This window comes from Leptopilina boulardi, unplaced genomic scaffold (genome assembly GCF_019393585.1).
Source record: "Leptopilina boulardi isolate dan_hultmark-lab unplaced genomic scaffold, ZJU_Lbou_2.1 LbouV2_273, whole genome shotgun sequence".
Lineage (NCBI taxonomy): Eukaryota > Metazoa > Arthropoda > Insecta > Hymenoptera > Figitidae > Leptopilina > Leptopilina boulardi.
Genome location: NW_026137833.1, coordinates 429,298 through 501,386, shown reverse-complemented (window position 1 = coordinate 501,386; position 72,089 = coordinate 429,298).

Here is a 72,089-nt window from a genome sequence, read left to right as displayed (position 1 = left end):
TGAAAAAAGTTTAAAAAAATTTTATTAAGTAAAAAATGTACACACCGTTAAGTAAAACTTTTTTCTTCCAGAAATAAAATTCTTCAGCATCTTGTATTTTTTTTCAAATATTTTTCTTCATTTTCATTTGTCCAAGTTTTCCTCCACAGGCCTCAGGATATCACCTTAAAAAAGGTCTATTATTAATATTCATAATCGCAATAAAAATAAAATTCTTTTAATTATGCAAAAATTAGAAATTTTAAACAAACAAATTGAATAAAGAAAAATAATAGAAAATTAAAAACATGGAACTAAAGGATAATGTTTTAATTAAGAATATTTATTCGGACAAATGGAAATTCTGTAAAATGTAAATTCAAATAAATAAAAATTTAGCTAGAAATCTCAGAATTCTTTTAAATAATAATTTCAAAGAAATAAAAATTTAGCTAAAAGTAAATTCTAGGAAATGAAATTTTTACAAATTATAGAGCACATTCGATGCGTCCCTTATACTTTAGTTGAAACAACATTATCTCGTTAAATTATATTTAGATTTTTTTTTAATAAATATAAATAAAATTTGAATTGCAAAAGAATGTAAATAAAAAAAGTTATTTTAAATTTCTATATTATATCCCCCTCGCAATGTGGAACGTGTCCATCAGTAAAAATTGAGGATCTGGATTTTCAACAACTCATAGTCATGCCTTTGAATGGAGAACGGCTTTTTACGATGTCAATAAAAACAAAGCAAAAAAAGAAGAGAAAAAAAGAAAAGAAGAAGAAGAAGAAGACAAAAAGCATATAGACTGCGTTCTGTTGACATAGAGTCGATCATAAAAATATATCTCGATGATAAATCCGGGAAATCAATACTCAATATATATATATATATATATATATATATGGGAACATCATTCGCAAGACTGCAGTGAGATGCATGATTTCATGGAACTGGCTCCTTCATACAACAACGTTGTGCTTGCCGCGAGTTGCGTGTGTGGGAAAAGTTGCCGGATGCATTATGTATTTATTGCTTTGCTTATTTAGTTGAGAATTACTTTACCCCAACGTAATGACTTTCAGTAGGTAATGCTATATCTTAGGAATTTCAAACACCTGATTTATTGTCAATATAATTTTATTTATATAAATTAAATATTTTGTCATCCACAAAAGGCTTCTTTAGATTATTTTTGCATTCATTGTAAAATATTTTTTAACTAAAAAGAAGAAATTTTTTTTCTAATTTATCTATACAAACAATCATACAATATAAAATATTTTTTTATTTTTAAGAGTTTTCCTCTTATGTTGCTTTAGTTTTAAATAAATATTAATTTTAATTTTATTATATTATATTAATACCTTATTCATATTGTTACATTTAAATATTAATTATTATTTATTTCAAAAAATAATTAATTTCATAAGTTTTCAAATTTAGCGCTTTTATTAAAGTTGGCAGTACCGTTCCTGCTATCGAAACCAGTGTTGCCATTGACCATATATAATCTAAACTGCGCTTGCGTCACCAAAACAATCTCATTGAGAAGAATTGGCGCATTTATATGAAATGCTTTTTTATAAAAAAAATGTTAAAAAAGTAATATAAAAACATTTTTACTGTTGCATTGATTGTTTTTTTAGTTTATTATAATACTTCAAATGAAAATGAAATTTTATAAAAAATTTTCAAATAATTTATTAAAAAATAAAATAAAAATACATTTTAATCAAAAAAACATAATGAAATATATACTAAAATTTTTTTTTTTAATAAAATTTTATTTACAAATGCCTATAATATTATATTTTTTCTGCAGTTTAATTAAAAAAAATAGTTCAATAATAATTGATATATTACGTAGAATTTTTTTTTTTTTTATTATTATTATGAAATATTGAATTGAATTTACCATATTAAAAAATGTAAAGTTATTTTTAATTTAAGTGATGTACATTTTAAATCAAAATATTATTGTAATAAGAGTCTAAAAAATGGCATTTATATTGCCTTTGAGTAAAATTAATAGATTGCAATATATGTGTATATATATATATATATATATATATATATATATATATATATATATGTGTGTTTTGTAATGCAAAAAAATAAATAAATTTTTATTCCTCGAGAGCTGAATATACTCATGATCACTACTGATTTACCGAATAATCATGTCATGAACAAATACCTTTGAATTTCTTAAGTTTGCCTTTTAATGAGAAAATTATCTATAATGTTTGGAATCTAAAGAACTCTCAATGGCTCATTTTGAATAATAATAATAATTTATATAAAATAAGAAGTAAGTATTTTTTCATAAAAACTGAAAAATCTTTATAAATTTTGTTTAATCAAATATTTAAATAACAAATACAAAGAAGATAATCAAATTAAAATAGAAAAAGAATAAAGTATAGAAAAAAAAATTGAAAATCTGTCAGTTTAAAAAAAAAAATTTTTTTTTAACAAACGGACAATTCAATACAGGAGCTTTTTTTAAAATTAGAATCAGGAAGCTAAATACGTAGAATGGACTTCTAATGAACTCATTATTGCAAGGAAGATGTTTGCTGACTTTCAGCAAAACATGGCAGCACCTTGCGTTAAAGAAATCTCAATTTTTAACGCTTACATTTCGCTAATTGCCGCCGCTTGCATGTGAACTCGCAATAAATATTCGTGATTACATACGTGAGATATGCAGAGGCGTTATGAAAATAAAGAAAAAAAAATAACTCGCTTCAAAGTTCCTTTAATTAGGTCGACGTGTCCTTCCTCTGAAACGAGGGGGAACTCAATCGCAAATATTCAACCTTTTCTAACCCCCTCCCTAAGAATATATATATATTTTAAATTAATAAAAAATTCATTTTTAAAATACCTATTTAAAAATTAATAAACATTCTCTTTTGAGTCAATCAGATTCAAATATTATTTATTTTGTGCAGTAAATAATTTTTATTAAATTTTTTTTCAAAATTATTTATGCCTACTACTAACAGAAATCATAATTATACTTTTTTTTTTACTAATTGAGTTACAATTGTTACCTTTTATAAAAATTAATGCTTTAGGGCTTTAATTTAATTACTCAACGAGTCACGGTTAGACTTTTATTTAGATAAACGTTGGCGATATACAAAAAAATATGTTTTAATGAAATTCATGACACTGATTGATTTGGCGAATATTATAAACCGTCTCGTCATAACAAAAAAAATATATATATAAAAATAATTATTCCAGATCCTCATTTCCGGTTAACAAGATAATAATATTTTTCTATGTTTCTTTCATGCTTCTTAATAATACACAATAATAATAATAATATATTTTCATGATCTGTGTGTTGATTGAAATCGCAAATCAAATTCCTTAGAAATTGTGTTGCTTCACGCAAATGTCACGTGAATTAAAAAAAATTGAAAATACATATACATAAAAGAGAGAGAGAGAGAAATCTTCGGAAAATATTATCGCAAATTCTTATCCATTTTGCAGAATCGATTAAACAAAATCAATATCCATTTATTCCAGCTACATAATGATAAAACTTATATACGCTAATACTATTGATACAGATTTTTATTCCAATCGTTTTTATTTGTACAGTGGCGACTGTCTATCGACAATGATAAATTCTTGATTCGTGATAAGAAAAGTTTCTCAAAAAAAAAGAAATAAAATAAAAATTGAAAAATTTTAATTCAATTTTGAAGGTGATATTATGTTTTCTCATCTGTGGAATTTATTTCCTGGTAGGGCAGTTTTGATAATAATAACAAACAGTATTATATATAGATTTAATTATATGAGCTGCAATTAATTAAAATTTAAATGTTTCTTTTTTATATAATTTATACTTTTCTAGAAATGAATTTAAAAAACCCGATTTCTTTGTCAGGTTATATTATTGGAACATTTTGGTTTTTGGAATTTATTGAAACTTTTTTGCTCTGGAATTTCTTTTTTTTTTGAACTTTTGTCCTCCAATCATGTAGATGATATTTTCACCTGCATACCTAATGAAAAAATTTATTACCTATTACATAACTGTCGTGATTTATATTTATTTGTCATAATTCTCGATTACCTACCGCACTCTGCTCTAGTAAAAATTTAATAATATTCTAGTTAAAATTAAAAGTTAATGTAAAGTCACTAAATTTTAACTAGAGCAGGATGCGGTAGGTGACCGAGAATTATATGACAAATGGCCAGTGGGAACACTAATAATACGCACTTAACTAACCCATCCTTGGTGAGATAGTACCTTTAATACTAGAACAACCTAACTGTTTTTAAAAACCTTAATGTTCATACTCTGGCCGTTTTCGAATTAAGCATACTTGCATGCATTTCGCATATACTTTTGAAGTATACACTTAACCACACCGTCACCGCTACTCAAAATTGCTGGAATTGTGAAGCTGCTATTTTATAAATTTAAATGGTTGCTTTATGACCTCAGCAGTACTTGACAACATTGGGACAATTTTTGTGTGACACGAGTATTTTCGATGAAAAGTAAACAAAGCGATCTTTCTAAATAAATACCGTCAAAGTTCAAAAAGAGAAGGAATAAGTGAGATTAAAATCAAAATCGATAATAATCGTCACTAAGTAGCAATTTTATAATTCGAAAATTTTTGTAAATTCATTCATTCTTAATCCTAGCATTAGAAAATTTTGTAGGTTAGAAAATATTTTTTTCTTTATTTCTTTTTAATTTAATGAATGTAATTTAATTGGGCTGTCAAAATATTACGTAAATAAATTTCAAAAATATATTCGCCAATAATTATTAAGGAAAATATAAGAATCAAAATAAAATAGATTTTTTATCATTGAAAAATGTCTAAGGTTTTGTGATTTTCTCTTGTGTTTTAACTTTTTTCTGTAGTATTTTGGTGAATGGAAATTTAATTCGAAGCTTATTTGCAGATATTATCCCTAGAGTATCGGTTCGAGTGTATAAAGATTTTACATAATTTTTAGAGAAGTACATTAGAAATTAACAAATAATTCCTTTAATTATATTAATTAACTAACCACAGATTTGTAATCAGTATCCCCAAAACTCCCGAGTAACAAGTTTCAGGAGATTCCATCAAAGTCATTGTCTAAAAAAACAATTAGTTTATAACCTATAATATTTGTTAATTTAATTTGTTTATAAAATGTAAACTTTTATTTTTGTAATTTTTTCGTTTAGAAAAAGCAGTGTTTTGAAATAGTTTTTACTATTTATTTACATTCGCTTATAAAATTGATAATTTTGTTAAACTTTGCATTAAAAAAATAATTATAAACAAATAAAAATGTATTATTAATAATATTAATTTATAAATATAAAGTTATTTTATATCTTAATTATGCTTAAATAAAAAATAAAATGCAATTTAATAAATTAATACTACATCCCTATTTTACTATAACAATTTTTTTAATCCAAAAAAAGAAACATTTTTAATAACATTTAATAAATTTTAAATATTTTAAAGCAATAAAGAGGCACGTGTAAAAAAATGAATCCTTGAAAACATATCGATTTGTTGAAGAATAATAAAAAATTATCTTTTAACAAATTTGAAATTAAAAAATTACTAAAATTTAGTTTGATAAACAGGACGCATGAAAAAGCTCTAAAACAAATTTTTTAGAATTATGATTTTATAGAATCTTATTCTGTAGAATATTATTTTTGCAGAATATTAAATTGTTAAAATATTAATTTTGTAGAATTTTCATTAATCTAATTATCAACGTTGCAGACATTTTATTCAGACGAAAATTAATTTGCCAGAAATTAAATTTGATCGAATCTGCATTTGTGCAAAATTAATATTCTTTTTAATATTCTTTCTTTAAAATTAAGATTCATTTAAGTTACTACTCTTCAAAATTAATATTAACAACCTTTCGATCAAATTGAGATTGTATCAAATTGAATTCCTGATAAATTGTTTTTAGTTTAAATAAAATTTTTTTCAAAGTGATTTTCGACCATTTAAAAATTTCTATAACATCTATAACAATCGGTTTAATCAAAATTCTAAAAAATTAATATTTTAACAATTTAAAATTCTACAAAAATAATATTCTACAGAATAAGATTCTATAACATTATAATTTTAAAAAATTTATTTTAGAGCTTTTTCAATGCGTCCTGTTTATCAAACTAAATTTTATTAATTTTTTTATTATTCTTCGATAAACCGATATTTTTTCAAGGATTCAGTTTTTTACACGTGCCTCTTTATTGCTTTAAAATTTTTGAATTTAAAATAATTTTTCAATAAAAATGTTAATTTTTTTTGATTAAAAAAATTTTTATTTTAAAATTGGCATTTATGTATTAATTTATAAAATTGTTCAAAACGCGTTGAACCGATCAGCTAGGGATTATGCCAAATAAGAATCAGGTTAAATAAAAATTAAGCCAGATAAATATTTGGCCAAATAAGAATTAGATTAAATAAAAATTAGATCAAATAGATATTTTTGTCCAAACAAAAAATATGTTTAAAATTTGGTCTAATAATAAGATATTGGGCTCAATAAAAATTAGACCAAATAAGAAATAGAATAAATAAGAATTGGGACAGTGGAGATTAGAACAAATTATGTCAAATAAAGATTAGGTCATACGGGACTCAAATATGAATTAGGTTACAAAAAGATTAAGGCAAATCAGATTTAATAAGTTAAATTAAGTTTAGGCCAAATAAGAAAAGGTTTAGGGCAAATGAGAATTAGGTGAAATTAATATTTGTCCAAATGAAAATTAGACAAAATTAATATTATGTTAAATGAGAATGTGAATAAATACAAATTAAGACAAGTGAGAATTAGATCGTATATGGCAATCGAATTTGAACGAATTATGTATTACGCCGATTTGGAGAAAATTCATCTAGAACATAAATTAAAACTCATAAAAATATGTCCTTTTTTCTGTTAAATGAATAAATTCTCTTTGAGTTTTGAAGTTTAGCTTTATCGCAGCCATATTTGCAGCGCAGCTATACTATTATAGAGGAAAAGTATCATCGGCATTTCCCTGTTGGCGTCAATAAATCAATGCGTAGTTAACGACAATGAGCCGAGAAAACTATTCTGCCATGACAGGGTATGTCATTACTGTGTTACTTATAAGCTCCTTCATGATACGTTTACCGCATACAAATGAAGTGACCGATTACAAAACCTTTTTGAAAAAGCGACCTCCATGGCATGCCACGTATGCACAAGGATGCAGGGTGCTCGCGCCATAGAAAAATACACATGTGACACACGCGGGCAGCGATTCTTATCTCAATGGCGAATTAATCGACCATTAACATGCAACTTGAATATTGATTGATTTTTTGAGAAAAAATATTTCTTCACTCAAAACAAATGAACGCAATATATGAGAGGTAATCGTTTCAAAGAAAAATTTCACATCTCGTGTGGAGAAATTGAAATCACCAGATTTTGTGAGATTTTATTTTTATTTCAAATAAATGACGATTTTTTACAATTTTTTTATTTCTTATATTCTATACGATGTCAGTTTTTCAAAATTCAAAATGGCCGATCGAATATGGCGGTTAAAGAAATTGTTACTCTGGGGTTTTTAGGGTCGTTGATTATGAATCTAATATATCAGATTGACAAAATTCAAAATGGTGAATTTTTTTTAAGTTCAAAAAATATTTTTGTTATATTTGATCCGCTATTTAAAATTTTGAAAAACCACCATCGAATTCGTAATTGGTGACCACTAAAACTTCTTATTAACAAGTTTCAAGTAAATGGAATAAATTTACAAAATTATCCGCCATATTGGATCTGACATTTTGAATTTTGAAAAACTGACATTGGATTCGTAAAAAGCGTTCTATTTTCTATATAAAAATTCGACAAAAAAAGTAAAAAGGTTTTCTGGAACTATTTCTAAACTAGAAAACCTATAATAAGAATTAGTATATAATATATAATAATAATTAATTAATTTTTATGTATTCTCCTATCTACTACTATTTACATTAGAGAAAATTATAAAAATTTATTTTAAAACATTAAACATATTATATATATATATATATATATATATATATATATGTATATATATATATATATATATATATATATATATATATATATATATATATATTTATATATATTCTTATTTACAATCTCATTTTTTTTATAGTTGTAAAATTTTTATTAATTACAATTTGTTTTCCTCCTTTATTAGTTTTCTATATAAAAAAAAAGTAAATTTTTTTATTAACTCACCTTTTTATTAAAATTTGCCTTTATAAATTTTCAAAATTCCAAGAATTTCCCAATTTTGTAAAATTTTCTTCAGACATTCGCCTTCCAAAATTAAGAACCTTAAAAAAAGACTGTTATTAGTGTTTTACTAAATAATTTAAAAAACTGAAATTTGTTTAAAAACTTGAATTTTAGAGGCGCATGATTTTTCCCAAAAATTAAAAAGGTCGAAAATTTAATTGATCGAATTACATTAAGTCGATATTTTATTTGAACGAAATTCTAAATGATCGATATTTAAAATGGTCAACATTTTATTTGGTCGATATTTTATTTATTCGAAATTCTAAATGATCGATATTTAAAGTGGTCGATATTTTATTTGTTCGATATTCTAAATGATAAAAATTTAGAAGCATCGAATTTTATATCCATCGAAATTTAATTTGGTCGATATTTTAAAAGCTCGACACTTTTTTAGCTATACGAGTTTCCTTTCTATGTAGATTGTCGGTAAAGTACATTGAAATTTTGCGGGAAATTTGAAATTATTGATGTAAATCATAATAACAACATAGAGAGGAAACTCGTATAGCTAAAAAAATGTTGATCATTTAAAATTTCGACCAAACAAAATATCGACCAAATAAAATGTCGACCACTTTAAATATCGATCATTTAGAATTTCGGTCAAATAAAATATTGAGTAAATAAAATGTCGACTTTCATAACTGTCGTTCTTTTAGAATTTCGACCAAATCAAATATCGACTTAAAGTAATTCGATCAATTAAAATTTCGAACTTTTTAATTTTTGGGAAAAATCATGCGCCTCGAATTTTAGAAAATTTTAAAGAAATTTTTTTCATAAAAACATTTTGTAACGTAATTATTGAAACTAAAAAAATTTAATCTATCAATTTACCCCTCATTCGTGCGTCAAACTAACCCCATACATGTGGGTAAGTTGTTACACTTTCGCAATAAAAAAAATTGGTTCCAATCTCATGTGATTAAAAATAAAAATTTAAAAAAAAAAAAGATTTTTCCAGATAATTTCATCCATCAAGATTAAAGATAAATTTTGATTTAGCCAATAAAGAAATTCCAATAACTTATAAAGACTGATCGAACTAGTTAACAACATACATTCGATAGCTGATAAACACGTCATTCTTGAAAGCGTTGAGAGTAAAAATCTCGACAATATAACCCCGTATATCAAACACACGAGACGAAGGCCAATGTACACAATTTCCACTTTTAGAAAAAACATCAGTCGAGCGTGTGGGATTGAAAAGCGTCACTATCGCCATCTCACGTGAGAGTAACAACAATCTCCCCCCCCCAAAAAAAGGTTAAATGGTATTGTGACCAGTTTCCGCCATCAAATATAGACTTCAAGTTAAACTTTTATATCTTTTTAAAACTCACTTTTACCCCCTTTTCTATTATTGTCCCCTTATCTATATACATTTAACCCCCCCCCCTCAGCCTATCATACCCAACTAGGAACAAAAATCGCGCTCCACCCTCTATTATTTTTCACTTTAATGCTTAATTTTTTAAAAACTTGCAAGTATTGAAATTATTAAAATTTTATCTAAATTTTGAGGTTATATTTATTTTTTAGTTAGAAAATTTTGAATTTATGTTTGTCGAACATACATTCAAACTCAACGATTCCTTAATCTATATATGTCCTTAAATTTTTAGGTTATGTTTAAAGTAAGGCCTTGAATCCTGAAAATCTTTCCCTTTGAATTTTGACGTTGTGTGAACGTAGTCAAAATCGGCTATATTCACGCCACTGAGTTAGAAACGTTAACGTATCCGAAACATAACCTATAATTCGTTTACTTTTTTGCAACCTTTCATCGAGGCGCGAAAAGTATCTTTAGAAGCAAACAAATTATAGGTTATTATTACGAAAGTTTTACTTTGATTAAAAAATTCATTTTTATTTATATGAAAAGGAAATAAATTTTTATTTCAGATATGTAACCACCCTGCCGGAAGGGTGGTACTGGATTGGTACTGGAAAATTGGAACTGAGGGCTCAGTACCAACTCAGTACTAATTTGGTGCATTTTGGTACTGAAATGAAAACTGGGAAATTTACCTGCGAAAAGGATCGAGTTACCGTTAATACCCTCATAAAAGTGAAAAGCGACTAGCTTTTTCAATATGTTTAAACTAATACTTTATATTTATTTCAATATTATATTTGTTTTTCCTGGATTTATATTATTTTCATACATTATTATGCATATGATATGTCCTTTGGCAGCTAAATTCAAAAATGATGTCCATTTTTTTGTCAAACTTAAGGTATACGAGATAAATTATAACTTTCTTAAATGTAATTATTTTTTGATAAATTTTAGATATTCATAATCTGGAAATATTAACGAATCTCAATATATATTTTTTAAAGTTAAGTTATTAAAATTATAAATTTTTTAAGCAATAAAACTCGGGTTAAAATTTTAATCCTTCAACAAAGGACCTACGGGTCTATTGTTCAAGGAGGGATTGCAATATAATTTCTAAACTTAACAGAAATTTTCTACAAACTATTATGTTTTTTTTGCTGTTTTACACGTATATCGTGAGAGACGGTTTGTTGATCTTATATACCTTTAAAACTATTGTTAAAGTACTTTAAAAATGTCTTCTTACGGGTTATCAGGTAGTGGTACTGAAGTGGAACTCAAGCCAAATCCGAGGCCAAATCCAATTCAGTACCATTCCAGTACCACTCTTTCGGTAGAAATATGAATTATTTATATAATTTGAGAGTTGATCCGCTTTGTATGTATTTTCAATTAAAAATTTCTAAACATAACCTAAAATTTTGTTTGTTTCTTATGTACTTTTATTCGGAGCGCGACAAACATATAAATATCAAATTTTTATATGGCTGATTTATATTTCTCATATACACACACAATTGTCCAAGTTGACGTGTCTCCGAAATTGTGGTAGTATATTTGTGAGCGCGTTTACCACCCAGGGAAGAAAATACGAAATAGACTTAAGTTCCGCCGGAAGTAGCTACTGACAAGACCGGAAAATGTTACTGGTTTTTCCTATGGATGGATACATATATTTTTGTTGTCGATAAAAAAGCAGAAGACAATCATTGGAATACAAAAGTTAAATTCATCTTTATTTTATAGTTTTATTAAAAAAAAAAAATTTTCTTCCACATTTAATCAAAGCACGGTATATTTCCTGAATATCCCTTGAATACCACCGTGGAATATTCCCATGATCTTCTAGGAAAATCAAAATGTCCGCCTCATGGAAATATTCCACGGTGACATTCAGGGAATATTCCAGTGACATTGAAAGTAATATTAAAGGAATATTCCAGTGATATTGAGGGAATATTCCACGGTTATATTGAATTTTTTTTTAAAAGTGTTGAAATAATAGAAATGTGTTATAAATTGTTATTTGAATAAGCAGGAAGATTAAAAACATATTTAAAAAAAAATTCAATATAACCTTGGAATATTCACTCAATATCACTGGAATATTCCCTCAATATCACCTGAGTATCCCCTTAATGTAACTGGAATATACCCTGAATGTCACTGTGGAATATTCCCATGATGCGGACATTTTGATTTTCCTAGAAGATCATTAGAATATTCCACTGTGGTACTCAAGAGATATTCAGGGAATTTACCGTGCTGCTTGGGTATATAGTAGTGCGATGTTATTTTGTTTGGTATAATAATCCACATTTTATTTTTATATTAATTTACATATTAACTTTTGCCCATCAACGTTGGGCCTCTTTAGATAATAAAAACTGTAAAAAAATTAATCTCATATAGAAAAACAAAAAACATAAGATTCTGACGATATTAATATTAATGAATTAAAAATGTAACGAAGAAAGACAATTCAAAAATCAAAAATGAGAAGCTAATAAGTATGGATTATAAGATCTTTCTCTTAGTTAAAAATATGATTAGTTAATTTTTAAAAAATATAATTTAAAGGAGTAATATAAATTGGTAAATCATCTCCTCAGTGCCAATAGAATTCAGTTAAAATCCTATAAATTCGCGCCACAATGATAAAATAGTTATCTTCTTTACCAACCCATATTAATAATAGTTTTTGACCTTTCTTTTCATATAATATTTAAAATAAAAAAATAAGTGAGTGAGAAATCCACAATGGTAAGTTTGAAGTTATGTACTCCTTTAAATAGTATTTTTTAAAAATTAACTAATCATATTTTTAACTAAGTGAAAGATCTTATAATCCATATTTATTAGCATCTCATTTTTTATTTTTGAATTATCTTTCTTCGTTACATTTTTTATTTATTAATATTAATATCGACAGAATCTTATGTTTTTTGTTTTTCTATATGAGATTAATTTTTTTATAGTTTTTATTATCTGTAGATGAGGCCCAGCGTTGATGGGGGAAAGCTAATATGTAAATTAATATAAAAATAAAATGTAGATTATTATACCAAATAAAATAACATCGCACTACTTATATAAAATTCAAAAAACCAGGTTTCTCCTATTAAGTATTTCATTAACCTAATCATATCTGATAAGGAAGAAATTTTATTGACCAACAGTCAATTTTGTATGTACGAAACTCGTACAAATATTTTCGTGCATGGTTTTCTGAAATGAAATAATGAAATAATGAATGAAATACTTAATAGGAGAAACCAATTTACCATCGTAACTACAATATTAAATTCAAAAACAAAATTACCATCCTCACTATATATATATATATATATATTATTAATATATATAATTAATTAATAATCAAGAAAATTTTTTTATTATTTCATTTTGAAGAATTTGTTTTCAAGATGTACCACGGGTTTAACTTATGACCCTAATTTTGAGGTTATATCAGTATTTTTTTCTATGACTTTGACCAAATTTTGAGGTTATGTTCTCCTCCACGCCTATAACCTTTGACGTAAATTTGAGGCTATGTTCTCCTTTGACCTATAACTATTGAAATTTTAAGGGAGAGGATCATCTCTTGACCTCTGATTAAACTCGGGTTAAAATTTTAATCCTTCAACAAAGGACCTAGGGGTCTATTGTTTAAGGAGGGATTGCAATATAATTTTCAAACTTAACAGAAATTTTCTACAAACTATTATGTTTTTTTTTGCTGTTTTACACGTATATCGTGAGAGACGGTTTGTTGATCTTATATACCTTTAAAACTATTGTTAAAGTACTTTAAAAATGTCTTCTTATGGGTTATCATGTAGTGATACTGAAGTGGAACTCAAGCCAAGTCCAATTCAGTACCATTCCAGTACCACTCTTTCGGTAGGGATATGATCTTGAGGTCATATGTCATTTTGAGGTTATGTTCGTTTTAATCTATGTTTATGTCGTTTGACCTTGAGTATTGATGTTGTGTTAATTTTTAACCTATGTTTTTGACGTAGTTAATACAATCCTGGAGACAGTGTTTGGTCATTCCACATCAAGAGGTCGCTAGGTTTGAGGTTTTTAATTTTTAAATCTGACTTCAAAATCGTAATCATTGAATCAGAAATTCAATGAGGAGTTTAACAAAACATTGATATTAATTTTTCCTTTCATCATTTTTAAAAATAAATAATATTTAAAGAACGTGGAAGGGAAGAAATTAATAGTACGATGAAGATCAACTTGAAGAAATAAAAACTTCGTAAATCTACCCCGTGTCTAATTTCAGTGCCGTGAAATTAAAGACCAATGGAGAAATGATCGCCGATATATATATATATATATATATATATATATATATATATATATATATATATATCGCTCGTATTCATCGTTTCTCTTTCCTATGTTCTGTAATCTATACTGTGATCACCTGTGTTTCAATTATCTTCAGCAACAGATGAAAATACACAACCAAACCCATCACGCACTTTAATCGTCAATTGTTTACTTTGGTTTAAATTAAATTGACTTTATCTCATGTATCATTTTATTTAATTGGATTTATTCAAGTTCATTTTCATTATTTCGTCAAATTTTATAGAAACATTTTATCTTTTTTTTTCATAATTAAGCTATGAATAATAAATAATAATAATAATTAAAAAATTATTAAACATAACCAAACCCAGATAGCACGTAAGCTTGCAGCAACCTTGCGGCAAGCTTCAAATGTCCCACCTGACCCAAGCTTGCATGGTAAGCTTACCAAAAGATTGCACAATAAGATTATTGCAAGATTGCTCAATAAGCTTGCACGATAAGCCTGTAGCAAGGTTGGTGCAAGGTTGCCAAATAACCTTGTTTTAAAGCTAAAAACATTTTTTTAAGACTGAATATAAACTAAACGTTATGATCAGCTGATCATAATAATAATAATATATAATATGAAAAATCAAAAGAATTTTTTTGTCACGATTTTCTGATTCAGAATTGATTATGTGTAATCTGTCTAATATATATATATATATATATTTGAAAGTCCCTTTGGATGGAAAGAGATTGTATTTTTGTTGTGATTCTTTTGTACGCATATTATGGGAAATTTCTGTTCCTTGAAATGTCGTCTCTTGGTCCATCGGAAAAAAGAGAACGAATGAGAATCGTTCACAAGAAATGAATGAAGGGTTTATCTTAATCCACGGTTCGCCGAACAGACAAGCTTTAACCAACCAACCCCTTTGCAACCCCTATATATATCCGCCTTCCTTCGCCATAACCGATCACACTTCACTTGTTTTACCAGATTTCTTCTACTAAAAATTCCAAATCAAAATTACTATCACAATAATGAAAATTACGAAAATCTTTATTTTACTTTTATTTTTTCTCTTAATATTAGCCTCAATATTTTTTGTTTGTTTAATATAGATGTTTTCTTTTTCCTCAATTTAATTAAAAATGTTAAATAAAATATATGTAATTCAAATAAATCACTAGATATTCAATTAAAGTTTGGTACTCAGACGTAAGAACATAACGAAATATATTCTTCAGCTGTTATATGATATTTTGAATTAAATTTATGTAAAAAATTATAGTTTTTTTTAATCAATATCGCATTTAAGGATCTTTAAATGATCTTTTTGTCTTTTTGGAGAATCGACCATATATATATCTATTAGTACAAAAAGATCTCGCATCCGCAGCTGTTTTAAGAATTTATCTTTTTCAATTTTTTAATATTTTAGCTCTGATTTTAACTTCTAACCCAGCGGCTTTTTCATTCAGAAATTGACACTGAACTTTGACCTAATTAAAAAGTTATATTACGCGATTTTAACCTACACTACCGTCGGAAATTGTCGGTACGGCTAACGTGCGAAGAGTAGAAATTTGGTGCTGACTTTAAAGCAAGAAAATTTAAGTTAGAAAAAAGATAGAGACTTCTAACTTAGATGGTTGGAAAGGTGATAAAATTCAGCTTCTCAATGTATATCAGGAAATTTTTTTTCTTTTTTTTGGCATTTAATACACCGAAAAGATTTCAAGATAAAATTATGCAATTTTCTACTTTCGTACTAATGTTTTTTGACTCCCGCCATAATCTAGAATAATGCATGGTAAAATTTGACAATTTTACAACATAATCTTTAGGGTCTTAACTTTAATTTGCTTTTTGAAACCAAAAAAATGTTTTGTGTTTCCTGAAATATGTTAAAAAAGGTCCGAGCATGTTTTCCTACAACTCAGCCGTCAATCATCACTTTTCGCCGTCTTGTTGCTGGGTTGTAGGAAAACATTCTCAAACATTTTTTAACATATTTCAGAAACAACATAACATTTTTTTTTTAATTTTAATCCAATCTTTAAGTTTTTAGCTTTAATTTGCTTTTTTGAAACTTCAAAAATGTTTTGTAGTTCCTGAAATATGTTAAAAAATGATTGAGAATGTTATTTTACAACCCAGCAGCGAGGCGGCGAAAAGTGATGATTGACGGCTGAGTTGTGGGAAAACATGCTCGGACCTTTTTTAACATATTTCAGGAAACACAAAACATTTTTTTGGTTTCAAAAATGCAAATTAAAGCTAAGACCCTAAAGATTATGTTGTAAAATTGTCAAATTTTACCATGCATTATTCTAGATTATGGTGGGAGTCAAAAAACATTAGTACGAAAATAGAAAATTGCATAATTTTTTCTTGAAATCTTTTCGGTGTATTAAATACCAAAAAAAAAAAAGAAAAAAAATTTCCTGATATACATTGAGAAGCTGAATTTTATCAGCTTTCCAACCATCTAAGTTAGAAGTCTCTATCATAGGTAGTTTGCATGTTGAGTTATAATGGAGACTAATACTTTGCCTAACACCCTACAACATTAAGGTATCACGTAACTTGTAAAAGAGCGAAAAAGTCTGGAAATTTTTTTTCCGAACTATAGTGAAGATGTTATTTTTAGGTAAAGTCTTAGAACCTGCTACAAACCCTAAATTTAATTGTTGAATTTAAGAATCTACAGAAAGCAGTTGTTGTTTCAGAAGAGAATTTGATGAAAGCGGTAAATTTGGTTGTAAAGTCTGACAATCTGGTAAAGGTTGTAAATTTGGTTGTAGCGTTTTATAATCTGATGAAAGCATTAAATTTGGTTGTAGAGTCTGGGAAATGGTTGAAGGCAGTGAATTTAGTTGTGCCGTTTCATAATTTGATAAAAGCATTAAATTTTGTTTTACATTCTGTGAATCAGGTAAAAACCTTAAATTTTATTCTGGTGTTTCAAAATCTGACGAAAGCATTAAATTTGGATGTAGGGTCTGAGACTCCGGTAAAGGCGGTGAATTTGGATGTAGCGTTACATAATCTGACGAAAGCATTAAATTTTGATGTAGAGTCTGAGAATCTGTTGAAGGCAGTGAATTTGGTTGTGGCGTTTTATAATCTGACGAAAGAATTAAACTTGGTTGTAGAGTCTCAGACTGCGGTAAAGGTGTTGAATTTGGTTGTACTGTCTGAGAATCCAATGAATTTAATTGTGGCGTTTCATAATTTGCTGAAAGCATTAAATTTGGTTTTACAATCTGTGAATCAGGTAAAAACCGTAAATTTAATTCTAAGGTTTCAAAATCTAATGAAAGCATTAAATTTTATTGTAGCGTCTGAGACTCTGGCAATGCAGGCGAATTCGGTTATAGCGTTTCATAAACTGACGAATGCATTAAATTTGGTTGTAGAGTCTGAGAATCTGGTGAAGGCGGTGAATTTAGTTATGGTGTCTGAGAATCCGGTAAACTTAATTGTGGCGTTTCAAAATCACATATTTCTCTTTTTTCATTTCTTCTTATTGGCACCGTTTTATACAGGCAAGATAATTTTTCTTTTTATATTTAGACATAAATTGTGTACAATTGCTCCTGCAGTCTGGAAAAATTAAAATTATTTTGAGAAAATAATATATTATTAATAATATATCACGACTACCTAAGAAAAATAATAATAATAAATAAATGAAATATGTTTATTATTATTTTAAAATCATTTTAATATATTTTAAATTCTTTAACTTTTATTATTTATGCATTTTAATTTTTCTTTTATAATTTCTCGTATTTTGTATTTTACAAGAATTAAAACTTACGTACTTTAATAATTTTTCATTGGATCACTTAAATTTGTTACTTTCATTTCATTTGGTTGGTATGTATTTTGTACCACATTTGTCTTTACAGGTTAATCTATAATAGGCATATTACTATTTTCATTTTCTTGAGGAGATTGAATATCTCCTATGATAGTTAAAATAAATACTGTTTTAGAGATATTGTATTTATATTCTATTTATATTATATATTTAGTATAGTTAAATCTTATAGAAAATTTCATTTTGTCTATTTTAGCGAAAATGGATTATCGCTTTGGCAGTATTAACTATACTGCTAACTATTCTAGAGATTATTTTCGCTAGTTTATACAAAGTGTTTTTAGTGTAAAGCATTAAATTTGGTTTTAGAGTCTGAGAATCTGTTGAAGGCAGTGAATTTGGTTGTGGCGTTTTATAATCTGACGAAAGAATTAAATTTGGTTGTAGAGTCTGAGAATCTGTTGAAGAAAGCGAATTTGGTTGTGGTGTCTGAGAATCCGATAAACTTAATTGTGGCGCTTCAAAATCTGATGAAAGCATTACATTTTGATGTAGAGTCTGAGAATCTGTTGAAGGCAGTGAATTTGGTTGTGGCGTTTTATAATCTGACGAAAGAATTAAATTTGGTTGTAGAGTCTGAGAATCTGTTGAAGGAAGCGAATTTGGTTGTGGTGTCTGAGAATCCGATAAACTTAATTGTGGCGCTTCAAAATCTGATGAAAGCATTAAATTTTGATGAAGAGTCTGAGAATCTGTTGAAGGCAGTGAATTTGGTTGTGGCGTTTTATAATCTGACGAAAGAATTAAATTTGGTTGTAGAGTCTGAGAATCTGTTGAAGGAAGCGAATTTGGTTGTGGTGTCTGAGAATTCGATAAACTTAATTGTGGCGTTTCAAAATCTGATGAAAGCATTAAATTTGAATGTAGAGTCTGAGAATCTGTTGAAGGCAGTGAATTTGGTTTTGGCGTTTTATAATCTGACGAAAGAATTAAATTTGGTTGTAATGTTTGTAACTCCTGTGAAGGGGGAAAATTTTTTTGTGTTGTGTGCAAAATGTTTACTGTCAATTTTTCATTTGGTTGTTCTTCTTTTTGTATCACATATTTCTCTTTTTTCATTTCTTCTTGGCACCGTTTTATACAGGCAAGATAATTTTTCTTTTTATATTTAGACATAAATTGTGTACAATTGCTCCTGCAGTCTGGAAAAATTAAAATTATTTTGAGAAAATAATATATTATTAATAATATATCACGACTACCTAAGAAAAATAATAATAATAATAATAAATAAATGAAATATGTTTATTATTATTTTAAAATCATTTTAATATATTTTAAATTCTTTAACTTTTATTATTTATGCATTTTAATTTTTCTTTTATAATTTATCGTATTTTGTATGTTATAAAAATTAAAACTTACGTACTTTTATTATTTTTTATTTGATCACTTAAATTTGTTGATTTCCTTTCATTTGGTTGGTATGTATTTTGTACCACATTTGTCTTTCTTTCTTTTTTATCGCACCAACCTTTACAGTCATGATCGTTTGTAAAGTTAATTTTATGCTTAAAGTATTTACAATATCTAATGCAATCTGGAAAAATTAAAATTATTTTGTGAAAATAATTTATTATCAATGATATATCACAGCTCCCTATTGAAAATCCTCATGTAGGATCCTATATAGGATCCGATAAAATTTCGCTGAAAAAAAACTATATAAAATTCAAGAATTTTATATAGCTTTTTTTCTGCGAAATTTTTTTTCGTATATATACGAATTTATATGGGATTCTATAAAAATTCCTATAAAATTCAAGAATTTTATATAGTTTTTTTCTGGGAAATTTTATTGCATCCTATATAGGATCCTACATGGGGATTTTCATAGCTATGTAAAAGAAATAATAATAAAAATAATTATTAAATAAATTATGTTCATTAACAAATTTTTTAACTGTAGTTTTTTTAACTATATTATAATTTTTGATTTGTAATTTCTAATATTTTGTGTGTTATAAGAATTAAAACTCACGTACCATTGTAGTTTTTTTCTCGATTATTTAATTGTCCATCAACCAATTGGTAATTATCAAATAACACATATAAAATCACGATAATTATGAAAGTGAAAAATGTCATGTTGGAAATTGAAATTACTTTTGTGATAAGTTCACAAAAATAGAAAACAAACTTTATTTTCAAAATCAAAGGTTAAATTAAATAGTTTATTTCAAGTCTGTTCGTCTTGAACGAGTAAAATCGGGTTTAATTTCACTGCTATTTATACTAGAGTCCCACTTTAATAGTTTTTTTGATAATGTAAAACTTTTTTTTATATCAAGAAACAATCTAACAAATAATATTATAGTCTTGTCATGCCAAAGTAATTTCAAATTATTTCATTCCAAAAGCACAACGAATTTGTTCTATACTAATTAATCTATTCTATTTTATGAATTTTTTTTGTAAATAAAATTTTTTTTTTTATTATTTAATCTTTTATTGATTAGTTAAAATATTTAGACAAAAAATATAAATAAAAATTGTTAATTATAAGACAAATGAAAAGTAAGAGCTAATAAAAAATAATTATTGTCTTTTATAAGTCTTTCAATTATAATTGAGAGACTAATGAAAGCAATATAAAAGAAACATTAGTTGAATTTTATTCTGTAACAGGAACAAAATCTTTTAAAAAAAGGTCTAAGTTAATAACTGAACAAAATAAATTTGCAAATTTTTTTAAACAAAAATTTTTCAAAGTTTAAAGAAAAAAAAATTGGGGCGGTTCACAGAAAATTAAAAGGCATTAAAATAAGCTGCAACGCTTCTTATTTTAATCCAATTTTGCTTATTTTAATCCATTTTGGTATTAAAATAAGCAAAATTGGATTAAAATAAGAAGCGTTGCAGCTTATTTTAATGCCTTTTAATTTTCTGTGTTCAAATACTACCAATTTAAATTCTACACCGTTAAAACCCTACACGTCAAACTCTACACAGTTAAATTGCACACCGTTAAACCTTATACAATTTATTTTTTAAATTCTACACACTTAATGTGTACAATGTTAAACTCTACACAAATTTATTTTGTAGTGAAAAATTAATTTCTTTAAATTCAACACGGTTAAATTCCACAACGTTAAACTCTACATATATTTCTTTTGTAATAAAAAATTAATTTTCTTAAATTTAACACAGTTAAATTCCACATCGTTAAATGCTACACATATTTATTTTGTAATGAAAAATTAATTGCATAAAATTCTACACATTTAAATTGTTCACCGTTAAACCCTCCACAAACTTATTTTCTAATAGAAAATAAAATTTGTTGAACTCTACACAGTTAAATTGCATCACAGAAAATTAAAAGGCATTAAAATAAGCTGCAACGCTTATTATTTTAATCCAATTTTTCTTATTTTAATACCAAAATGGATTAAAATAAGCAAAATTGGATTAAAATAATAAGCGTTGCAGCTTATTTTAATGCCTTTTAATTTTCTGTGATATTGTTAAACTCTAAAAAAACTAATATTATAACATAAAATTAATTTTAATAAATTCTACACCTTTAAATTGCACACTGCCAAACTCTTCACAAATTGATTTTATAATAGAAAATAAAAATGATTAAATTCTACACAATTAAATTGCTCACTGTTAAATACTAAACAATTTATTTTTTAAATTCTGCACAATTAAATTCCACATCGTTAAATTCTACACAGATTTATTTTGTAATGAAAAATTAATTGCATAAAATTCTACACAGTTAAATTGTTCACCGTTAAACTCTCCATAAAAATCAATTTATGAAGAGTTTGGCGGTGTGCAATTTAACGGTGTAGAATTTATTAAAATTAATTTTATATTATAATATTAGTTTTTGTAGAGTTTAACAATATGCAACTTAACTGTGTAGAGTTCAACAAATTTTATTTTCTATTATAAAATAAGTTTGTAGAGGGTTTAACAGTGAACAATTTAACTGTGTAGACTTTTATGCAATTAATTTTTCATTACAAAATAAATATGTGTAGAATTTAACGATGTGGAATTTAACTGTGTTAAATTTAAGAAAATTAATTTTTTATTACAAAAGAAATATATGTAGAGTTTAACGTTGTGGAATTTAACCGTGTTGAATTTAAAGAAATTAATTTTTCACTGCAAAATAAATTTGTGTAGAGTTTAACATTGTACACATTAACTGTGTAGAATTTAAAAAATAAATTGTATAAGGTTTAACGGTGTGCAATTTAACTGTGTAGAGTTTGACGTGTAGGGTTTTAACGGTATAGAATTTAAATTGGTAGTATTTGAACCGCCCCGTTTTAAATTAATTTTGTTTTTAAATTCACAAAAAATATTAATTTTATTTTATGACTTTTTGTATTAAATAATTTCTTTTACTTCATTGGAATTTGAAATTTTTTTTTTTGTAAACTTAAAAACTTGTTTCATTCTTTTTAAATTACAAAAAATTTTATCTTTAATTAAATTTTTTTAATGCAATCAAGTATTTTTTTTTAATGTTTTGTATTAAGACAAAAATCACAAACATAGCCTAAAATTTTTTTGACGTAAGATCCCTTCTCATGTGGAGCGTCACATATATGTGAAGATAATTATACTAGAAACACATTTATATATACTAGACCCATTTTAATAGTATTGTTATAATATACATTTTTTATAATCCCTTCTGAATAGACACTTTATGTGAACGTAACCAATAAACAATAGGTTTTTTTTAAAAATTTTATATTGTGTTTTTTATGTTAATATAAGGAGTCTATTCATAAGGGATTATAAAAAAATTATATTCTCACAAAACTATTAAAAGGGTTTCAGTATAAATACCAATGCAATTTCAACCGATAATAGTAGTATAAAATTCAACACAATTGAGAACAAATTATTTTATTTAATCTTTTGTTTTGAAGAAAAAATTTCTGTTTTCTATTTCTGTAAAATTAATACATTTCAATATCCAACATGAAATTTACCACATTTATAATTTTATTTTTTTTATGTATTTTAATAATTGACAATTATCAATTGGTCAATGGATTTTTCGTTATTAATCTAAAGGACTCTTTATGTAAGTTTTATTTCTATATATGTAATTTACAAATTATTAGAAATTACAAAAAGAAAATTTAAAACAGTTAAATAACAAATGATATTTTATTTTAAAAATATTGAAATAATTTCAAACTATTATAATAAATATATTTTATTTATTTTTTTTTCTTTAAACTTTGAAAAATTTTTGTTTTAAAAATATTGAAATAATTTCAAAATATTAATTAACATATTTTATTTATTTATTATTATTTTTATTTTTGCTTAAATATTTTTGATATATTATAACTTTTATACATTACGTAAATTCATGACAGTTACCAACTTTTAGTACAATTTTTATTACTAAAAATAAAAATTGTCGCATTTTTTTATTTACAAAGTTCATGTTTATAGATAGCTCTGAATATTATAGATTTAACTGCTTTAAAATTTATATAAATATTCTAATATTTTGTTCTTTTTTTGTATAAAAAATTTTTTTTCTTTGAACTTTGAAAAATTTTTGTTTTTAAAATATTGAAATAAATTCAAAATATTAATGAACATATTTTATTTATTTATTTATTATTATTATTGCTTAAATATTTTTGATAATATAACATAATTATTCATATTTATTAATAAAATTTAATTTTTTTCAGTTTGCAAAAATAAATGTTCATCCGCGTCCGCATGTAAAATGGAAAATACATTATGGAAACCAATAACCAATTGTAAATTATTCTGTAGAAAAGTCTGCGGAATAACAATTTCTAAATGAAAACCACTAATTTTTTATTTTTTCAAATTTATTAACAAAAAACAAAAATTCAAATGAATTTCTGTTATGGGAGTCATAAGGAATAAGAAAAAAAGGTATGATTTTTAAGTCTGTTTTTTTTTCAAATGCAAGACAAAATACTGAAATAAAAAAAAATAAAAAAATCTCAATTAGTTCAACTATTTTATATCTACTACAAATCAAAATCTTTTTCTGCTGCATAAAATTAATCCTGGGAACGTAAATAACAACTTTAAAAAATAAACCCGCAAATATTAGGCTTTTAAAGGAACAAACTTACATAATTTGTGAAAAATAGCGATTTTGTCCCCATTTACCCCAAATTGACCCTACATTATATTAATTTATGTTACATTATTTTTTTCAACAATACATTACATTGTATATGAATAAATAAAATGTTATTATAAAAATAATAATTATTATAGATAAATAATAAATATATTAGAAACCATACATTGTTTAATAATTTTTATAATTGTAAATAGATTCTACTTATTTTCAATTCTATTTTTAACTAATTTTCCGCCATATTGGATCCGCCATTTTGAATTTTTTAAAAACTGATAACGGATTCGTAATCAGTGACCCCGAAAACCTCCCGAGTAACAAGTTTCAAATGAATCGGATCAATTTTTAACAAGTTTTCCGCCATATTGCGTATCCGACAAAAAATGACATCGAATTCCTAATCAATGTATACATTTTTCTATCAAAATCTAAAAAAAAAGTGAAAATAAATTTTAGCAGACTAAGGTCCCTTTATTTATAGCTAAAAAAAATAAAAATATGATTCATTTGGGAAGACGAATAAAATATAAAAACATATAAAATTGCAATTATTTACAGTGAATTATTGGTGAGGTATTTCGAATAAAAATCTTAAAAAATGCAAGTAGTATAATTAAACGGAAGTTCGGCGCAACAGCAATTCTTTTACTGTGGGATTGATATCTTCCCAGGACATTACAATTTCACGTCCAAGAGGAGGGCTTGATCAAGATCAAAAGCCAGAAAAATCATCGTAAAATATATATATATATATATAGGCAAACACCTGTATCATCGGTGGTAAAGTCACGTGCCCAGGCGTGTCCGTGACTAAATTCAAGACCAATCTGCAAAAAAAAAAAAATGAAAAAACAAAGGAAAATGAAAAAAAGTTACTCAGCCCGTGCCTCAAAAACGTAAAATATATATCTTATCTTTAGCAAATGTATTAAACCGCAAATCCGTCGCCAATTCGACCATTAAACGTTCGAATATATATTTCTACAAGTAACTGACTATCAATTTACAATTGTTTTTCTATCTAAAATAAAAATTATTAAAAACTTTCAATTAAGAATTAATTTTGGGGGACAATTTTCAATAGCTAATTTAGGAGAACTTGTCAGAACGATGTCAGTTTTTCTTTAAATTACGCTATTTTGTGAGCCCACGTGAAAAAGTTCCCGGGAATTTCCGGGGAATTTCTCAGAAAAAATTCCCGCAAACTTGTTAACCCTTACGTGAAGCATTGTAGGTGTCTCTGAAACAAAAAACTTTTGTTTAAGGCGTAAAAAATTTTTGTAAGTATTTAAAAAGTTTCATTTAACACTAGGAAGTACCCAGAAGCATATTTAAAGTTTAGGTTAATCATATTTTGCATGTTAATTACTTATAGGAACCTATTCAAGGTTTCAGTCTGAGATCCAGGTAATTAATCGACATTTTCCAATGTATTAAACTGAAAAAAAATCAATAGTCGATTACTAGGATCTCTCCAGGTACTTCTCTAAAAGTTAGTTAAATTTCGATAACTTCTTCGAGGAAGAAAACCCTAAAATATGAAAGACGATCGCTACAAGAGATTTCCAGGTACCTATGATTACTCAGGGTAATTTTTCGTCAACTTCTGGAACAAGTTAACCTTAAAACGTGATAAATGATCACTAGGAAGTTTTAAAATACTTTCCTAGTGTTCAGGTCCTTTTCATAAACTTTTTCAGGGAAGTTTATGTTAAACAGCTCAATAGTTTACGAGAAGCAAATATCATATTACCTAAACTCAGTCAAAATCAAATATCTACAATTAACCTTCAAATATTTGCTCCTAGGTCAATTGATTTTTATCAACTGTCTCCGTCAAATTAAATATAAATCAGTTAATTATTTATTCCATGTAATTTCAAACAAAAAGTTTTTATCATAATTAAAATTTTTTCTTCTGATTATTTACTTATCAATTTATATTTATATTTTTAATTCTTGAAAAACAACTAAAATATCTTCAAAAATATCGTTGATTTTTAATTTTTATTAAACTTTTATGTACAGACATTTACTAAATTACAGAATAAAACATTTTGATTAATTTTTTTTAACTATAAAACATTCTCGAAGTATTAAACATAACATACAAAAATACCAACAAAATTGTCTAAATTTGAAATTTCATAACTTAAACTTTAAATATGCTTCTTGGTACTTCCTAGTGTTAAATGAAACTTTTTAAATACTTACAAAAATTTTTTACGCCTTAAACAAAAGTTTTTTGTTTCAGAGACACCTACAATGCTTCACGTAAGGGTTAACAAGTTTGCGGGAATTTTTTCTGAGAAATTCCCCGGAAATTCCCGGGAATCAACTCCCGGGAGTCTCCCGGGAACTTTTTCACGTGGGAGATTACTTTTATATTTTAAATAAATGACAGTTTTTATTATTTTTCATTTCTAATTTATATTTTATTCAAGACTATTACATACCATACAGTGTATAAAACATTGAATAAAAATTTTGAAAAATCTCGCACGCATGGGGGATCGAACCCAGGACCTTCGGGACGCGAGCCGTTTACTTTAACCATACAGCCACGTTAACTCACAGATATTTCACCTCTAACACTTCTTCTTAAATATTAAATTACTACATTGTGATAACAAAATAATTACATTATTTTGCTTCCTCGTGGAGGAAGCTTTGTAGTCTTTTAGTTTATAAAAATTTTCAAAATGGCGAAAACAAATTTTTCTCTATATAGAAACATGTTATATGAGATCCTGATCAATTGTCCGGATGTATGTGTGTGTGTGTGTGTATGTATGGACCCCTTTTTTGTGAACACAATAACTTTAACAGGTTTTAATGGATTTGGGTAAAATTTGGTAGGCTTATTTATCACATTAATATCTTAAAATGGACGAAAGGATTTTATAAAATACCCAAAAAAAAAAATTTATCGTCTTTTTTCCAAAAAATTTTTAAATAGCAAAACTTAAGGTAATGTATAATAAAATCATATTACTTACGTCAAGACAAATCGATTCGTATATATATAAAGTATAGATTTGATTTAAATTTAAAGAATTAATGAAAGTTAAAAAATCAAAAATTCACATTTTAGCTGAAAAATTTTGTATTCTCAAATGTTTATATTATTATATTATTTATATATGTTTATTACAATGTTAATGATTTCTCCACGAGGAAGCAAATTTTTTTGCTGATCGTAAAGAGGAAGCAAAATATTCATGTAATGAACATCTAAATTTATAACTTGTTTATATTTTTACATCTAATAATAATAGTTTATTTACCTTTTAATAAGATCTAGTTTAAAAAAATCATAAAATAACATTTTTTTTAAGTATAATTTTCCAAAAAATTGTAATAATTCACACTGCTGGTATAAAATTAAAAAAAAAATTTAGAAAAGAATTTACTAATTAAAAAAAAAAGTGCTGCACAAAAAGGATTTAAAACAATTATAATATATGAGAAAGATTAATTTTCGGATTTATAATAAAAGTTCACACGATTTTGTGTAAGTACATAACGTTGAAGGTCAGATAGTCAGCATGACTTTGCAGTCTTTACCCTCCGACCACCAGCAATGTCCTGCTAACTATTTATCTTGTTATATCTAAGAGATTCGATTCTAAGCAGAGATCAATGACGTCCGCCTTGCGCTAACAGCTACTTTTTTTTCCTATTTTGTCGACGATATGGTTCACTGACACATGTGACACGCGTGTAAACATGTGTTTCTGTTTACCGTCAACTTTTTATATTTTTCTTTTTAAATTGCAGAAAAAAAATATTGCCCCTGAATAAAAAAAAAAAAAAAAAAAAAAAATTGTAAATTTAAAAAATTAGAAAAATTCAATTAGCACACTTTGAAAAAAGAATTTTTTATTTTAAAATAGAGATATGTTTGAATGATTTTGTTTAATTTAACACAGGGTTAGTGTCCCCACCAGGGTTGCGTATGTAATATACCTCAGGTAAATAACATAGAGTTTTTTACGTATATTACATATGTAAATTACCTGAAATTTTTCAAAAACAATGCATTTTTCTATGGTGTAAGAGAAGAGTATAGCAAATATCTTTATTCTTCTCTCACTCATTCTTACGTTTCCGTTCAAGAATCTATTCTGCTTAAGCCTTTACCCTAATGAACCATTTTTATTTTCATATGTATATTCGTGGCCAGTTATGCCTACACATTGTTGCCCTTTTCTAACGCATACGTTGCCATGACAACACGTGAGTTAGAAAAGGCTAGAAATGTGTAGGCATATCTGGTCACGAGTATAGCATGTTGTGTTTTAGGTTGGTTTCCATTGTCCCCACTCGTCATTTGTCATAATTCTCGTCAACTACCGCACCCTGTTCTAGTAAAAATTTAGTGACTTTATAGAAACTTTTAATTTTAACAATAAAGTCACTAAATTATTACTAGAGCAGGGTGCGGTAGTTGACGAGAATTATGACAAACGAAATTTATATTTAAATGAAATATATTTTATAAAAAAAAAAAAAAATGTATTATTGAATTAAATTTAAATATTTTTTACTTAACGAAGATTAAGTTTGAATTAAATATAATATGGTTGAACTAAACTTTAATTATTTTACTTCCTATATGTATGTATAATTATAAAATGAAGTTAAAATAAAGGTTGTAAAAAAGGGATACTTCAGGTGTTTTTTTTCCAATCTATTTTATAGAGAGTGTATAACGAATCTTATATGCATTTATTTAATGTTTTCAACGTTATATTAAAAATGCTTATCCTGGAATGAGATTCATGTATATTCACTCTTTCTTCTTCTTTTTTTTTTTAATAAACACCCTTTCTTCACTAAAGGAAACGTGTTAATTGACGTTTATTGTGACGTACGAGATCAATTACAAAGACTGGAAGTTAAAGATGAATCTTAATTATCCATTTTAACGTCTGCTTTTTCTCCCGTAAATATATTTTTTATACACTTCTTTATATGTATACATAAACATATTCTATCAAAACGTTTGAAGTATCGGAATTAATTTCTTCGACGAGATACTTATTTCAAACTTTGTCTATATAATATAAATGTAAATAATAAAGTACGTGATAATTTCTATATGCTTTTGTCGCGTGAGAGCTTGTTAAAACTTAAAACACAAATTTGTTTTTCATTAAAATGCATTTTAGTAATTAATTTCATAATTATTTTTTTATCAGAAAATTCATTATTTCGTTAAATAATAATTCGTTAGTATTATTTAATTAATTAAATTTTAAAATTAAATAACTTTTTTATAGAGGAAGGTCACGGTGTCTTAAGGCACTCTCACACCTTTTTTGCTGCCTGTCTGCCTGCAGGTTACCATGACAACGCATGAGTGTGAGTGAGACAGAAAATTTGAATATTCAAAATTTTAAATCTTCTGTCGCACTCACTCTCATGCATTGCCATGGTAACCTGCAGGCAGCCAAAAAGGTGTGAGAGTGCCTTTAGAAGCCACAAGCCTAAATAGGTATATGACAAAAATATGGTCTGAATTATTATAAATAATAATAGATAAAAAAAAATCATTGTAGGGTGTAAATCCCTAATTAATTGGTCATTCCCCACTATCCCCCTAATATTAAAAATAGATAGAAATTAATAAATTGATTAAAGAAAAATTTAAATATAAATATAGATCATGATACATATATATATATATATTGAATTCATTGAAATAATAATTAATAAACGTATTAACACATCGTACCATTAATATTCACTTCTAATGATTTGTTAAATGCTTCTAAGAAATTAATTCGTTGTCGTTGAAATTCAATTTAGACAAACTATAAGACGCAAAGTCTGTAATTATTTTTATTAATCTCAACAGAAAACACCTGATTCGTGTTTAAAAAAATTCCTTGCATTATTTTATTATTTATTATTGAAAATTGTTAAATCCTAACGTATGGCTGACAGAATTTTAAATAATTTAAATTAATTTTCATATTTTTTAACAAAATATCTTAAAAGCGTAATTTGTCCTTTTTAAGAGAATCACCCATAAGAATTGATTTTCTACAACTAAAATATCATTGCAATTGATTATAGTCACGATAAAATTTAAAATAATTGGAGACCTCCCACACATTTGTATAATATTATAATAAAAATACTTAAAGTCATTTTAATTAATTAATTCCAAAGGAAAAAGTAATTAAGATTTTTAAAATAGGCATTCAATTCACTGAAAATACAATAGATTTTTGTGTTAAAATATAGAAACAAAAGGACATTCACTATTTGATTGTATAGTAATACGAAATTATTAAAAGCATTGATTAATTCTTATATATTTTAACAATAATAAGTCTTTGAAAGTATATAATTGCGTAAAAATTTTAAATAATAAATTTATTATATTAATTCTTTTTTTAGTTTTTAAAGATTATGAATTATTGTTTAAAAATTATTATTAATAAGTTTACTATTTATTATATTTATGTATTATTAATATTATACAATTATTATTATATTGCTTAAATAACAAAAATTAATATTTGGGAGAAGGGGAGCTAAAAATTAGTAATTACTTAAAAGCTTATTAAATACATGCATATGATTTTATTTTTTTATAGTGTAATCAAATAGTAAATTATTAATTATGAAAATAAATAAATGCTATACCTTCAAAATTTTGATGAAGAAACGTCAAGTTCCATTAAATTCTTGGTTCAATTTCCTCCCCGTTTCTCCAAGTTTGTTCACTCTATTGCAATATCCTTTTCTGCTGCAACAAATAAAAAACAATAAAAGAATAAATTTAATTTTTTTTTATTCAATCCACATTTTCAAATATGTGTAAATTTCCAAGTCTTTAATTCTTCATATTTCTTTAAATTGAAAAAAGGAAATTTTCTACTAATAAAAAAGTTGGAATTTTATAACTGAACTATTTAAATTTGATTTCCACTAATATTCAGTTAAATATCACTAAATATTAGTAGCATTATCATTGATTGAAACAGTTAAATCCTTTTTTTTATCAGATATCGGTAAAACAGATTTAAATGATTAAATCTACATTACCAATTGCCAATTGAAACAGTTAAATTTGTTTTTATCGGCAAAAACAAATTTGAATAATTAGATCTGCTTTACCAACTGCTGATAAAACCGATTTACCTTCTTCATTCAGTAATAATTCCAATTTTCATTTTAATTATGAAATATTTCAACTATTTTATAAGGAATATATCAATGAATCAACTTTATAAAGTTTATGGTAATTTTAGTACAGAAAATCATTTTTTTTTTAGCAATTATCGTTGAGGAAAAAATAATGAAACTAAATAAATATTTCTTTTGTGCCTAATTTTTATAGTAAATTAAAATAATACAATATTCAAAAATTGAAAAAGTTAAAAAGCCTCATTTAAACTGCACCCTTAAATATAGAATATATCAATACAAAATTGTGTAATGGAGAACCTCTGTCGGTTCCGGTTTATTAATTGTGTAAAAACTGTGGGACGCACGTTCATCGCCTTTTTCATGATTTAATTAGTTACCATCCAAGGGACCTGCCCACCTGGTTGGGGGGGACCACCGAGGGTTCTCGTGCATCTATGTAATCGAGAAGAATAAGTATATATATATATATATATATATATATATATATATATATATATATATATGATGTGTTTAACTTTTGATTCTTATAAAATAAATATAAGTACCTCAATTAACTACAAAAAATTAGTTTATATAAATAAATTATTATAATTAAATAAATTGTAAATTTTTTAAACAATTTTTCAATTTATCTAATGAATTTTGTTTTAAAACCAATAGAAAAAGAAATATAATCATTTTTCACAAACAAATAAACTTATTGAAACAATAATTAATTAAACATAAAATTGAAAATGAAGAAACTTTGAGTCAATATTTCTTTGACTATTAATATTTAATAAGAATGATAATAAAATAGATTATACATGTAATAAGCGTGAAGAACTTGAATCTTCTAGAGTGACTAAGCAATTTAGTAAAGAACCGCTTTTTCAAAGAAAACATATATCGTTTACTTGTATACTAAACCTTTAGAAAGATAATTAAATAAAATTTTCACTTGCTTTTTTTTCTTGTTCCTCTTCATTCATCATTATCATAAAGATCATTAGGGATAATATTAATTAAATGAAACTTTTATCTTAATTTTTTTTTATCTTTTACTTTGAAGATACGCTATAGGACAGAAATTTCAAACATTTGTAATTAAACTAAAATCAAAATTCATTAACTCTAAATCGTCATTGAATTTGAATATTTTTAAAAATAATTTTTATTATGAAATTATTAATTTTTCATTATTTTTTTTTTTTTTTTTTTTTGAAATTAATTAAAAATCTTTCAGTAAAATATGACCGAATTCGTTAAAATTATTTTATTAATTTTTTTTATTGTCGTTTTTTATTTATTTATGATTCAAAACTTTTAATATATTCATTTGAAACACCCTGAGTTTTCAAATTTTTGGGGACAGCTTGTCATTATTAAAAATAATTTATTTTGAAATTTTCCATAAAAATTGATCAGATTTATTCACATCTATTCGGCGTTCAATATTTTGTGGGAGATGACACTACTCAAAGTCATTTTTTATCTCCTCGCTCTTGGAAACCCACGTGAATCGTTTCCCGGTAAATTTTGCGAAATGTCTCCAGGAATAGTTCCCGAAACATTCCAGTAATAATTCACAGAAAAACAAATTTATAATTTGTTTATTAGTATATTTCCAAGTGTCATCATCATCATTCAAAGCGGCGAAAATGTAACGGAAAATCTCTTGATATTTCTTTTGATTTAAAAAGATTGTAAACTTTTAACATATGTAAAAATTTAAAAATAATGTTGTTATAATATTAACACAAACGGACTGTAGCGTAGTCTGTAGTAACAGACTGTCTTAATATTTAAAAAGAAGTTTCATACATAGATAAAAGATTTGTTAAGCAGCGTGGCCGTGGGGTCATAGTACACGGCTCGCGTCTCAAGGGTCTTTGGTTCGATACCCCAAGCGTGACAGATTTTTAAAAATTATTCTTGGGTTTTATACTGTATATATTATAATGCGGCATTTTGTCACGTACAAATAATTTAAAAATAATAAATTTTGTTTTAATTTTGTTTTTTTTTATACTCACTTTATTTTGTTTAAATAATAAATTCACGTATTAAGAAAACCAACTTGCTCAAGTCGTGTGATTAACAGTCGATTTATAATAAATAAATTCGATTCTGATTTGTCCTTTCGTTCTGTTATGAAAACTCTCGCGAGGAATTGAGGATTCTCGCGCTGGGTCACAAAGACGTTGAGGACATCACTATCTATAATTGAAATTAGAATTCATCAAGGGAAAAGCTTTCTGGTGTATATATATTTAGATGAAAGTCCCGAATTTTCAAGAACACCAGGAAGACGAAATTGCTGTTTTGTTGACGATCTGTCAAAAATCAATACTGACACAGTCAATTTCATATGGAATTCTCGCATTAATCAATTTAACATCGTATAGTGTAGGGATCTGCTTTACCGACGACTGCGTATCGATTATCGGTCGCGTGTATTATATTATTAAATATTAATTGATCTCAATGACACCGAAAAGAGAGGCCGCTGTTTAACGACGCTTTCGAGTTTGACTCGTCAACCATTTTAATCTCATTCTCATCCCGGTGTTCGTAGAGTCGAGTTGTTTTCTATTCTTTTTCGTGTAAAATAATTAAAATTATAAAAATGAGACGAGGCGCTATCGTCGTCGTTAAATGGACGGTGAGTTCCAATAAATTAATCAGGAGCCGTTTCTTTCAGAATCGATCTCATTATTATTAAAGTATAATTAAATAAATAAAAATATATATCTTGTCTTTCGGCCTATTGCCATTATTTAACTTTTTCTAAAATTTGAAGTTAATATTAATAAATAGTGTTATTGTTATAATTTTTGTCTAATTAATGATGTTTATCCTTATCCCCCCTCTCAGCGGTCTATTGTTGCTGTAAAGTAACAATGAAATTCCTAAGCTGGTTTTAGTTTTTCCTAATTAGAATTATAAAATTTACTTATCGGGTTATTTAACTTTTTTTTTGGTTTAGTTAAATATTTCAAAAATATTTTGAAAACATTATGTGCTGTGTGGGAGCCTACATTTCAATTTATACACGCGATGATGGCAAAAATATTGTTTTCCTACATTATTATCCGCCATTCTATATCCACCATTTTAAATTCTAAACCGCCCATATTATATTAAGAAAAAAAACCTGTAAACATAAATTGTAAAGTCTCTTTGGCCCTGGCACATATAATATACGAAAAGTCCGAGAATATATGAGAACATGTCCTGGAGGATGATTGGCGAGTAGAGGTGGGGTTGAAACGAGTTTATCCAACCCCCTGGTAAGTCGCGATGGGAATAAAATGTGAAACTGTAAATTGTGCGTGGGAAAAATTGGTCCCCGGGCGGTCGTGTTGTGGTCTTTTCGAGCGTATATATATTGAGAGAGAGAGAGAGAGAGAGAAAAAGAAACACGGGGTCGTCGTCGTCGCCGCGAAGTCGAGGATTTAAATGTGCAGCCGAGCAAATATAGAGAAGGGGGAATGGAAAATGGTTGGAAATTTGTTATGTTTCGTCGGACTATCACTCCCTGGTGAATATGAAGAAAGAATTCTTTGGGATTTCAGTGAGGGATAGCGGAAGTATAAGAGGGGATAGATTTTGAGCTTTTCTTTGGTGAACGAACAACGTCAGAACGCCCATAGTGAAACTGTTTGAGGGTGAATTCGCGAAGGGTGAAGCTACACGGTGCCAGGAATATAAAACGAAGGATAAAAGAGATGACGGTCACATATGCGAGTCGTAAAAGCACTTCTGAAAAGCTGCAACTGGCCTTCTTCGACTGCCACACAATTCTATTCGCTATTATTCTTTGACGTTACCTCTCAAAAGTTTTTCCTTAAAAATACACTTTTCAATAACATCAAAAAGAAAGAAAAAAAGTAATTTTAACTTTACATTTCGCAAAAATCCTCGACGATTTAGATTACCAATTGGAAGGTTAATACATCTAAAAACATCTTGAATAATAAATTTCTTTTATAATTAAACTGTTATTTTTTAATAATTTAATGCAAAAGGGCAAACGATAAAAATTAAAAGTCCAAGACGCAGAGAGAAGCTTTCCGACGATTAAGTATATACGATCGTAAAAGTTGTTTCACGCGAGAGAATGCTTCTCCCAAAGGAATAGGTGTGGAGAGAATTCTCGTTTCTATGGAAACGTAGTCAGAATCCCTATATATATATATGTATAGACTCGAACGCTATCGGCGAATATTAAGAAATAGCTCGCTGGTATTTCCGTATTTGCGGACAGAAATGAGCCATTTGTCTGCCTCGACTGAAATAAGGCACTGTCTATGCATGGCACGCCACCCCCCCCCCCTAAACCCACCCCTATAAATAATACCTCGCCATTCCTTTCTTTTCATCGCCTTTTCGCTTTCTCTCTCTCACACCATCTTTTCTCAACGCCTGCCTTTTTTTTGCTCGCCCAAGAATCGCTTATAATATTTATTACCGAGGCGTGATTTCGCGAAATTTCAACTTTTCCTAACTTCCCTGTTGTATATCCCTATATTGTATATATATATATATATATATATATATATATATATATATATATATATATATATATATATATATATATATATATATATAGCAATTTTATTATTTGAGATTCAACAAGGAATTATTATTGAAAACATGAAAATTATTAATAAAATTTAATTTTAATCGCACCCTGCTTTAGTGGAAATTTAGTAACTTTATGGTAATTTTTAATTTTAACAATAAAGTCACTAAATTTTCACTAGAGCAGGGTGCAGTAGTTGACGAGAATTATGACAAATGACGAGTGGGGACAATGGAAACCAACCTAAAACACAACATGCTTTACTCGTGACCAGATATGCCTACACATTTCTAGCCTTTTCTAACTCACGTGTTGTCATGGCAACGTATGCGTTAGAAAAGGGCAACAATGTGTAGGCATAACTGGCCACGAATATACATATGAAAATAAAAATGGTTCATTAGGGTAAAGGCTTAAGCAGAATAGATTCTTGAACGGAAACGTAAGAATGAGTGAGAGAAGAATAAAGATATTTGCTATACTCTTCTCTTACACATGCTTAAGTTCCCGTTCAAGAATCTATTCTACTTAGACCTTAAAAAGTACAGTGACTAACACCCTGACAATGAATGACACCTGCTATTATAAACGATAATAACTATAGAAATAATAATATTGATTTAAATTCCACTAGTACATTAATTAATGTACAATATTTAGAAACTGATACAGTTGACACAAAATTTTATTTGTTTACATTTTCCTCATTACTTTACTTTCTAGAAAACTAACCTAAAAAAATTTACTTTATTAAGTACAAATTCTATAAAATATGAAGAAATTGTTAAATAATTATATTTTAAAAGCAACTTTTTTTGTACATTAAATCTGAATAATAAAATTTATGATAATATTAATAAATATCACGTTACTTAAATAGTAGTTTAAATATTTTTTATTTTATTAAAGGGTATCGTTCACTGTTTTTAAACAATACTCTAATACTTATTACAATAAAAAAATATTATTCGGTTGAATACTGGGCTATCTTTACAGTTAATTATTTTGAAAGAAAAAATACGAAAAAAAAACATTTTCAACAATTCCAAAAAAATAAATTCTATATTGACGTAGTTAACGTACGTTTTAAATCTATTAGATAAAAAAAGGTTATTCGGTTGAATATTGGGTTATCTTTATAGTTTATTATTTTGTTAGAGCACAGGAGAAGACAAAACATTTTCAACAATACTGTAACTGTACCCGTTACCCTACTCAACAGGCGAGGTTTAATAAACATTGTGTATTTAAATAAAACGTAGAGTTCTGTTACTTAAAATTTTAAATCTTTTCGGCAAGAAAAAAAAATTTCCGAGCTGATATAAATTATAAAATTTTCTTAAAATTTTTTATAATAATAATAAATCTAACTATAATAAATTTATAAATTGTGTTTACATGACATGAATAGTGCAACTATATTATTGTTATCAACTTTAGAATCCCTTTTACGTAAAATCAACACTATTCAAAGTTTCAGAATCGAGAAAGGGAGAGTTAAATCGTAAATAATAACAGTATATATAGTCAAAAGGCAGGAATTGACTCGATTTTTATAATTTTGGAGAAGAGAAAAAAAGGGCGAGGGTACTGGTCACAATCGTATTACTAATGATTTTACTTGGGGTAACCCTCGCAAACGTCATATATATATATATATATATATATATATATATATATATATATATGGCTATGATAGGAAAGTCTGTTAACGGAAATGTCAGTTGGATAAACCCCAACTCTAAATCTTATGAGCTGTCCTGGGTTCAGAGGTTATATGTGTCGTTGATCAGCTCTTGATTATCGATGATTTTGTTTATCACAAATCGAAAACAAAAACGACACTGTAAATTTATTTTTTATAATCTTCAGAAACAATGTTCACAATTTTCTAAACTATAAGAAAAATATTGCATTCTAAAAATCGGAATAAAAAATATCAAATACCACTAACAATAGGTATTAATACTTTTACTTAAAATTATATTTCTTTCATTATTATTATATTTAAAGAATAAACAGTTTTATTGTCATATTTATTTGTTGTTGAGAAATTGAAACAACATTTTTTGGCATTAGTGGATTTATATACAGTTGACTGATATTGTGAATCGAAATAAATTTGATACGTCTATTATTTTCAGTTTAAAAAAGAAATTGAGAAAAATGATGAAAGGAAAAAAAAATTAAATAAAAAATAAAAATATCTATAAAAATAGGGAAAATTTCGGTACTGATGTATATATATATATATATATATATAAAGTTTATTCATTTTAGTTGGATAGAAATAGAATGTCAAGAGTTTCCTAATAGAGAAAAGAAGAAAACATTCGACATCTCAGTTTTCGGTGTTGTTATGTTCCCGCGAAACACCGCAGGGTATCTCTCTGTAGCTAAATGTCGTTCACCCCCTCCCTTTCTCTCTCTCTCTCTCTCTTTACCCTCAACCCTGGATACCACATTCTGCTTCTTTAGAAGAAAATCCCTCGCGGCGCTCACTCAATCATACGCTATTTTTGTCGCCATACCACATTATCTATATAGAAAACCTCGCAATACAACGACAGATAAAAAAAAATTTCACCAAGTGTGTGATACTCGCCCTCTTTTTCAAACACCCTCCCATCCCATATCAAGGACACCTAATCGCTTTGTAAATGCAGCTTAGTTCTATACCTGTATATAAGAATTTATAAGTTCTATAGCATTTTTTATTGGAAAAATGTATAATTTGTTTTTTAATTTAGTGAGTTTACAGTAACTTTTAATTTTAACATAAAGTCACTAAATTTTCACTAGAGCAAGGTGCGGTAGTTGACGAGAATTATGTCGAGTGAGGACAATGCAACCTTCAATTTTTTGAGACAAAGTTGCGCAATTAAATGACCATTCAAACAAGTCATTACAAAATGAAATCGTTCTATTCTTTCATTCATCTAGAGAGAAAAAACCGTTAATATGGCCCGGTTTATCCCACTCTCGTCTATATTTATAAAATGGATTTTTTTCTTTTGGAAAAAAAATGATAAGAGTAGCCATGTATTCCACAGGAAAAATGGGGAAATTCTGACTAGACGTTTCGTATCTTATCGTAAAGCAGACGTCCAAAGCAGAATCTCCACTTTTTCTCATATATATATATAGATGTGTTAGTGGGTGTACCTGCGCTATGTGGTTTCGCGTATTTCAGTAGACCACATCAGATTCTTTCGATATATATCAATACCGTAGTACATGTACTCACGTAGTCTATATTATACTTCGCAAAATATCGAATAGACATCGTATCATTTTTACCCTCCTCCTCCTCTTCTTCTTTCTTTCCTTTTTTTCATCTTTTTGAACGGACATGCCATGCGAAGGAATAAGATCTTTTATAATAGGATATCGTCCTGTCGTATTGTAAACATATATTTTTTTTCTTCTCCATCCAACCATATATTCTCCCAGTAAAACCTTATACTTCTCTCTTTTTAATTACCTACTACTCATCGCTATACAATATTGTACGAGAATGAAATTTTTACACAATTTCTCATTAAGAATTTTTATTGTTGTAATTAATTATTATGAGTTCGAAGATTATTTTAAAAAAGAAAGTCATTAATTTATTTTACTTATAATTCGCTGACCCAATTACACGAGTAACGAATTTCAAAACAAATCTGATAAGTTTCAAATAAATCCTTCAATATATTGAGTTAGATTTTAAATTGTTAATTTTAAAGTCTTAGTAGTTATTGATGTCAAAAACTCCCAAGTAAGGAGTTTTAAGGAAATCTGATCAATTCAAAAAAAAAATTCTACGCCATAATTGATTCGCCATTTTTAATTTTAAAAAACCTACATTGCATTAGCAGTTAACGTACGTTTTATATCTATGAGAATAATAAAAATGTTATTCGGTTGAATACTGGGCTATCTTTACAGTTGATTATTTTGCCAGAAAAAAGGATCAGACAAAATATTTTCAATAATTCCAAAAAAATAAATTCTAAATTGACGTAGGGTAACTGTGGGTATTACTGCACTGAGAAAACTGTTTGGTATCATGTATCAAAGTTTGGTTGTCCCTACCAAATTTTTTATTTGGTATATGTGCAACTAACCCGTTTGGTTGGGAGTATACTAAATTTTTTTGTCCAACCGTTAAATTTCGCTCAATTGAATTATTTAGTAGGTGTAACCAAATAATTTAGTCTACGTAATAAATACATTTATTAGAATGAAAAAAATGTTCTGTTGACGTAAATAAAATTTAGTTATTTCAACTTACTGTTTTCGTTGATTAAAAAAATTTTTTTTGTAGAAATAACTAAATAATTTATTTTATATAAAATAGTTTATTTGGTCATTTTTACGATTTTGTATAAAAAATAAGGTATTTTAATTCAAGAGAGATGAGATTAATAATATAACTTTATTAAATTCATTATGCTTAGACATTACAAAAATAATTTATCTTCCCGTAAGTACACACTACGCGCGTTTCATGAAATATCTCAAAATGATATCGCATAAAATTGAGGAGCAAGTTTTCAAAAGTTGATACATTCTCTTAGCAAACGTTTTGTCACTTCGTCAGCCATTCTTTCGAAATAAAAGAAACACTTTCAGTACACTTTTAAAAAATAAATATTTATAAAACTTTAATGACACTGCTACGATAATAGACCAGCCGAACAATAAAACAAATGACATAAATGATCGGATAAGCATAACGCGGAAGAGGTCCACGACTGACGCCACATTTTCGAGAACAGCGCGTGCGCAATTCTGCGTGCCAGCGATTTAGTACGGAGAACCAAACTGTTTAGTTCGTAGACATGAAACCTTCAAAAATATTTTTTGGTAGAGCAAACTAAATTTTTCGATTGATTGCCACTTTCTTTTCTGTTGTGCCAACCATACTTTAGTAAGGCCAACTAAAAATGCTTAACTAAATTATTTTCTTATTATTACGATATTATTTTTCTCAGTGTGTGCTTTTTTTGTATATGCTAACTTTGCAAAGCTCAATTTAACCTCAAAAATACATCAAATGTTGTTATTCCAATTGTAGATAAAAGTTTAATTATTAAAGATTAGGTTACCTTTGCGGCGAGTTGCGCAGTTAACGTATTTAAAAATGACAGTAATGCCAACAAGCTGTGAAATTATTGCTGGTAATACAGTTATAAGAAATATTAATTATAAATAAATAATATAAAGATAAATTAGTATTTTTTTAAAACATTGAAGCATACTTAATTGAGTAATAACACTGAATTGTGTATATTATTGAAAATATTGAAAATATTAACGCTTTCGAATAAGTGTTCACGGCAGCCATATTTGATAATTTCATGGAATTCAATCATAATCAATTTTAAATATAAATAATTAAATAACCAATTGATGAAATGCACATTTTTATTGACTATTCCATTAAGTAAGATTTATAATAAATTTTGTAATCATTTTGAAAAAAAAATATATTTATAAATTATATACAATAATAATTTTTTTAAAATGACAGTAATACCATCACGCACAGCAATACCCACAGTTACCCTAGTTAACGTACGTTTTATATGTATTTAAAAAAAAAAGTTATTCGGTTGAATACTGGGCTATCTTTACAGTTGATTATTTTGTTAGAGCTGTTCGTTATAAAAAAACCAACACTTAGAATGTTATTTTATAAAAGTTTTTTAAAATCATTTAAATGTATTTGTAAAATATCAAGGCCAATTTCGTTTAGAATGTTATTGGATGCATTAAAATAAAACAAATTATTGTTAATATAAGGAGAACAATCAATAAGTATGTATTTATTTAAACAATATTAGTTTAGGAGGAGTACAAATTTATTGGTAGCGGCACGTCTAGTCAGTACGAGTGCTATAGCTTGATTCTGCTACAAGTTTTTCTTTTTAAAACGAAGTTTTACAAAATATTGCAACGCTGGTAAAAATTTAAAAATTTGGCAATGTTGGGAAAAATTTGGAAAAGGATAAAATTACATGAAAAACTCATCAACACATTTTGCCTTAATTGCTTCGTTAATCCGACAAGACCCAAGGTTGGGTCCAAGCAATAAACATTGAGTCCTAATCCTCTGTAAGGCGTACGTACCGTACCGAGTTCTATAGCCTCATTTAGTTCTTTTAGTAATAAATTTTTATCTATAGACATTTTGTTACTTTGTGAAATATTATTTTTTCCAAGATTTTGCTTTTATTACCTAAACTTCCTAACAAAGATATGAATTTGACCATATCTTAAAACACATTTTCTGTAGTATACTAAATATAATATGCTGAATATAAAAATAATACTTGAATTTATTTAAACTCTTATTAAATAAAATTTTTATCAATTATTGTTTAAAATTTTATTAAAATGTTACACCAATTGTTACGAGGTGACAAGAGTACAGGAGAAGACAAAACATTTTCAACAATCAAAAAAAAATAAATTCTATACAGACGTATAGTTAACGTACGTTTTATATCTATTAGAATAAAAAAAGGTTATTCGGATGAATACTGGGCTATCTTTACAGTTGATTATTTTGCTAGGAAAAAAGCGGAAGACATGAAAAATTTTAGTCAATTTAAAAAGAATATTTTCTATACTTTAACCATCTAAAAAGTCCATGCGTTAATAGTTAACTGTTTTTTTGTTTCAATTTTTTTTTTTAAAGTTTGTTTTTAAGTTAAAAAAAGAATTTATTAATTAAAAATAGAGTTGCAATTATAAAAGGCAACCGTTTTTTTTTGTGAAAAGTGAAGGTGGCACTTTTGCTATGGCACGCCGAACAAAACAGCAATCAATAAAGGTGAAGTTAGAAGCCGTTCGTCGGATTCCTTCAATCAAATTAGGAACATCAAAGTATCCGGGAAGGCGAAAAGGACGAAAGGACGTTGAAGCAGGAATTGGACTTGGACATTCCTCAGGGGTTGGAGGATAGAAATTAGCCTCTATCTCCAGAATCCAAACCCTCGAGACAAAGAACCAACCCTCTATGTCCTCTTCGTCATCTTTAGAACACGAATCCAAGTACATATATAGCTGTTTTTTGATATGAAGTTCCATCGAATCGGTAATCGAATCAATGTGAGGCGTGTCTCTTATTATTTTTTTGTATTCTTATCGAAAGGAACCTGTTTTTAATTGTCATTATTAATAAATATTTTAGAATCAACTTATAGTAAACATAAGATCGCAGTTCCAAAACAATTTGGTAATATACTATATTATATTTTTCACATTCTTTATACCGAGAAAATAGCGATTACAAATTAAGCAATTAATTAAGTCATGAGAAGAAAGTAAACTATAATTTAACTTAAGAAACTTTATAAGTAACCGTGAGTTTTTTTCATGGTAAATGGATTCAAATAAAATTTAAAAATAAAAAAAAAATTTTAATCGAATTACCGTGAAAGTGGATGGGACATATGATAAAAAAGTAAAATTAACAATTTTGCATTCCTCTCATAAAAAAATAATATACTTGTATAAGAGAGAAATTAGTGTAATTTTTACTGTAAGAAGTTGCGAGTTGAATGAGGTGTAATTAAAATCATAAGTTCTATTTCTATCCTCTTAAAACTATATTAACATACTAACAATTAAATTCAAATGACCGTGAATGCATGCGTTAATTACGTTATAATTATATAGTATTTAGCTATTTTCATAATATTTTTATGGCTTATTCAAGTATATATATATATATATAGAGAGATCAGATAGGAAAATTTTTTTTTCAGGAAAAGAAATCAAATTCAGTCGAAACTGAGATTCGAGGAGTTCTATATTAAACAAAGTATATACCACATATATATATATATATATATGTGAAACGACCCTTGGAAAATTTTCTAGTTTAGTGACGTTATAAATAAATAAGTCATGACGTCACGCACCACATAGCTCACGCAAAGTAGAATTTACCAAGCTCATCCGTTTCCAGACATGTAAGAGAGGATGCACTACGTGGGGGTTTACAGCATCATCAAAAAAGGAATAAATATATAAATATATATATAACAATAAGAGATCAAACAGACCGAGAGTTTTTCATTCTAATTACACTCTTGAGCCGCACAACAATTACATATTAGATAACATCGTCGCGCCTTTTGTTTTCGAAGGACGTCTTCTCATGTTTCGTGCAACATTACTTCTTTAAAGCACAATTTTTCTTCGCACCTGCTGCGTGATTTGCAGTAATAAGTTTATCATATCTCGTTCGAGGGTCAAGATTTCTGTATGAACATATATAGTCTAATCATAATTTCATCTTCATATATTTATGGATTCACTATACTCATTATTTCATGCATTTCTTAGATATATATATATATATATATATATATATATATATATATATATTCAATATGAATTACATTCTAAGTAGTGTACAATCATATAATAATGGTTATTCTAAATTATCACGAAGTAAAATTAGAGATTTTTAAATATTAACAAATTTTTTTTTGTAAAAAACATACATGCTATTATGGAAAAGATTCTGTAGTTGTTATTTCCTCAAGTGGAACTAATTTAATAATTTGCAAATTACATGAATTAGAATAAAACTTAATGGTATGTTTAAACGGAGATGTATATGAATATTACCCCCACTACAATTTGTTTTGATTTTATTTATATAGCCTAATAGGTTTTAAGAAAAAAAAATTTTAATAGTTTTATTTTAAATTACAAGACTGGCCGCCATCTTGTGAGCGTCTGTTAATTTTATTGTAATTTAATAACATAAAATTTTGAACAAATCATAAAATTTATTTATTAATTTTAAATGTATAATTTTGTATAAATGCATAATTTTTAACAATATTTTATGTTCGTTGGCTTCCAAAAAAAATTTAAGAGATTCCTAAGACCGAATTCGTGAAAATGCAACATATAATTGACCATGATTAAATACATCTTTGAGTAGATCAAGTCACTCGTCTCAAAAGTTTGCTTATCAAATTAGTAAACAGATAATTTTAATTAAATATCACAATAACAAAAAAAAAGAATACTATACACATTACATTTTTCTTGCCCAGTTTATATTTTCTTTAACACAAAAACTGAAATCACTGTAAAAATACAAAAAATTATTTTTAATAGTGAACTCACTGTAATCACTGACAGTTATTTACAAATTGTCACGCAATTTTTTCTCACAAAAAAAATTATCATGTATACTGAAATCACTATAACAATTAATTACAAATTTACACTCTCAATTTTTCTCACCAAAAAAATTATCCTGAATACTGAAAACACTGTAATCACTCACAATGAATAACAACCTGATACAAAAATACACAACTTTTTCAGTAGTGCTATCATGTGTCTACCGTCACCAAATGCACAGGCTCATCCCCTCTGTCATGTTTATTCTATTTATGCACCTTTATTTCTACAAATGTTTCAATTAAAAATAATGTTATTTAAATACAAATGACCTTTAATAAATATAATTTATGCATATGTTGTATAAATTTATTTCTTTTTATCTTTAGTGATTATATAACCTGGAAACCATAATTGAATGAACGTGATATGAACAAACAATGGTGAAAGCACACCTTAAAGAAAATATTTAAATGAAGGTAGCTGCCCAACCTTGACAAAAGCGAATCGCACCAATTTATAAGTTTATTTATCTTTTTAATAGATTCACATCTTTATTTGTAAAATATTTATTTCAAAAAAATGTTAGCTTTATGTTATTTAATGCTTCATGCAAAATATTTATTTTTTAAAAAATATTAAATTTTATTTTCAAATTAGAAAAATTAACCAATCAAAATTAATAAGAAAATTGCAAAATAACCAATAAAAAAAGGTGTCTACACTTGAAGTTAGCTGCAAGTATCTGATGAAAGTATGTCGTCAGTTTTTTTATTTATAATGATGAACCAATAGATGAAATAACCAAACCAACATTCCAAAAATGGATTTTGTTTATACTTCATGATTTTGTTGTTTTTGGGGTGAAAAATAAGTATGCTAAAAGGTTTTGCAAAATTTTCAATATTTTTCAAGATATTTGCAATTAAACACCTTATTTAGCGCGGCTACTTCAGCAGCGCCAGCAGATTACTCGAATCACCAATACGAACCAATTATAACTCGAAAAATATAAATGTATCTACATTTTGGTCTCCTTATGTAATATAGGTTGATTATATTTTATAATATGTCAAACTATCAAAGGTGAAAACATTCTTTCATTTCTGTTGCGATTAATAAAATTCAATGCAAAATACTTTCAAACTCCGATGACAGTTTTTCTTCTGAATTAACTATTTTGTGAAAATTTCAAAAAAAAAAAAAATTCTCTTAAAAATTAAAAATACACTATTTTTAGGGTTCCGTACCCGAAGGGGGAACCCTATTAATGAGACTAGTGAAGCAAGGCATGTACCCCCTCCCTAGCGGCCACACGAATTTATCTAGAGGGCTGAAATTTGGTATACATATATGTATTTTGGCGTGTAGATTACAGGAAAAATATAGCGAATCTCATAGGAATTAATTATCATAGCATTGTCAAGGAAAAACCATGAATTTTTACGAAAAATCCCTAAAAATGACTATGAACCCCCCCCCCCCTGGTTGCCACATCTTTTTACATAGAGAGCTCAAATTTGGTACACTTATGTATTTTTACGTGAAAATTACAGGAAAAATATAGCGAACATGATTCGGATTAATTTACATAGCGTTGTCAAGGAAAAATCAAAAATTTTGAAAAAAAGCGTTTAATCCACCTAGCGCACACACTATTTGACCAAGACAGTTTATATTTGGTATACTTACGTATTTTTGCGTGTAGATTACAGGAAAAATATAGCGAGCACGATTGGAGTTGATGATCATATTGTTTTTAAGGAAAACTCATATTTTTAGAAAAAATCATGGATTTTTCGAATAAAAAAAGAAGAAAATTTTATCTTAAGGAATTTAAATTTATACATTTTTACGTATTTTTACGTGTAGATTACAAAAAAAATATAGCGAGAACGATTAGAGTTGATTATCATAGAGTTTTTAAGAAAAAACTGATAATTTTTTATAGAAATCATGAATTTTCTTCAAAAAAAAAGAAAATATTATCTAATGGGCTTCAAACTTATACATTTTTATGTATTTTTACGTATAGATTCCAAAAAAAATATAGTGAGCATGATTGGAGTTGATAATCATAGCGTTTTTAAGGAAAAACTGATAATTTTCGTTATATGTGACTATGTGTCTATCTATGTGTTTTTATGCTCACATTACAGGGAAAATTAAGCAAAATTGGAATTTTTCCACATGCCTTCACACTTTAACCCCTTAAATTTTAGGTTTAAGGGTACGGAACCCTCGGTTTTAATGCGAGTGTAACTCGCACTTGTCCGATTTTTTATATTTACAGAGTGTTTTAAGCACATAATAAGATTTCTTTAAAAAAAAATCTGTCGTCATCTTCATATAAAAAACAACAATAAAAAATTTTTGTTTAAACAAATAATTGAAAAATCAACTTTTGTTAATTTTAAAAATTATATCAAATTTCAATGTTTTCCCTACAATTTTTAATTAGAAAGTTCTTTTCTCCAATCAATACATTGAAAAAAAAATTTATTTGATTCAAATACTCGATTATTTGAGTATTATCAAATTAATATTTACTTGAACCAAATAATTTTTAATTGAATTAAATAAATTGTATTTGAACCAATAATTTTTGTATTTGAAACAAATACCATTTAATTGACTTAAATAATAATTATTTGATACACATAAATATTTATTTGATAATAGCCAAGTAATCGAGTATTTGAATAAAATAAATTTTTTTTTTCAGTGTAGTTTGCGAGATAAAAATTCCCGAAAGAAAAGTGCTTCGTTAATTTTGCTCAGTATTAATTTTATTCATTTTTTGATTTTTGTTACAACTAAGTTTTATTTTATTTGTATAATATTCTATACATTTTTAAAGGAAAAAAAAATGAAAAAAGAGTTGTTGAAAAAAAAATTCTATTTTTTATTTCTTCATGGTACTTAAGAAATTAAGAATAAAATTCATTTACGATATGTGAATTGCAAATTTTTCAGGGTGATATCTTATCATAATGAATAAAACAAAGCAGAATAAGAGAGAAAACACGCATTCAAGAATGCCCACCAATTCATGGTATTCGAATACCGAATGTGTAAACAGAGAAAGAAACTAAAGTATATACGGTTTTGATGCGCGATGTGATGGTGGGGTTGAAAATTGACGCGTAGACAATGGCCGTTGCTTTTGGTAGGGAGGACACAGAACGAGGCAAAAGGGATAAAAGAAGAAGAAGAAGAAAAAGGTGATTGCGCATGCGCAGTTCAGAAAAGTCGCCGCATAAGCATCCCTCAGAAAAAGTGGGAAAGCCCGCGGGTATGGAAGCTCTGGATAGAAAAGAAAGTCGAGAGGGAGAGAGAGAGAAGAAAAAAAGAGCGAGAAAGCGAGTGGGGGATGTAAATGCCCCTGTGATGTATCGGATCGATGCGGCAGCATCCAGACACCCCTTACTACGCGACCTAAAAACGTTTTCCTTCAATGATTGACTACTTTTTCTCTTGATACACATTGCTATTTATTTTCCAATTTTCGAATATTTTTAAAACGTTTACGTTAAAAACAGTTTTAGATGAATTTTAAACCGCCCCCCCCCCTTTATAGTAGGTTATCTTAAATGTGAATTAAAAGAAACCCAATTGAACAAATGCTATCCTTCAGGTTTGACGGAATTTTCAAAATTCGTGATACTTCTATGATAATTTTATTAGTTCGTGGCGTATTGGTTACTCCACGTGCCATGAACTAATAAATTTATTATAGAAGTGTCACGACTTTTTAGAATTCCATCAAACCGGAAGGACAGAATTTATGAAATTGGGTATATTAACATTTCCATAAACTACTTTGATAGTAGTTTACATTGCGATAAATTTTCTACGAGTTTCCCATCTATATTCTAAATGTAGCGTACAGCGCCACTGCGCGCGAAATTTGAAATCGTAATCTTTAAATTTTACTCATAATCTTAAATAAACAGTGAATTAAAATTTTGTCTCGAAAGAAAAAATAAATTCAATAAAACTCCTTTTTTTAAATTAATTTATTGAATAAAAATTCGTCTTCTTTCAAGAAAAGAAATTTTTTTCAAAATTAGTACATAAATCAAAGTGATGAGTACAGTTTATCATGAAATTAGAAAATATGTGTGCAAATGTTTAAATAGAAAATGGAAAAAAATTGTTGCATTTGAAAAATATAATTATGATGCATAATATATATATATATATATATATATATATATATATAAATGATGAATATATGAATTTAAGCCGTTATGCTGAATGATAATGTAAATATAAATATATTTACTATAATGAGATATATATGCACAAGTGTGACTTTGATTAATGAGAAAATGTGTGCAAGCGTGATCATTTGCCATAATTGCATTGGTTTTGGTGCGAGTATATATATAGAGAAAAGAGTGTGAGTGTATGTGCGCGCAAGAGGACTTTTTAAGCGATGAACGAAACAAAAGTTTGAATCGCCGTAAGCGCGCGTCGTACTTTCTTTCTTTTTTTTCGTCTAGAAGGCGAGAGCGGTTTTCTTTCGTTCGTTTTGCCCGAATCTCGGTAAACCGCCACCACCGCAACTACTATACTACTTCCCTCTTATATAGCCTTATATGCGCTGCACAACTTTTTCGACAGATACATTTTTCGCGAAAGGCAGCCAAAACTTAGTCAGTATTTTGCCACCGCTGCGGTGTTAGAAAAGTAAAAAAAAAAAGAAGAAAGAAAGAAAAAAGTTCCGTTTTCCACGTTAAAGAAGATGAGAGTTCCTTCCATCTCAAAAAAAAGAAAGAACAGAAAAAATACTAAAGAAGAAAATGATACAACAGTGTTTTATACTTTTTTTCCATATAGGTACTTCGACGATTCTCAAGAAAAAGAGAATTTTCATGTCTTTGTCTTATATCATCTAAACATCTTATTCAATTATTTGCTTTAGACAAAACTTTCATTTAAGGATTCCTTTACTAGGATACCTATAGTATACATGATAGAAAAATAAAAATTAGTAATATAATAAAATGTCAGTGTACTGCTGAAGTCAGCGAGTTACTATTAAAATGTTTAAATAATACTTCACTTGACTTCATCAGTTTTGCATGGCCAGTGACGTCACACAAAATTCTCCCCCCTTCCATCATTCGATTCACCGGTATAGTCGAAATCACAATTCAATTCCGTTCACACTTTGCCTTTTTGGTGGCTGAAGATGTGGACCACATTTAATAAAATTTTGGGATGATATTGCCATTAATAAGCATCTGATATGGGACGGGGATGAAACGTAACGTAAAAGTGAAGGCAGAGCCCTATACGAGTCGTTGAATAACTACAAAAATAATCGTACCCTTGACTTCAGCAGTATTGAGTGTCAAATGAAACGGGAAATTTAAATTCATTTAATAATAATTCTATCAAGTTTTATTATTTAATAAATAATATTTTTACTTTATTTTTAATATTTAATCATTATTTTAGATTTAGAATAATATAAGGAAAAAATTTCTGAAAAAAGTTGGGATGTTATCAAGGGAGTCATAAAGCGACAATTAAAATTTAGAAAATAGTAGCTTCACAACTCCAGCAGTTTTGAGTGGGAGTGACGTCACGTGAAATGCTATTTATTGTGCGTTAGCCTTAATTTTTTCGTATCTACATAACCGATCATTTACTGTCTCTATAGCTTCTACTTTTACAGTTTTTTTATTTTTAAATTTAAAATTAAAAAATAACTACATGTAAATTTTGGCACCCATATATCCCTTTTGAGATTTTGGCGCCCATGACGCAGCCAGATCAGATTATCACGCGGATCATCATATAATAATTATTATTAAAAGAGCAATAAGCGAGTTTTATGACTAAAAATTGTTGCCTTAATATTACGCTACAATGAATTTTATGGCAAATGCATTTTCATAAAGTCATAAACTGTGAAGTTTCATATACGATCCTATATGGTGATATGAGAATACCCATCATACATATATAAGAAAGCGAACATTTTCACTATATATATATATTAAAAATAAATGAATATACAACGTATCATGGAAGAAAATTGTAACAAACCTTCTCATTTGTACTATTTCGTTGTTTTACGATGATAAAGATTATTAATTATTAAATTAAATCGCAAGCACGTGTTAAAGTCTTTAATTACACAACTCACTTTATTTTATCAAAAGCATATCCGCTTATCGTCTATCGCGCAAGGAAATGCATCTTATATATATATAAGTATAAATATAAAGTGAATAATACTCTCTATTATAGAAACAAAATTGTAAATACTACTGTCTAATTAATGCCTCATAAAGTTTATTTAATTACAATTAGAGATTTCAGGAAATGAGTATTAAAATTGTATCTGCAAGCAAAAGCAAAAGATTTCTTTATCTCCGCGCCCGTCTGGGTCTTTTATTACAATAAACTGTATTTTAATGTTTCATATTCATACCGACTGTTGTAATTATGAAAAAATGCTTCACTTTTAATTTAAAGAAGAAAATCTATTTTTAATTTATAATTAATTTTATGGTTTAAAATAATTTCAAATTTTAATATTCTGTTAGATTCATAATCAGAGAGCCCAAAAATTCCAAACAAGTTTAAGTTTTCATCAAATTCGATCAATTTTTTAAAAAATCTCCAACATATTGAATTTTAAATTTATTTATTTGGAAGGATATAATAAAATAACGTTTAAATAAATGTTTAGTAATCCCATATTTAAATCCTCAAAAAAAGAAAATTATATTTTTTGTATAATATAGAAACTTGCAACTGCTATTAGAATTTTAAACATGTAATGGTAATAAAAAAATTTAATAAAATTTAATCGTAAAAAGAAATGATAAAATTTTGTATTGTATATAAAAAAAAAATTGAAAATGTTAATACTCTTGAATTTATGCGTAAGCATGTTCTTTTTTTGTCTGAATCTTCTCTCGGCCCCTGAAAATACAAAAGTATATACTCAACGTTTTCCTCACAAACTCACACGCAATCTTTCAGTTATCAGTTTACCCCCGACACTCTTTGAAATTAATGTGCTGCCCTACACTCACTGTCCCTACATTGTGAACACGCAAACTTCTCACTACTCGATTTCTTCATTTCATGAAAATATAATCGAAAAAAAAATTGACGTAAAAAAATATACTTCCAATTGTCTGAAAATACATATAATATTTAATTATATTTCAACCTGAAAAATTAACTATGCTAAGAAAAAAAGAAAAAAAAAAGTTTTCAACAATTAAAAAAAAAATACAATATATGTTTTAAACTGAAATGGTGTGCGAATAATTTCTGGTAGAGATTTTTTGAAATGAACGTTTTTAGAGCTTTATGGGTCCAGAGAGTTATCCTTTCAATGCAAACCATCTAACGAACCATCCCTTTTCTGATCTTTCCCGCAGTATTCATCCTAAACGGATTTGGCTTCATTAACCACCCCTATCGTTACCCCCAGCATTTCTTCGACGCAGGCAGGACGCGTAACTATGGCAACATTCGCAAAGGCAATCAGTGTACGGCTTTGAATTAACGTTCTACTATTCTGATAAGAATACGATTCAAAGTTTAAGAAAATTCCTTCTTATTTATCAGGGAACAAAAAAAGAAGAAAAAATTATTCACAACAACTAAAAATTTATATGAATAGAAATTTTAAATTTAGAACAAATAAAGTATTATATTTTTGTCATTAAATTTTGATTACTTTAAAAAATAATATAGAATTATATAATTATTATGATATAGGAGGGGCTACATGCGCAGAGGAAAAGTATTAACATCCAATAAAAAGCCTCGTTTTCTTTAATGTATTTAAATTTTAAAGAATAGGGTGAGCTACCCTTTGAAAGAGGGTTTCAAAAATACATGCGCAGACTGTATGCAAATGGGGTTACAACCAATCACAATTTTTTTAAAGATTTCAAAAGGGCCGTCTCTATCCAAAGGAGGGACACATTCACAAAGAAAATAATAATAATTCTCTAAAGTACCTATAGATTTAAAAATTAAAACTAGTTTAAAGAATTAGATATCTACTAAAAAATAGGTAATAGAATCAAAAAATAAGGAATTATTTAAAATATTCTACATATTCTAATTGTAACACAACAATTTTTAAATTACAATACTTTAGATATATAAAATTTCAAAAATTGTATAAATAAAATAAAAATGATTTTCTTCTCACAATAACAATTATTGAAATACCATTTATGTCAAAATGTTAAATAAAATAGAAATACATGGTAGACAGTCTTGAGATTGTACCAAAACCAAAAGGTAGTTGGCGTCCATTTCTTTCCTTCTTTTAATCTTACTTTCCCACAAACGGGCAGCCAGGCGTTAATTCAACAGCATTGATTGCCACACGAGTCTCTCTCCCTCACCCCCCCCCCTCTCCACCACCCCCGACATTTCTTCTCCATCCCATCGTCTATTTCATGAATCTACCATCTCCTCTCCTACTTTGCCATTTCTTTTTTATTCTTTACCTTTTTTTCGACCTCTCTTCCGCCCTCAAGCAACGTTCTCCCATTTACTCATTAAAGAACTTTAATACCATTTTACTCCTGTCAATAAATTGATTTCATAAATACAATATTATACAATCTGTGCACTTAAAAATTCTTTTAAGACAAAATTTTCAATTTATAAATTTATGAAAATTTAGAAGTTTATTTTTTTATGTTCATAAATACCATTCTTTAATTATTTTTTTCTTTCCAAATGAAACCGTTTCCATAACAACCGTTTCCGTAACAATCGTTTCTATGAAAACCGCTTCCATAACAACCGTTTCCATAGCAACTATTTCCATGACAACCGTTTCCAAGAAAATCGTTTCCAAGAAAATCGTTTCCATGACAACTGTTTCTATAGCAACCGTATCCATGAAAATCGTTTCCGTAGCACCCGTTTTCAAAACAACCGTTTCCATGATAACCATTTCCGTAGTAACCGTTTATACATAGCCACCGTTTCCATGACAACCGGTTCCATAACAACCGTTTCCATGACAATCATTTCCATAAAAACCGTTTCCGTAGCAACCATTTCCGTGACAATCGTTTCTAAGAAAACCGCTTCCATGACAACCGTTTCGGTAGGAACCATATCCATAACAACCGTTTGCATGACAACCATTTCCATAATAACAGTTTACATAGCAACCGTTTCCATGACAACCGTTTCGGTAGGAACCATATCCATAACAACCACTTGCATGACAACCACTTCCATAGTAACCGTTTACATAGCAACTGTTTCCATACCAACCATTTCCATAACAGCCGTTTCCATGACAATTGTTTCCATAACAATCGTTTCCATGACAACCGTTTCCAAGACAACCGTTACCATAGCAACCGCTTCCATACCCTTATTGTGGTTAAATTTTAAATACCTCAATGCAAAGGGAGCCTGTCTGTAGCAACATTTTTCGGTAGTTGAAAAGTTTAACTATCCTTAAGGAGGTACCACCTATTATCGAATAAACAAGCAGTTTTTGGTAAAACTTGATACACTACTAAATAAAGCTTCTAAAATTCTGTAGTTAAATTTTTGAGACCTGTAAGTTCCGGAGAAAAATGTTCTGATGGATTTATTTTTTCACTGTTTGTTTTGTTGACAACGTACATAACGTGAGTTGCAGTGTTGCCAGACGTTTCAAAATACCGAGCAAGTCAAATCAGACAAAAATGGTTATTGCTTTGACTAGTTCAGTGAAGGGAAGGAACCTCCTTAAGTCTGTTCAGCATGGCACTAGCACCATTAGTATATTTTTGGTAGATAGTGAAAAATGGAATTTGGTGTTTTGGACCGGAGTGTGATAAGTACGTTCGAACATGATTTTTTGGAGTGGATTTTTTTTTATTGTATATTGACTAAAGGCGAAAGTATAAATTCTATAAAGTGTGTTTAAAACATGTAACTCTAATTTGAAATCGATAAGAAAATTCAAAAAATTTGGTCACTGTAAAAAAGGCTTTTAATACATAAATGTCAATACGTATATATACATATATATGTATAGTATTGAAGTAAATACAAAAAAAGAATAAATTCTCTAGGGGGTGTAAAGTCGATGAGGGTAAAGGGGAAATCCTATAAAACCAGAGTGACATTTTATTAAAGAATAGCATTTTTATGATAAGGCCATACGTATAACGTGAGCATTTGCTGGATGCAAACGATCGAGATAAATGGTACGGGGCAGTATGTATGTAGTTGAGAAGAGTAAAGATCCAGTAGAATGTAAGGGATGGCATTACAGACAAAGCGGGATAAAAAGAGAAAACAGGGGGAAAAAAAGGAAAACTGGGGTCGAGTGTGGGGGTCAATCTATAATAAAGCCGGTGCTATCTCGACTGGCTAGTGCGAACCAACACCATGAGTGTCGTAAAAAAAAGAGGGGAAGGGGGCAAACGTTGCTTAAGAACGGATTACGAGGGCGAAATCGCACGACCGATGACCGCTATTCATGTATACAACCTGCTTCTGTTTTTTTTATAGATTTGAAAATTATTACTTCAGTTATTCATAAACATGAATAATCTAATTAATGACCTTATTCATCTTCCAATATATCATTGTCCAAAAAATTTTTATTCTATTTTTTTGGTACCGTTGATCATGAATTTTTTGAAGGTAATGAAAATTTTTGATTATATTTAAGCGTTTAAATAATAAAATATTTTATTATAAAAATTAATAGTTATTTTCTTTGATTTATCTTTAAGAACTTTTTAAAACTTCTATTTTTTAAGTTTAGAGTTTACTAAGGAGAATTTATTAATAGAGTTTTAAAATAACTTTAGAGGGGAAACAAGATTCAAATTTTGGTCAAATGTGAACAAGTGACACTTTTTTTTTTTTTTTTTTGAAAAATCATAACTATTATATAAAGGGATAACAAAAATTTTGACCTATATGTTTACGAAAAGAAAAATTTTTCCTGCTACTATACGAATGATGCAAAAATTTTTTTTAAAATAATTCAAATTTTTTTTCATCCTTTTATAAAATAGTTATTAATATTTATACGATTGTAAAAATTGTAGATGCATACAAAAATGTTAAAATGCATGAAATAGATACGCGTTTATTTCTTGATAGAAAAAATGTAAATTGTCACAAAAAAAATTAAAATCAGTCGTTTCGCAACCAGATTCACTTGCACTTCAAACTGAATTAAATTATTAATTCTTTTTTTTTAAATAAAAATCTTCTGATATATATTTTTGTAAAGTTTATACAAAAAATAATCTTAATATCAATCATGAGACGAAACATGTTTATAATTTTTTTCGCTTTATGCGTTATAATTAATAGTTTTCAATTGGTTTCTTCCTTTTGAAGGGAAAGAAGACAAGCTAAATGTAAGTTTTAATATGTACAATATATTAGAGATTAAGAAAATAAATTTGAATACATAGTTGTATAAAATTGGAATTTTAAAAAACTATTAACATCGTAAAAAAAAATTTCATTTATATACAATCTCTGCCTGATTTTGAAATAAATTTGATCTGCATTAATGTTACAATATAATACCCAAGAAGCACGTAATATATCCTCAATATCAAGGTTATATTACACGTGAGATTCGTAATATAACGCTGTAATATTACAGTAATCTTACAGTGATCTTAAAATGTCCTCCTCAAGGTAATATTACCGGGAATATTACTGTAATATTACAGTAATATTAACGGTAATATTACAGTAATATTAACGCTAATATTACAGTAATATTACAGACTGATTTGAGTTATTCATAAAGCATAAAAAACGTAAATATATTATAAGTCAATTTGGCTTGTTGGTAAAACTTTGGACTCGTGTGCTTTGAGTTCGGGGTTCGATTCCCTGGATGAGTAGATTTTTTTCGTAAAGAAATGTTCCCATAATATTACTGTAATATTCTCTTGTAATATTACCTTAATATTACGGTATAATATTACTGCAATATTACTGTAATATTACCTTAATATTAGCGCCTAATATTACAGTAACATTACCGGTAATATTACCTTGAGGCGGACATTTTAAGATCACTGTAAGATTACTGTAATATTACAACGTTATATTACGAATCTTACATGTAATATTACCTTGATATTGAGGTTATATTACGTGCTTCTTGGGTATATACACGAAGTAGTATAAGGAGACGTAACGCCTATAGTAGATTGTGGTGAAAGTGAGCCCCAAAATCGTGTCCTAGAGTTTACGCATTTTTCTAATAATGCGATGAGGACGCCGCGCGTGGAGAAATAGAGAATTAAAATTTATCACGTGCTCGCATGTGCTGACAAATTGTCTTGAACCGGTGTTTCGCGCTTGCACTTTGTGCTTTGTTAATGTTATCAGTGAAATGTCATGTTTTATAAAAGGATGTGGATCAAAAATAACTACAAAAGAAGAAAAAAATGGAGAAAATCGAAGTTTTTTTTCGGCTCGAACAGTATTTAATTTTTATTATTTATTATTGTTTTATTATTGTTAATATTATATCATTAGAGTTTTAATTATTTCCGAAGTGTTTTTTATTTTTTAATGCTTTCCTATTATAGAATGAAATTTTGTTAACTTGGTCGAGTGTTATATAAAAAACGTTAATCTTTAACATTTATTTGATTATTTTAATTCGTCAACAGCTTTTAATAATGATCAAAACACTTTTGCTGTCAACTACAGTTGTTTACGCGATAGCAGACGACATATTTTGATTCCGATTTATCTCAGTAGAGGCGCTACAAGAGCATTATTCGAAAACCTTAGTAACTCTAGGACACGCATTTGGGGTTGCTTTGAATGCATGGCGTTACGTCTCCTTATACTACTTCGTGGGTATATATTTGATATTCATAATTTTCTTTTTAATTTACAGATTTTTTGTGTTCGCCCATGTGGTAATCAATTCTGCTGCGAAGGTTTAAGTGATTCGGCATCTTCTGAATCAGATGCTTATGTATAATATGATTAGTTCTGACACTTGGCAATACGTCAAATTGCTATCAAAAAATAAATTTGAATGCGACGTTAAATTGAAATAAAAAATTAAATTTTAATTTAACGTTTAAGTTAAATAAAACAATGAATTTGTTGAATTAAATTTGACATTGACGTTAAAATGAATTTGATTTTGACATCAAATCAAATTACATAATCGACACCCAGGTAATAGGGTTATTTTCAAATTCGTATTTTTAAAAGTTTTCATAAAATTTTAAGAAAGTTTCCATGAAAATGTAAATTCTTGACAGTTATCAATTTTTAATACTAAAAATAAAAATTGTCGCGTATTTTTTTATTTACAAACTTCATATATTTGTCGATAACTTTGAATATTATAGATTTAACTGCTTTAAAATTTACATAATAATAAATACCACCCAAGAGAGACAATAATAAATTAGAAAATCTTTAGGGAATGGTCAATACGGATAAAAAAGGGAAATTAATAATTGTTATAGCATAAACAAATATTATTAGAGAAACAGGGCCAATAATATATTTTTAATAAATACACATTTTAAATAAGGGAGGAACAAATAATTAAAACATGTAGGAATAAATCACAAATATTAAATAAATAACAGAAATTCAGAAAAAGAAAATCAATCTCAAAAAAAAATAAATAAAAATATCTGACAATGCCAAAATTAAATTAATATCAATTCTCTTCGCTATTGCTCAATAAAATTAATAATTCAATAGTCTCACCTCCATTATCTTCTAATACATTATTCTGTCAAGACCATATGACATAAAACACAATGTGACTAAATCCAAAAATTGTACAAAATCCTTGAAAGTTTCGTATGACGATTTAAATGGGCCTCAGGCATTAGGAGATTTACGTATAGGAGGTGGAAGGTTAGTTGAATTTTACCAAGTTTTATATAATTTTCATAAAATTCCAATATATTAACGCAGAAAGACAGCAATCTCGTCATAAAATATAATAAATAACAAATATCCTATTAGGCCATGGATTTTTAGGAGTATGGAATAGGTTTCGATCTTCTGATTGGTCGATGAATAACACATCAAAATAGGCGTTAAAATTTGAAATATTTTCTTCAATGTCGATAGAAAATTATTATTTTCCAATAGATAATAGGCGTCACAACCATCCTTGAAATAAAACTATAATTTCCCACGATGAATCATTGAACAGGAATCAGAAAACGCAGTTTACATAAATGAAATCTATTTACAAAATTAATAATGAAATCAAAAATTTGCTAAAGTAAATCAATCTTGGAATATCCACTGCAACCTCCAAATATTTAAAAAAAAATTTATGAAAAATGAATTTGCATAAAGAGGCTGAATGCGTCTTCTGAGGATGGAATAAGAGATCGCAAAGATGGTAAAGTCTTGCAAAGCATTAACAGGACTAAAGACTCTTCAGGATCTTGTCAGTATAGCGAAGGCAGCTCTAACGCTGGAGCGAAAAAGAAGAAACAAAAGAGGAGTCATCAAATGTGAACGAGATTGCAAAAGTGACGGAAGCACCGAATTATAAGCATACCAGGAAGAAGAACTGGTATGCAACTGTAAAGATGAATGCCAACTTACTGAGCGAACTTCGTAGAAATTGAATCCGAAAGTCAGCCACAAATGGGGTGCAAGGCATACGAGAAAGGAAAACCTCCTGATCAAAATAGAAGGAGACTCCAATGAGGAAACATTCACCGCTTAGGTCACCAAAGTGGTTAGAAGAATAGGAAAGGTGCGCAAACGGTGGATCAAAGGATTACACTTGAGATCCACGACCTGGATTGCCTTACCCAAGAAGAAGTGCAATACAGGTTGCAAGAAATGCTCAAAAAGTCGATGAAGCTCGCAACGTTTTAGTCACCGACCACGAAAAGGCAGACAGGCTGGAGCAATTAGAGCGCATAAAGATAGGTTTTATGTCATTGATGCCTTGATTACGGCCACATAGGAAAAGCTTGTAAGATGGCGAACAGATCAGTTCTGTGTTTTAAGTGCGGTGAAGCTGCTCACAATTTTGCAGATTGCAAGAGAAGCCCAAATTGCTTCTTATGGAAAAAGAAGTACAGTGATAAGGCAAATAATAACCATATCGCCAGTACAGGAATGTGAAGAGGGATCAGCCCTCTTGAGAAAGCGAAAAAAATTCTTGCAAGGACAAGAAATAAATACTCCACAAAGATCGTCAATGGAAGGGTCGCTAAAGCAAGATCCCAGGGACCTTCACCTACCAAGTTTAAAGCTTGCGAAGATAGTTCCGTAGAGTGAGGATTAGTTCAACCAAAGGGTATGGTTTTTAGTGAGTCGAGCAGAACAATAATAATAATTACTAGAAAACTTTGTTTAAATGGGTTAAAATTTATCAAACAAATCGATTAAAATTTAAAATATAATTCTTAAATTACTAATTATTTACAAAAGAATAATTTTTTAAGGAAAACTAATTTTTGACTCCTAATGTGATTAAAATTTCAATGTAGAAATATTATTGTTTCGAGTATTGATTCAATAAAATATACTTATTTGATAATTATCAAATAAACGCGATTATATTTTGAATTGGTAATTTATAATATATTATTATTAAATAGCAAATTAACTTCAAAATGAAAACATATGGATTCAAATTAGGAAGCCATTTACTTATGAAAGTCAAGTGAAGTGCATTCTTATTTAAATTGATACACCTGCAATTTCCGTCAACCTAACAGGTGACACATACCCCTCGCCTCCCATCCCACCTTCTTTTTATAGACGATAGTCACTTTTCAGGTGACCCTTTTATGCTAATAAAATGGGGTACAACTTGAAGCGTTTGTGATATTATCTTTCAGTGACTCTTTGAAGCTCATTTATTCAACAGGGTGCGTAGAACGCTGCCATTTAAATATAATAATACTCGAAGATACTAACGAATTCTGAGTGTAAAATTGTTTAAGTCTGGTGTCGGAGCAATAATTGAGAAAATACTCGGTATATTTCACGGGTTCTATATATATATATATATATATATATATATATATATATATATACAATCTTCCATTACCATAATCACTTCCTTATGTAATTACACACGCCTCTGGGCATGAAGTTCTCCCATAAAATTCTGATTATTTTTTAACGCGCGCATCTGCGACTAAATCATATGTTTGCCATTCCACAACAACAACAAATTGTTCTCACTTTTTGTTTATAACTTTATTAGTACAATTTTTTTAAAGAGCACGGCAAATCTTACTTTGAATAGCCTCTAATTATCTTAATAAATGGATTAAAAATTACTACATATAGAAGGAAAAAAAAAATTAAAATTCATGTAACTTTTATATGTATACGAATTATGTATGAGTAATTTATTTTTTAAAAGCCAAATTATCATACATAGTACTTCTAAATATATATTGCGCAAGAATTGTCTAAAAAGGAAATCTTAATGGTAGAAAAAAAATATAAATATATTTTTTTTTGTCCCCTCCTATCCGATGAAAAGTGTGTGGCAATTTTCAAAACTCGTTTAACAATCGTTATCATAAATTGTATTTCGTGCACGAACTTGCTATAATTTCCGTTATTACGGTTATACTTCATGAAGGTTTCTTTTAAGAATCCTAAAGTGGTGAATTTTCGCAAACAATACAAAAATTATGTTCACGAGAGTTTTCCAACGAGAGTTTTCGTAATCTTTTTCGTCATAGTTTTATTTAGCGATACATAACACTGCGGGAGAGTTGGTCGTTTATTCAGAACACATGACGAGTACTACAACGAGATAGCGACTTTATACTTAAGGCTTTCATTTATACTATATATAAATGTTGTAGACACGAAGGCAAAAAGCAGAAAAACCATTTTTCCTAAAGGTGCTGCTAACTTTTGAGATTTAGGACATACTATTTCTGGTTCAAGTACTGTTTATATACACAAACAATTCAGAAGTTGCGCTTCTTGAAACAGTTTATAACTACAATGTAAATTGTTAGTTGGAAGTTGGAAAATATTAATTTTTCCAGTCCAACTTTAAAACAGTGACATAAATATACCGCATTCGAGATAGAAAAATTTTTGAAATGAAAATACTGCAAATTCTTTTTTATTAAGGGGTGAAACATTAGGAGGCTGTTTTTTTTAGTCATTTATCGGTATTTTTTTGAAAGAGTGAACATTTTTTAAATGAAACGCAAAAATGACATTATGTTGCAAATATATTTATCTGTGTCTCATAATTTTTTTAAAGCATTTTTATTTCTTTAATTAGAAAAAATCAAATTAGCAGATCCAATACACGCAAGTATAATCTGAACTTTTAATTCACATGAATGATTTTAAATTTTTGAGCCATAGACAATTTATATAAATTCGAAAGAAGGGAAACAATTTTTTTTTATCAAAATTAAATATTGTCTAAATTGTTAACCTTTATAATTATATTGAGTTTTAAAAGCCTATCTTGCAAACAAAGATAAAGTTTGAGTTGGCAAAGTGAGGTGGGGCTGTCATAAAGGTTACGACCCTTCGCATAGAAGAGTTCTGACCTGTCTTTCCGGCAAACGAGGTTTCTTTTAATTAAACTGTCTCTCCCCCTCCACACCATTGCTACCCGGTACGTTTCTCAAAAAAACCTGGACTCTCGAGACATAACAACCGACAGGCACGCGTTATCAGCACTCACCAGCAATCCGCCTTCTTCTTTTGCTAAGACTCACCCTCCCCCCTTCTTTTCCAACCCTCCCTCCCCCTCTTTCTACACTCCTTTCGAAATCCCCTAGCTTTGCTAAGCGTGATATCGACATCGCGATGCCAATGCGAACTGATACCTCTGAAGGGACGAGCTAAAGAAAATCGACTCTTTCTCAAGTTAATCGCCCTCGATTTTTTTGTTGCTGGACGTAATGAGATACTGAACCCCCCGAAGCAAACTGTTTCTAGACATTTTTCTACTAGTAGGGGACATAATCCCGCCCCTATGAGTATTTTTCTTTTTCAGTATAAGGCACTATACTTCTGTTGAAACTTTTATATATATATATATATAGAAATGTTGGGAGAAAAACTGTAATTAAAAAACCGTAATAGAAGTCTTGAAGACTGTAAAAGTGAGGACAATTTTCATTTATTTAATTTTTTTTTCTTCTCTACTTTGATCGTTACCCATTTTTTTATTTCCTTAAAATTTTTTTTTTTTTATTAAACTTGAAATATTGGAGAAAACTGGATATTTAAAATGAATATCTAGATATTGACGGTCAATATATTTGAAGGTAAAGTATACGACAAACATATTGGACATTTATATTTAATATCCACGGTGTTTTTAAACCGATTGTATAAGTAACCGGAACATTTAAAAGCAAGTGGTAGGAATGTGACTGAAAGATTAATGAATGGAAATTATACTTTGAATATCGTTAATTTTTTATTTTATAATTAATTTATAATTTATTTATCATATTATGTAATATATAATTAATGAGTTATTAACATTTCTTAAATGTGAAGACTGTTATATTAGCAAATAGTGATCCGCAATTACTCCATATTGTTTAGGTGATTGGATTTAATAGTGTATTTATTGTCCCAAGTTTTTTTAAAATCATAGTGGACTGCTTCCATTGCTTGTTCTAAGTAGCAGGCCAAACCCACTTCTTGCATCGAAAAAAATTTTTCGATACGAGAAAAAACAGCGTGGATTTTCGGAGTGATAGATGTTAAAGACGGAAGTTAATTAAGAAAAGAAAAATAAATAATTTAAAGAGAAAATAATAAAGTTAGAAATAATACTAAATTTTATTATTAACAATTCCGCTTATTTGGAAAGCTTAAATGCTCTTCGCTAAACAATGTTTAGAATAAGGTAGTGGACTACCTCTCAGTAAATTATTAATTCAATAAACCCGGATAGACGGTATTTAAGAGAAAATGTTAAAAAGAAACATGAGACAAAGCTATTCAAAGTGAAATAAATAAATGGAGACAAATTAAATTAACACTCAATTTATTACAATTTATTCTCAATATATTTGCTTTATACATGAAAAGAAAGGTTTATTACCAAATTCAATAATCAATTTAATTAAGCTACTTGACTTATGTCAAGTCTCACAAATAGCAACAAGGTAGATTCTATCTTCAAAAATACAAATTTCTGTTTGTTATGTAGGATGTTAGTGTGTTTGTGTATGTTTAATTTTATTTAAGAAGAAACTGTTTTATTAAAGTCAATTATTTAAATAGACTCACCAGAATTATAATCGTAACAGACAAGTATCGTATTACTTGTTGTTTGTCAATTGATACTTAGGTATGCGGAGGTCTTCTCTTATTTATTTTATTTATAATGAATTTCTCAATTAATTTCTATTTAACTTGTATATTTTCAAGACACTTGTACTTTATATTAATAATCACAAATCAACCCTTACTCGGGGAATAATCAATAACTTCAACCACTTTTTGTGGGACTTCAATAATATATAATCATCCGCCTTTTGCGGGAATCAACACAGCATCCGCTCTGCGGGAAATGGTACTGAACACTTGAACTTTGGTTGTCGAAAGACCGACTATTTAAACTCCTTACAACAATAAGATTGGTGACAATGATCACTCCCGATTCATGTAGAGGGAGAATTGATTTAGGAACCGACTTCTCCTTACTTTCATGCAATTTCAACAACGTTGCATTTTTAATTGGGGTAGTGATACATTCAATCACCTACTCTACTTATAATTTTCATTAATATTACTTAATCTTTCAAATGGATTAAGTAACTGTCATATATTGAAGACCCAGATTTAAATGATATAATAATAATTTAGATCATGTTATTATTTTGTAACTTATTTCAATTTAACGATTCATTATAAATAAAGTATATGAAAAGACATTTGGCATAATTATTAAATGATTTCGAAACAATAATTAAAATATTCACAATGAGAAGAATAATGTATGTTGTGTTTTATAATTAATATAATAAATATTTGGATAAAAATTATCAATTTATAATTATATAAAAAAATTATAAAGCAACGGAAATTCCGTCCCTAACAATAGATATGGAGAAATCTTTGAAGTTAGAAATAAAATGGATGTAATTAATTTTCAAATCATTAGTGAAACAAGCTTCGATCACTGCATGAAAAAAAATGCTTAAAATATAAAAGCCTTCTAAGCGCGTCAAATTTTTTAAAAATTGTTTGGGAACTAAGCACCATATTCAATCAATTTTTTATGTTCTAAAAAATTCTTAGATCCTATCTAATTTTTTTTTTTTTTTTTTGTAAAAAGTCATTAAATTAATAAACTTGTCAATTTTGATTGATTGATAATTAATGAGTCTATGAGTATTTCTATTCGCATTGCTCATTAATGTATACTAAATTTTAATGCGAAAATATAATAATATTTTACAAATCCTGGTGCTCTTGACCTTTTGCACCCAATTAAATTAAATATGCATTAACAAAAAAGTAAATTTTTTCTTTCTATAACTATTTAATAAATTGTCAAAGAACAATAACCTTTCTTTCTCTCATTTTAAATTAATTACACTTAATAAATTTTTAATGTCTTTATTGTATTTAATGAATAAAATAATTTGTTTAATTGTAAATTAATTTAATTTCTATTTATTTTTTATTTATAAAATTTTTTAATATTTTACATTTTTAAATATAAGAAAATATTTTTGACTATATTCAAATGTTATTTTAAAAAAGCTTTTATCCTAACAGTATTTTACACATTTTTTTTATACAAACGTCTGTCAAGTTTTACTGAAATAACTTTAAATGAATAGCTCACAGAAGCATTGGTCCCTAATGATTTCCTATCACGTACTTATAGTTTCAAGAAGCTCGAAAACGCGGATCACAAGTTTCATCTCGATGATTATACGAAGTTGCTATATGAGAAACTCACAAGTTGAAACTTTCTAAACAATACACACACAGACACAGGTTTAAAAAAACAATAAAAAATTATATTTATATTTTTAAAAAAAAATTTAATTTTTACTTTCTCTACATTAAAAACAATAAAATCAATTAATATTATTATACTTAAATTTTTTGTTGTACTCTGAATTCAAACACACTTTAACCTGATTGAATAAAATTTAAATATAGGATTTCTTTTGATACTACAAAATAAATAGAAGAATGTTCTCTACAAAAAAATGTTTGGAGCAATTTTTGATAGGACCAATATATCCCTTGTTTCAATTTTTGTTCGAATGTTGAGAATTTTTCCAACCACGTTGCTAAAGACGAAAGTTAATTAACAAAAATAAAATAAATAATTTAAAGGGAAAATAATAATGTTAGAAATAATACTAATTTTTATTATTAACAATTCCGCTCATTGGTAAAGCGTAAATTGCTCTTCGCTAACAAAGTTAGAAAAAGGTAGTGGACAGTCTCCCAGTATATTATCAATTCAATAAACCCGGATAGACGGTATTTTAGACAAAATGATCAAAAAGAGAGATATAATAAAGACATCAAAAAGATGACTAAATAAATAAAAACGTAATTAGCACAACAAAAGAAATCCGTTTATTCATTCAACCCCCAAAAATATACATTTAGTTCCCCAATTGATCATTAATAAAATGTTTACAATGAAAACAACATTTACGTTAAACTACTCGACTAAAGATCAAGTCTCACACGAATAATTTGTTGTAAGCAAAACAAAGAGATCAAATAAAAGAAATTTTCATTAATAAGAAAACAATTTGTGTGTATGAACTTGTGTAATGATGTATGTTTTTCGTTTATAGATTTTATATGTTTCAAGTAATACATGCAGATTTAAAGCAATTCACCAGAATAATGATAAATAAAATGTTACGGAAAAGTATCAAATTACTATTCCAACTCTTTAGAGTTTAAAACTCGTACTTGATATACGATTCTCAAATATGCGGAAGTCTTTTTACCTTCCTTTATTCTTTATATTTTCTTTCAATAAACTTGTCTTAAATATTGCCTTTAAACAATTATTTCAATATTTCAAAATCTGCCTTTTAAAAATTCAGAGTATAGGGTTTTATTAGTGGCGTGATCGGTTTAACCACCTGATTTACCTTTATGATTGTGTGTTGTGTATGTTGTTGATGTATAATTGACAACATTTTTGTAGTATGAATTAACAAATATTATTTTTAATAAAAAAATATTTAACAAAAAAAATTAATTTACGGAATTCCATCCGTAGCACACGTATATACAATTGAAAGTAGTAAATAAATGAATTTTCAAAAAAATGTTAAAAACTAAAATCTGCACAAATATTGTTGATATATACAAATCTGTAGCATTTTTATAAATACAAAAATTGACAAATTTTATCAACATTGTGTTTTTATATGGTGACTATAAAGTCCTGAAAAAATTATATTGCACAGATAGCGTATCATAGGTCAACGGAAAATAAAATCCCTTAGACTGCACTATACATATATACATCTAAACAAGTTATGAGCGTGATGTCACACCGGACGCTCGTAATGTTAACCGGGAACACACCCCTATATCCAACTTTTTCTCAGGCATTCTATGTATACGCTTTTGTTATTCTGCCTCGCAGTTTTGTTTTAGAGTAAAATCACTTATAATATCTAACAGGCAAGACACGTCCGATTTCATTAGTATCATGTAATCTCGGTACAATATTATTGCTTTCTATATTGTCAATTAAATGTCAAGTAATAAAATCCTTTAAAACAAAATTTTTATTCGAAGACCTCCGACCATTTTTTTTTGTATTTTACCAATTACATTTTTTGTCCTGAAGATCTAAAACTAGGAAAGAAATTATGGAAACCTTTTTTTAATGCTGTGGTTAAAGATATAAAACAGAGAAAATGGTACTATTTTTTTTAAGTTTGCATTAACAAAAAAAAAAAAAAAGAATTAATGGTAAACTGTTTAAAATAAAAACCTGCAATTTGGAGTCAAAACCCACACAATATAGACGTCACGCTTCATTTGATGGCTTTCCAAGTCGATACGAATGCCTTCGACGTCGTGCAGTATAAACTGGTCAGCTAATTTAGACGGACTGTTCCGTAAAATTACCGGGGGGTTGTTGGTAATGAGAGAGTGAGTGGGTAAGGGTAAAGAATCCATCCCTCTGAACAGAGCTCGGCTAATCACTAAGACCGCTCGTTAGCGAATTGAATGCGCCCTAACTTGTGCGAAATCAAGACTACTACTATACGACTAAAAAGTTCTATACCATTCTTTGCTATTTCTATAGCTAAATAAATTTTCTTCAAGTTAAAAACCTTATTCACTATAAACGGAGATCATTTCTCATTTAACTTCAAAAAGTATTATTTACTATTAAAATTATTACAGAATATTTAAATATTAAATTATTTACAATTTTTTTGGGTTTGGTTTCATGAAGATAATTCAAAGTCATACTCAAACGAAAATGGAGATTAAATAAATCCAAGATTTTGGAAGAAGTTTAAAATCACCCTCAGTATACCTCTGTATTCTTCAATTTTACTGATTTTTAACGCGTCAGACAAAACTAATGCCGCCTTAAACATTATTCAATGATAAAAAATCTAGTTTACTTTGATTCTTATATTTTCCTTAATACCCGGGATAAAATGAGTAGTATTCGAATAAGTATACGCAGTAATTGGAATATTCGAAATAGTATTCCAAACGGTATTGAAAGTATATAGAGTATACCAAATAGTATTCTAACTTGTATACATAATCTCCAATGTATACCTGAAAGTCTTCCGTAATATTCGAAACGTATATGACAGTACACTGAGTAAATAAACTAAGCTGAATCTTCAAATGGATCATCTTAGTTTTCTAAGTATACCAAAGTATTCAGAGTAATCTCGAAGGTCTTCAGAAGTGTCTTAAAAGTATGAACATCTTCAAAGTAAATAAAATGAATAATGTAGTCTCTGAATTTTTGGATACTTAATTGGTGATACAACACATATATGGCAGAAGTAAAAAATTAGAATGGCACTAATAAATAAATAAAATAATACATAATAAACTGAGATTTACAGTATTTTATTTAAATTTTAGTATTATATTTTGAGTAAGAACTACTAAACATAACTGATAACAAGAGGAAAGATTTTTTATTAATACTGCAAAATATTTTTAGTCTAAAGCAGAGATTGGAGTATTTTTTCGTTTTTAAAGGTTTGCCAAATCTGGTTTGCATTAGGATGACCAGTCAAGGGTTTCTCGATGCAAGAGGTCCTATTTTATGAGTTTTTCGGCACCTGTTTTTTTCTTATAGATTTATTTAGATAGAAAATGTGCGAATTTTGAAGATGCAAAGAGACGAAGAAAATGTTGTTAAATGTTTAGTATTTTTTCAAAAATTTTCCTAAGGCAGACCTTCAAGTTTTCAGTTGCTTTCTAGCATTTGCCAGGAACGAAGGGGAACCTACAGTCGGTAGTTAGTGAGTTAAAGTAAAGAATTTATTGAGAATTTATTTATTAATTATTATTTTAATGTAATTAATGTAAGTTTTTTATTAAACGAAATAATTTGAAATGTAAGATAATTCTTTAACTAAAAAAATCCTGCACTAAGTGACGCAATTCATTAATGACAAATTACCCTTCAAATGGTACGAAATCATATGCTGAAAAAATTATAAGCAAATCAAGTAAGTTTTTCATATGTTTTTTATTTACTAAACCAGAAATTTATATTTTATTAAATATTATAATATAATATTAATATTATAAATGTTAACCTTGTATTCACTGCCAATTGTAATAGTTTATTTAATAAATTATTGTATAAAATATTATAACACAAAAATTTTTTATAAAAAATAATTTAATAACATTAAAATATTTAAATATATTATTGATTAGAATGCAACTTAAAGTTGACATTTTTTTCAAGTGCGGAATTATAAGTTTTATAAAGGATATACCAAATTACTTATCGCTTCAAGTATCTAATTCAGATAGTTATTTTTCTTTATGTTTATCTAATTACTTATTTAACTTGTATATTAATTAATTAAGTATTACATATTATGTATAATTATGTTATTTAAGAAAAAATTTTTGTGTATATTTGGTGTTTATATGTATAAAAAAATATTTAATGAATAAATTAATTATCATTTAATATTATTTATTTTTATTTACATTTATTATTAAGAAGAATTTTTGTCTATATGACAATGCGACATCTATTAGACACCATTAGAACTCTATAGTTGGAGTTCATTACAAGATAATTTGGAAAAATTCATATAATATCCCAATGTATACGAACGGTATACTCTCCTCTCTATGTGGTAGATCTTAGTATACCATCATCAGTTTACTTTAGTAACTTTTCTCAAAGTATTCCACAGTCTACCTTTTGGCACGAAGAAATACTTATTCGAATACTATGTGACTCAAGTTTACTTTTGGAATACCTACATTTTTCATCCCGGGTATATTTAATTGCGAATATATTTTTGTTAGATTTTTTTGAAAAATATTAGGATTTACTTGAAACTTGTTGCTCAAATGTTTTTAGGGTCAGTAATTAGAAAATTAACGTCAAATTCATTATTATTATTTTTACACAAACTTTTTGATTGGACCAACAAGGTTTGCGTTACACGAAGAAAAAACGAACAAAGAATGTATGGAGCACTTTTTGATTAAACCAACAGCGTTTTACTTACAAACTATCAAAGTCTGGATTTTTTAAATTTGAAAGATTTAACCCTTAAATACCGCCAAAATATTATATTTATTTAAATTATTTGATCAATTCAAAATATACTTCATCATTGAAGTTGAATAATACTTGAGGAATTTTGACCAATTATTAAAAAGAAAGATGGGTTTCGGTTGGTGATAATTAGATTGGATATTATTTATATATATGATTTTCTTAGACCCTTCTGGCTTCTGTGGAGTTATGAAAATTCTTTTTCTTTTTTCGTGACAGAAACGTAGAAATTCGATACTCGGTTATCCTCGGCATCTGTTCGTTTTTACGATCGCTATACATTTTTTAATTAGAATTCAAACAGCGAAGCGGGTCCTTCTTCCTCTCTTGTGCCTCGCCGGCACAATGCATTGTGGCACATTGCATTGCAAATCCGGCCACGTACTTGTTCGACTGCAATTAGCGATTTAACTCTCTGGGAGAATTTAAATTTTAATTGATTTATTTATTAGCAGCTATGCCTGAGTATATATCTGAGAGACCATGGATTCTTCATTGGTACGAGGAGAAATGCGAGCGGCCTCGACGAGCGCTACTGGCTGCTGATGCTGCGCGTTCACATCTTAACGAGCGAATCGGACGCGATTAACTTGGCAAAAGAAAAAAAAACAACTATAATATTACCAACGATTATAATTCCGCGAATTGAACAATGTTGAAGTGGTTCACATCCAGTCGTTTTAATAGATAGGAAAAATTTATTTTAAATGAGTTTGCAAAAAAAAAAAACACTTTTTTTCTTCGAAGGAATATAAGAGAAAGATTCAACTTATTTACTTTTATAAAGTAATTTTAAAAATTTCATTTAATCGTAAACTAAGTATTAACGTTATGTGTTTTTATATAAAATCAATCGTTTGATTCATCATCAAAAACAAATTGACCTTGATTGAACCATTCTCATTTCTCTGAGAACAAAGAAGTTATTCTGTCGACTAAAATTTGATTTCTATCGTTTTTGGTGGCAAGTACAATTGAAGTTAATCTCTCTAGGTATAGGGTGGTAACGAAAATCTCTACTATATATTTCTATATGAGATATCTGATTGTTCCCGTTTTTGGGCAGTCAACTGTATTCGTTTAATTTCAGGCTGAAAATGTAATTTAATGTCGCTTTGAGAGTCTATGATATTGTTCTTCTTATACTATTTGTAACTATTTTTCTCTTTTTTCCTTTCCAACCTTTTCGAGCTTTCCTTCCTCGTGTTGAATTATATTTTGTGACAGAGGGTTCATTAATGAACAAAAGAAATCTTTTTTAGATTTCCAATTAATATTTTCTATTCCTATTCTAATATTTAGGTATTTCCTAAAAATTACTCTCTAAATCTAGTTTTATTTTAAAAAGAGATTATTATTCAAAGAAGAAACTAAAATATAGAATATCGTGCAAATAATGTATATTAAATTTCACAAA